This window comes from Dendroctonus ponderosae, unplaced genomic scaffold (assembly GCF_020466585.1).
Source record: "Dendroctonus ponderosae isolate FM_Combo_2020 unplaced genomic scaffold, Dpon_F_20191213v2 Dpon_F_20191213_1, whole genome shotgun sequence".
NCBI lineage: Eukaryota > Metazoa > Arthropoda > Insecta > Coleoptera > Curculionidae > Dendroctonus > Dendroctonus ponderosae.
In genome coordinates, this window is record NW_026017110.1 from 24,226,709 (window position 1) to 24,277,367 (window position 50,659).

General features: G+C 35.3%; 3 protein-coding genes across 13 annotated transcripts; all 3 read left to right on the forward strand.

Moving 5' to 3' along the window:
• Nucleotides 1-1,115: 1,115 nt before the first annotated feature.
• Nucleotides 1,116-26,039, forward strand: LOC109543294 (transcriptional regulator ovo). 8 transcript variants are annotated; one of them, XM_048661391.1, is made up of 16 exons: nt 1,117-1,619; nt 14,353-14,555; nt 15,186-15,312; nt 15,378-15,587; nt 16,040-16,246; nt 16,708-16,835; nt 18,542-18,730; nt 18,804-18,998; nt 19,176-19,383; nt 19,449-19,648; nt 20,138-20,317; nt 20,592-20,736; nt 21,202-21,326; nt 21,450-21,608; nt 21,752-21,818; nt 21,909-26,039. In XM_048661391.1, the coding sequence occupies exons 1-15, from the start codon at nt 1,460-1,462 to the stop codon at nt 21,752-21,754; spliced, it is 2,439 nt and encodes an 812-aa protein (XP_048517348.1). In that variant the 5' UTR covers nt 1,117-1,459; the 3' UTR covers nt 21,755-21,818; nt 21,909-26,039. The 8 variants fall into 8 exon arrangements, with proteins under 8 accessions (XP_048517346.1, XP_048517349.1, XP_048517347.1 ...); XM_048661389.1 differs by having other exon boundaries at nt 1,116-1,619; nt 21,450-21,818; XM_048661392.1 differs by having other exon boundaries at nt 1,116-1,619; nt 20,138-20,302; nt 21,450-21,818.
• Nucleotides 26,040-27,561: 1,522 nt separating this feature from the next.
• LOC109534936 (cystathionine beta-synthase-like) lies at nt 27,562-32,463 on the forward strand. 2 transcript variants are annotated; one of them, XM_048661397.1, is made up of 12 exons: nt 27,562-27,659; nt 28,237-28,384; nt 28,455-28,567; nt 28,621-28,788; nt 28,842-29,023; nt 29,083-29,169; nt 29,229-29,388; nt 31,312-31,437; nt 31,493-31,670; nt 31,769-31,903; nt 32,001-32,188; nt 32,285-32,463. In XM_048661397.1, exons 2-12 carry the CDS (start codon nt 28,242-28,244, stop codon nt 32,368-32,370), a joined length of 1,566 nt encoding a protein of 521 aa, XP_048517354.1. In that variant the 5' UTR covers nt 27,562-27,659; nt 28,237-28,241; the 3' UTR covers nt 32,371-32,463. The 2 variants fall into 2 exon arrangements, with proteins under 2 accessions (XP_048517354.1, XP_048517355.1); XM_048661398.1 differs by having other exon boundaries at nt 27,571-27,659; nt 28,242-28,384.
• Nucleotides 32,464-35,002: 2,539 nt separating this feature from the next.
• On the forward strand, nt 35,003-48,280 carry LOC109534939 (protein mesh). Of its 3 annotated transcripts, XM_048661387.1 has the most exons (19): nt 35,003-35,041; nt 35,104-35,413; nt 36,431-36,604; nt 39,912-40,099; nt 40,154-40,349; nt 40,401-40,630; nt 40,692-40,845; nt 40,910-41,062; nt 41,140-41,400; nt 41,664-41,849; nt 41,911-42,124; nt 42,188-42,454; nt 42,534-43,058; nt 43,617-43,795; nt 44,862-45,071; nt 45,128-45,390; nt 45,887-46,070; nt 47,432-47,603; nt 47,673-48,280. In XM_048661387.1, exons 1-19 carry the CDS (start codon nt 35,018-35,020, stop codon nt 47,848-47,850), a joined length of 4,068 nt encoding a protein of 1,355 aa, XP_048517344.1. In that variant the 5' UTR covers nt 35,003-35,017; the 3' UTR covers nt 47,851-48,280. The 3 variants fall into 3 exon arrangements, with proteins under 3 accessions (XP_048517344.1, XP_048517342.1, XP_048517343.1); XM_048661385.1 differs by lacking the exons at nt 47,432-47,603; nt 47,673-48,280 and adding an exon at nt 46,128-47,013; XM_048661386.1 differs by lacking the exons at nt 36,431-36,604; nt 47,432-47,603; nt 47,673-48,280 and adding an exon at nt 46,128-47,013.
• Nucleotides 48,281-50,659: the final 2,379 nt, after the last annotated feature.

Below are 50,659 nucleotides of genomic sequence, written 5' to 3' on the forward strand. Positions count from 1 at the left end.
TTTATTTATGTTTTTCCATTTAGTTGAATTGTATATTTTATTTATCCTTTGCTTTATGATTGGTTCAAAAAATGACTTTGGATAGTTGTTTATTAGTAATATATTTTTTATTTTTTCAAGATTGTCCTGACTAATCACTTGTTCGGCCTAATTAATTTTAGAATGTTTTAAAGTGTTGCAATTGTGATGTATTTTAATGTGTGATATGATGAGGCTGTTGACGAACTGTGATTGTTTTTTAAATTAATGATTTTTTTTTAACTATGTTATTTTAGAAAAACTGATGATGGTGGAAAAATACACCGAAACGTATTTTAATTGATAAATAAAGACAATAAATGACTGAAACCCAGGAATTAATTTTGATTTGGAATTATGAATGAATACGTACGAAAAAATATTCCACTTCAACCAATAGATCGAATCATTCTTAACGATTAACTTAACATTAACTTTGACTGAAAACCGTATCTGTTGTGTCTTATGTATTCCTGATCCTTATTTATTTGCAGAAATTGTTTTGCGTGAAATCTACGTCTTCATTTTATGTGACCATATAATTTATATGAGAAACTGTAAGAACAAAACAATGTAACAGGATGAGTCGGCTTATATTTGGAGGAGGTCAACAATCGATGATTGGCCTAAGTTTAAATGTGAAGCTAGATTTGTCGAGGCTTTGTTATTTTAGGTAAATCTCGACGAATTTTTCCAATTTTCTTTACGTAACAGAATTTTCCCTCCCTCGGTGATGTGAGTTTTGTTTGAAGTTGCCACAGATGGGAAAACAAACATGATGTTCTCGCAGTTATCAGAATTAAACCTGAATCATCCTGTAGAACCTGTCCTTAGTTGATGCTTCCCTTTGCGGTCCGAGGCTCGTAACCAAAAGTACAATGCTGACCTATTTTGTCTTGAAATCTGTCTTGGCGCAAATGAAGAAACTGCAATGGAAATTCCGAAGATGTACCGCAACAGGTAGAGAGAGATATTCTTCCGAAAACATACGACAAACATCGGAATGAACGGCAGGTAGATTATTAGAGGTAAGCCTCCCCACCACTTCGAAATGCTGAACGATGAACAATGACGTTACAGAGAATTTCGCCTCCAAGGGTACCTCCCGACGGGAAGGGAGGCGACGCAACGGTTCCAGCAAGGTACCGGTCAACAACTTAGAGTCAGTTTCTGTAAGGTATCGACGGAAATCAGACGTGCCGGTTAAAAAAACCGGTGTATAAATTTCACTGTTATCCTGTTAAAGGACAATTCGTATAGTCAAGGTTCTTCAGTGAACGGTACCAAAGCCGCGCGCCGCACCAAACATTTTCCGCAGGATTAACGAGTGTATTTACAGTGTCTTTTGCTGTTGAGAAATGATACTGCGGTGATCAATCAGTGCAACCAAGAGGATTTAACTAGCATACATTTTATCACTAAGTGAACTGTTGTTACAAATATGCCGAAAATCTTCTTGATCAAGAATCGACTGCTGGAGCAGCAGTTGAAGTTACAAGAATCGCAGAAATTAGGCGGTAGTGAATCGGACAACCCTCTAGAACCCGATAGTGATTTTCCTTCATTGGCACCGCTCTCCATCTCTGGCCATAATCTTGATGGTAAGCATGATCCTGACGCTTTCTATTGGCGGTAGCTAATGGAAATAAAGTTCAGATTTCCCAAAAAGGCTGGCAAATTTGCGATTATTCAATTAACAGTTTTCCGGTAAAAATGCAAGCTTGACCTTCGCAAAATATAACTGAAACCGCAAAGGTTGCTCGATTAATTGTGTGTCGGTATCTCCAAGGAAGCGGTTTTTTCACAATTTTTGTTACTGTGATTCGTCGTTTTTAACATTGACTTTTTGATTGCGAATGCGTTTCGCTTGGTTTCATTTAATCAGCCCGCTCGATTTCTTAATTCCATCTTCAAGGGTATAATTATCCTTTTTAGCTTAACGGGAACGACGTTCATAAATTATTTGATCATCGAACCAATTGGGCTTAATAAATGGGTTCATGGGCTGACAGTTAACAAAAGCTATTAAGTTACTTGAAAACGTTAAAAAATTGAACAGATTATGAACATTTCAATATCTACCTAAAGAAAATTCATGCTTGAACCAATGCCGAGAGTGTGAGTTTGGTGCTTAAAGATTAAGTTCAAAAATTAGCGGAGAAGAGCAAAAGTTCTGGACGGTTCCAAACATTATAAACAGGTTGCATGTGCAAAACAAGTTTTTCAAACAGTTAACGCTACTGGTTCACTTACATGGTATCGTTTAAAAATTATGAAATATAAAATTGTTTTCGTTTTAACCAGTACCGAAACTGAGTTTGCATCGGGCCTCAAAAAAAGCTGAAAGTTAAAACATGATCATCATCCGTATCAAGGGTGTGTTAAGTTTAATGCTTGAAATTCAATAAGAGACGTTGCATAGAACGTTAAGGAGGAAACGCAGAAACACTTGCCTGCAAGCGATAAGGGAATCCTTTGCATTTCTAATACTGTATGGTATTTTATTTTTCAGTTTTGTTTTACTTTTTTCATTTATTTATTAATTGCAAACGTATTATGCATGTTATCTATCAAAAACTAGTAAAAATAATGCCTAATTGAACATTCCAGAAAGCTAAAGGAAAACAAGAATCGAAAAGCAAAAGATCACGTTTATTTTAATTTTTTAAATAATTTACGTAAATCTTAAGATACTGTTATAAAATTCCATATTCTAGGACTTATACATATATAACACCACAATCATGTCCAAGTTTCCGCCAAATTTTCAAAGGACGCCACGTGGCACTAATATTAAATTTTTGAATAATACTAACTTTTTGTGCCTACTTGTATCTTCCTGATTTTAAGGTAAAATCATTAATCAAAAAGTTTTCGAGATTTTTTCAAAAAAAAGTAACAAACTTAAATTAAACAATTTTATAATTCCAAAGTCAATTTTCAATGGGTGCTTATGATATTGCGGTAAGTCCCAGAATATAGAATTTTATTACTCATTTATATTTAAATTTAAGTAAATTATTTAAAAAAAGTCAAGTGTTAACACCCAGTTGACACTTATTTACACCAGTTGGCAGACCGAAATTCAGTTGTCGAAACTGATTGTGAGAAGTATCATTGTGTGTATGGTTCCACAAAGCTCTAGTTGAACGAGTATCCGACGCAGTAGTTGCTTGTGGAAAAGGCTCATAGAGTCTGGACGGCCATAAATCACCTAATTGGCCTAAATTGTCACCTCTTCAATTCATTTCTCACCTCAAACTTATTGAATTGGCATGGAATTTTGTTTATTATTGTTTCCTTCTGTTTAGATATTTGGTAGAGTCAAGGGTAGTCAGTCAAGGTCAGTAGGAAAAACTGAGAAATGGTCTTTTCAGCAAAATGAATACTCAGTATCTCATAAATAAAAGCGTTTGACCGTCACATGGGTTTCCACAAAAGTACTATTAGCATGAGACTTTTGAATGTGAAGCTGTGGAACTTTTATTGTACATAGTTGTATATTTCTGTAAATTTCCGCGAAACTGATATGGTTCTTATAAAAATGTAGACGTTTCATCTATTCTTAAATTTCACTCGTTGTCGATGTTTCAGTCCAATTAAGTTTAAAACCAAAATTTAATCAGGTGGTTTTACGTGAAACGCTCGACCTTTCCAGTCGACTGTTGTATGTGTAGTTTTCAACCGAACCATCGCTGAGGATTCAAGCCAAGTGGTTGCAAAACGTCAGCAAGATATTCTTTTGTATGACCGCTGAAACACCCTCAATCTCAAAGCTCACTGCAACATATTTGAATCGAGCGTTTTTAGAGTAAACAAAAGTGCACTTGAAATTTTGTTATTAATTAATCAAAAACAGTTTGGAAACCAGTGTGCCAATCAAAAAACATCTTCGTTATAATGAGTTTGAAAATATTGCACATGTACATGACAATAAGAGGATTCGGGTGCATCCAAAATGAAACCACAATTTTTTCCTGTTCCATTCGCCTTGACGAAATCGGGACCTTCGAATCGGAGGTTGTGCACTTAATTTGTTCAATCTTTACGGTTTCGTTAAATAATCAGTGCGATTTCCTTCTTTTGCCAATTACTCTCCGAAATTAAGCTGAGCGAACCCGATTGTTTTTCAATTTGGCAAATTAAGAACAATTAGGATTACAATAGCGGTGTTTTAACACGACACATCTAAAATTTCATTGTTTACTATTCACTGGTAAATTATTCAGAAATTGGCATAATTTGTGCCTTAATGTAGGTCGATGTTAGAAGTGAAATACATGTGTTTTTTTTAATCTTCGAATGAAATATGATGCGGTCGGATTGTTAGTCGAATGCCAAATAACCAAGTAGGTAATTAATCACTTGGAACACATCATCATTACTAAAATAGTTAAACCTAGATGTAAATGGACGTTGAAGCAATTTAAACTGTAATACCATCGGCATTTCTGATCAACTTGTGTCGTTTTGAAACAAAGCAACGGCCAGTGGCCATTGAAATTCACGACAGGAAAAATGAGGAAAGAAATGCCGTATTTAAATGATTCCTCTCTACACGAAATTGGCGTTCCACGGTCGACATGTAGGTTTAATGGGTTTTACATCCATTCAACTCTGACACAATATTAACAATTTCAGGTGGTACTTTGACAAAGAACTGTTCGACTCGTCAGCACTTTAATGCGACGACATATGAGAAGCCGGAATGGAATTATCGAGGGACCAAAATATCGCGTCAAATGCTAGTAGTAATTGATAAATACTTCCAGAATTTCAAATTAGTGATGTTGCCCCAAACGCGAACTGGTAGAACAATAGAATAGAACAGTCTATCAGAAATAAAAAAAAAAAAAGCAGTCAGAAATTTTCTTTCGGTTCGACTAGATTTTGTATTTCTTTTCGTTTCATTAAGAAAAATGTATTTGTTCGGGCCCAACGATTCTGTTAGGCGGGAATATAAAAGTTCAATATCTTATTAGAAAATTGCCATCAAATCTCAAATAGCAACCGGATTGAAAAAAATTATTGAGCAAAAAATTGTAAAAAGCTTTTAAAATCTGGGATCCCTAAAGTTCGACTTCATTTTTCTATAATAGAATCAATATGAATCGTTACAGTGAACTATTAATTAAGCCTTGAATACGCGCTTTTCATGAAAGCATTTGACGCATTATATGCGCCATTTAAATAAAAAGTTGAACTAGATTAGAAGTTGATATAGGCTGGCTTTATAATTATTGTAGCTAACACTATTATTGTAGCTAATAACACATGAATTAGTGATATTTTAATAATTGAAACTTTGAGCAATAGACATAATATACGGGATCCAAAATGAGATTTAATGCTTCCCATGTAGTTGGGTTTTGAAAATTTTCGTTGGAACCAAGTGAAGTTTCTGATTTTTTTCAACCATTCGAATTTTTCCTTCATTTACAGATTTCAATAGCATTTGATCTCAAAAGCTCGCATAAGGAAGCCCGTCGTACTAGCGTAACGTTCGAAAAAAATAAATTATTTTCAACCATCGGCTAAAAGCTCTAAAAAATCGCCTGTTTGAAACAAGAACCGAGAAGCCAAATTTTTTTGATAATAAAGTTTGTAAAATGATTATGTGGAATCGACCCTCGGAAATTTCTTCTTGTGATCAAAGAAAAAATCACAAAGAAGAATATTTTACAGCAAAATATGTCTAGTTCGGTTATGACTAATGGGAGATTTCAATGCTTCCTTGCACCAATGCTTCGCCTTCCTCCGCTGCTTTATTTGGCTAGATGAAATTTTGTTGAAAAAAAGACATTTTGTCAGCAATAGAACGAACATATTTTCAAGTATTCTTGAACTCACCAGTTCCAAGCAATGGTCGTAAAAGCCAACTTTTGATTCATTATACTGATCTTATTTTTATATAATAAACTGCGAAAGAAAAAAGTTTATAGAAGCAGGTAAACACAAAATCCACAATAAAAATGTCCGAGAAAAGGAATTGTTCTTTAAAGATGAAGTTCTGACCAATGTTGATAAAATAGGGTAAACCAGTCCTAAACTTTTATTCACTGTACGAAAAAACATGAAAACAAGCGCCAATTTCGAACACAATAAGGCTTTGTTGTAGGTCGTCAATAAAATTCTTCCTATAACCGGTTTTACGGCAACTAACTGTCCTCGGTCAGGGTTTGGGTGAAAATATTTATATTTATACTGGTCAGTGGCTAGAGTCGAAAATCCGAAATACAAATATCCCAATTAACTAAAGTCCCTAGCGTCTACAAACTGATCCGGTTTGACTTGACACATTTGCATAAGAACATAAATAGAACTCGAATAGTTTTTTTTAATAAAGCTAAATTTTGCAAAAAAAAACGTTTAGTGTGTCCATGTAGTATTCCGATTTGTCTTACGTTTCAAGGTGTTACCAATTTTTAATTAAATCCTCTAATTTGGGTTTGTTGCTTCTCCCAGCCACAGTTGTTAACATACAAAAAATGGCTTCGATAGTAAATTACTGGTTTATAAATTTGAATGACCACATTTTCATTACCTGATTTAAATGGTCTAAAAAGCAAATGATAAAACAACTCAATTATGATTTCCAATTTATGCTACCTTGACATCAAATTGAATCTAGATTATTCAATGATCGAGTTAACTATTACATACTTAATTAGGTTTAGAGTCTGCCAAACGTTCAGTTAGGAGGAAATAGGAAATATCGTCATGTGTTTTGCCATTTTCAAGCTTGAATGCCCGCTTGCTTGCAAGTTTTTAAAATTTTTCATAAATATTGGCCGAGAAATGGCGAGTTATTATTGGTACCATTAACTAGTCCAGTTTATGATCGGAAACAATTTATACCAATATCTAGTTGATTTTCAACATGCGAGAAATATTAACAGTTAATTCGCTTCAAACTTGGAATAAATATTTTAATGCCAATCTGTTTCGTAACGTGCAAACTGTACCGTTACCAGATAGCAATTAGCATTGTGTGTCGCCAGTTTAACTCAAATACCAGCATTTATTAAACTGGAAGTGGTTTTCATGGTATTTTTGCGTCTGCAATTTTCCTCCATATGCATTATGCTATGGCAAATACTTCGCAGAAACAAATCAATTTCAATATGGGAATTATACATATTTACAAATAGGGGTAAACTTGCCTACTGCTTGCGCCAAACTATTCAACATATGAATGAATAGTTGAATATTTGATCAAGAACTTGATGACATTTTAGTTCATTATCACTCTAGAAAACTAAACACTAGTCCAATACTCTCACTTGATATTACAGCCGACTACTTATAATATGCCTAATCTGACCCACTTACATTTCAATAGTGAACATTTTTTAAACTTAAACAGAGGAAAATAGGTGAATATTGACAAATTCGAACAACCAGATTTTAATAAATTCAAATTAATACTATCATGTATTAATGTACGTATTGAGCGCAATCTTTGCTTCGGTTTCGCTTTTTTCACCTTATTTCGAATAGACTTGCGACTTACCAGACCATAAATTCGAAACAATCCCTTTTTCCAGTTAATGGCCTTTGACACCTTTTCTACTTGCTTTTGTTCTTGGCTTCCATTTTATAAGCTGGGTGAAGACATTAGTAAGCAAATATCACAAGTTTTACACAACAGCCCGGTATTTCTTATTTCATAAGGATCTTAGAACTTTTTGAATCCGTTGAGAAAATCACTGAAAAGATATATTAGATATTTTGCAAACGAAGAAATATCCTGAAACAGATAAAACTTGTATTGATGCAACAAAACGAATCAGGCAAAGATATAAAAAAATTGTTAATTCTCAATTGAAATGAAATTTGAAATCTTATATAGTATGACTTAAAAAACCAGAAAAATCAAGAAAACATTTTCACATGGCTTCACGCATTCGGAAAAGTGGAATAAGATGCAGGCACAAAAAGAACAAAAGTTATTCTTCTACTTGATTCTCGATATGGGTACCTAAAACCGGTTTCCTCTTATATTCCTTGATAATCCCCTGATGTAGAATGTGTAAAGGTAAAACCACAATAATGACTTAACGCCTAAATCCAGTTTCCAAGATGGGTAAAGATATCCCTTTCGTTTTCAATATTGACGGCAAATAGTATCTTTTAGCGGTTTGCCAAAGCCCATTGCGCTCGTTTCATCAAGTAAATTTTAAGCAGAGGAAGATTTCACAGTTCAGAGAATTCACCGAAAGATTGTTGCTCGGATAGGTAGTTGTTAAAACCCATAATCTCTCAACTTGTCTTGTTTATTTCTTGTTTGTTTAGTGCAGCGATAAGTACCCATTGTTCTGCTTTTTGGGGCCGGGATTCTTTGAATTTTCAAGCGTAAACCGTACAGAAGAATACCACGTTTTATATATTATACCTGCAGACTTTTCGCGTCCATCATATTCATGACCAAATTTTTTTAATCTTTTCAAGCAAATATTTAAAAGTTATAAGAGATAAGATATAAGATAGTTGAAATTAGTCAAACTAAACCCACTTTGGGGCTTCCTGATAGTTGACCACCTACCAAACATGATTTAACACCTTGCTAACTTCTGCAAAATGAACAATAACTGTGACGGGTCTCTTTGAAACCCACTATTTACCTCCATCCATTCTCTGGCAGTGATTTAAAGCTTTACCATTTTTGCAGGGTTTTGACCATTGGCCTTTTGGAGGGCTTTTGGAGTTGTCCTCTAGTCCATTAAACTTGTTTTATAACTCAACCTAATTCAGGCAACTATTTGATTTTCCGAAATTTGAATGAAAATTATCAAAAGCGCCAACAATCAGCGATTCCATGAACCAGAAGAGAACGGCAATTGAAGGTGAAGTTCAAGGCTTCTAATCCGCATCTAACATTGTGTCGGCAGGAAAAATTACTAAACGTAACTGAAGAAATTTCGTAACCGAACAATTGATGCAATCGTTAAAAAACTTTCTCCTGCAATGATATAATGAAACTTATCTCATATGGTTTCTGGGTCATTATCAGTAGATCGACTACGTCAAGCTTTCTCTTTGGAACTAGCTTTATGTGAGACGAAACTCATTTTATGGTTCATGCTGGTTATTAGTTATTTAATTTTCGCGTGCTCTGGTTACAACAGTCTTATCTAACACCTATGAAGGGTAGTTGAATTGCATTTGATTGGTGCCAATGATATCGAAAGATCACAATTGAGAAGCGTTCTGCCGAAAACAAAATGAACAACTGAACGTAGTACAACGAACAAAGATGTAAGAAGTAGTTGAGATTCATCAGGTTAGCTTAAAAATGCTTCAGTCACATAGAAAAAAAAAATAAAGACGATATTCAACTTGAACAACAGAATGTGTCTTCTACAAGTGAAAAATCAGATTTTTTAAAAATTAAAGCAAAATCAGAATTAGTAAAAATCGATTCATATTGTCCAAAAGTTAAAAAAAATGTTTTTTTCTCACATTTAGGAATGTTTTCCGGGCATTGTTTTTTTTTATAACATTTGCTCTCTGGCACGTGCCAGTCTAGAACCATTCATTCAGAACCATTTGACAAAACAGCTGGGTGCACATTTATAAAACGGTCTTCACCCGCAAACACATCCTTCACACATTAGTTACTACGATATTCATAATTGGAAAATATTGCACTAGACATCTATATTTAACGTCTCAAGGGAAGCTTTATCTGAAACCAAACCGTTTGTTTAGAGGTACATTTGTATACCTGTGTAGAACCGTACAGGTATTGGAATTCACAGTTAGTTCATATCATGTTGACGTGAAAGTCTTGACCAGAGCATCGGTCCGAAGAGCCATGTGATCTTCCTAGAATAACTGGCATCCCGCAGATACGGTCAAGGACATACATTTGCCTTCGTAATTCCCAAAATCGAAAAGAAAAGTTTGCTTCCGGGTTTGTAAGGGTAGCATGTGTATTGCACTGGTGTGTGGTGTGATGTGATGCCTAGATTGCCTAGGTAGAAATCGATCCACAGAACGACGAAAATCTAAGCTGGGGTTTATCTCTAAGGATAATCGGGCTTCACGCCGCAATAAAATAGCGCAAACCACCTGTTCCAGTACGAAATTATCTACAAAAACCAGCTATCTAACGATGGTCTTGAGGAAAATGTTGTGTAACAAAAGGAAAAAATCTCGAAACACAATAATGATGTGCTTAATGTTCGTTTAACATTGGGAACGACCTCAGGTAACGTGGTTAATGTCGAAATAACGTTTATCATCCGAATATCAAATGCAGCATCGTTTGAAACAGATATGCAAGTATTTGTCAAGTCGAAAAGGCAATTCCGCCATAACATCAGGAACATTTTGTTGGAATTGTCTTCCATAACAAGACAAACTTCCATAGCAGTTTTACAGTTAAGAAAAGAAGAAGCAATATAAAGCAAAGACAAAATATTTTTCCTTTCTTCAAAACGGCCATTTCATATGCAGCAGTGCTAATCTCTTTGAGAAAGGTGTTAGAAACAAGCCACTCTTCTTTACCGTCCTGGGTTTAGTACAATCTTTCCTATCTTCAGCTTCATTCACTTCAGAAAAATTCGAGAGCACGAAAATTTCAAGCATTCTTCTAATGACTTAACTTTAATGGTTTAGTAGGAGTATTTAGTCCAGCGATTCAGCAAGAAGGCAATAAGTTGACTTTGAGAGAAAAATTAGCAAGTGCACAGTTCTACTAAGCATATGAAAGTTACATATTTTTTTTAGCGATGATTTAATATCCCAGCAACAATTTGCTCTCAAAATAATGTTTTTCTCAAAAACCAACAAAACCGTGGGGCTTTGATCCTCCTACTCGTAAAAACCTCAACCCATAAAATCAAAAGTTTTATGCCTCAATAACTAACGCCTTGCTGAATGCGGTGATGGTCCGGTCGCTCGGTTGCCTTTAAAAAAATGCATAAAACCTAAAATATTCTCAGTCCCACATGGGTACCGTTTTTGTATGGAACCAAATCAAATTAATTCAGTTTGGTTCGGTTGAATTTTTTTTATTGTAACAGACCCAATCTCTGACGTAATCCAACCGTAAAAAACAGGCAGTTTGTATGCCCACAGAATATTATACATTCACAGCAGCAGGGCATTGAACATAACGTTCCTGCGTAGTTTTGTCCAAGGTTACCTGAAGAAGAGTGTTCAGGGGCTGACTTCCTACCATGTTGTCAAGTAAACGGGCCAAAGAACCAATTGATGCAGAAATCGTTACGAAATTAATTTCTAGTTGAACCAAAAGTAACAAAAGTTCTTCTTGAGAAAATGAGTCAAAATTGATATCAGCTGCTGAAGCTGGATCTCGCTGGTTGAACTTGCTGATGAAAATCCGACTTTTAGCTTTTGTGATTGTTTTTTCAATTAAGCAGCAGGAAAAACTGCGGAAATTTACAATTTTTAAGTGACATCGGGAAAACTCGTCTTCCTATATGTGAAGACATGGCAGCATCGGAACACCTGAGCACAAACCGGTACCCTTGCGTTTTTTATCGACGAGTCCGAAAAGGCTTGGCTACTTGCGAAGGAATGGGGACCTTTTAGAAGCTATTGATCATATCACGTTTATAAAGGTGGCAAAGAAATGGAAATACGGATTATATTTGGAATACATTAATTAGCAACTTGGGCCATCAGGCCTTCTGAACAAAACCCCAATGGAGCTATTCGTCTTTTGTTGAAGTTATTATTGTTTGCGATCGCACAAGTAGAGAGGACTCTAAAGTCTTTAAACAGAAGTAGACTAGTTTTTGAAATAATGGCAAAGAGAAACACGTTTTTTGGTCCAGACAAATTCAAGTTCACGCTCGACATAATCAAGCTCGATATTTCTGCTAATTTGAAAGGTTCTACTGGTTTACATGGTTGCGAGTGTTTGAAAAATGCATAAACGTTAACGTAAGGAGTTTTCACAAAGTAAAAGTCGGGCGAAAATGGCAATCACTTCTTTAAAACCATTGGGAAAAACCCTACCGGTTTTTTAATTTCCAGAAAATATTTGTATTATTCATATGTTCCAAATTTACTAGTAGAAAATACATCACTTGATCTTGCACTTGATCAAGCATAAATCATCGAAGCTCAAAATATGTTTAACTTCTGCAGAAATTCAGAAATACTTTTTATGGACAAAGTCCGGATAGCTGCATGCTGAAGTAAAATTGAATACTGATATACTCGTTGCTCGAAAAAAGCAGTAGATTAATCAAATAAATGTTATACCAATTATATAAAAAAAGCACAAGACAATTTATACCCGTTTCCTGATTCGAATAGTTTCCATTAAATTTATAGATCAACCAGTTTATAAAATAAAAATGATTTTTAAATTATATTATTCTGTCTCTTCAGTTGCCAAATCCACTTCTTTTACGTCTCCAGCATGAAACTCTGTGCGTTTATAGTTACTTCTTCACTTTTACGTTGAGATTTGCCATTTCCTGTCGATCTTTTTTAATTTCCTTCCTCTTAGTTTTATCACCAACAATTTACTACTGTTTTTTTATTTCCGCAGATAGTGCATTATGTATGCGATAAAAACCAGCAATTAGCATAATGGTTTATAAATATTTAATTTAATCTTAGTAAATGTCGTTCTTCATTTACCTAATTATAAATTTACATCAACGCCGATTAGTAAGCATTGTTTTTCATTATTTCTCAATTTTGCAAAATAGCGTTGCAAGAAAATTGACAATTTCAAGCAAACTAAGAAAAACTTTGCAAATATCATTTAAAACTGTAAACTGGTTGGAAATGGCTATTTCAACTTCTTTTTCATAAAAAGAACGCTCTGGAAAATAAAATATTTTTATTACCGGAATCGTTTTCATTCACTCTTGTGGGTTACTTGCTTCATTCACTCTTGTGGGCTCTTTGCAAAATCTTGCAATTTTTTTCCATGAAATCATTCAGAATTGAACCGTAAAGATTTTTCAAAAGATGGCTTTACCAGACAAGGTGCTACTAACTAATGTTTAATTTTAGAACTATGCTAGTTGGTACCTTGTACTGGCTTAGAATGTAAAATTTGATATCCTGTCAGATATATCCAAAACATTGATCTGGCTTTTTAACTATTCAATCCATACAAACCGCGACCGGAACTCTCCATCACGTCCGTCGCTGCCAATGATCAAATCAACATTCAACCGACCAATAAAAATTAAATATCGTATTCTAACGGCTTTTCGTTCCATAATGATTTTTTAATTTAGAACTAGGCAGTAGTTGGCCATCCATTCAAAACTGTTTTCGCAGTCAAGGTCTCCTATCCGTTCGAATTAAACCAGTATTTTTTTCCCATCCTGGGTCAATAGCCAATGTGAAGGATTTGCGCCATGCTTTTGTTAATTTTTTATGGTAAACATCTGTACTTACATTATCTAACGCTGTTGCCTTACCTACCAAACGAATTACCAAACCAATTTTTTTATCACGTTGAAACTCTCAATTTCCTCTTTACTATAAAGCAATTAAGGATTTGAGGAAAATGAAGACAGTTTCTTTTAAGAACCATTAGGAAGAATGGAAGAGGAAGTGAAAACAGGATAATTAAGGAATGAGACACATCTACTAATCATTACACGTCATCAATTTTGAAGATGCAGAATAAATCTATAAAAAAAGATAATAGAAGTGGAATATACAGAGCGATTTGAATTGATTGAATAAAATTCCGGTCAATCAGCAAATCGTGGCAAAAAGACCTAAATTCATATTTTTTCAGCTACAATTCACAAGACAAAAGAGCTCCAATGAAAAATTACCCTTAACACTTTCGCATTTTCAATCGCGTTCAGTTGCTTTTATATTCGAAAACAAAAAAGCAAAATTAACTTTAAATATCTGCAAGAAACTACAATTTGATACAAAAAATAAATAATGAATGTTTGCATCTGCGTCGGATTGAAACGCAATTGATTTCGCGGAAATTTTCGTTTAAAATTCAAGGATGGTTAGTGAACCAAAAAGCCACATAACATGTTTGTTTTGGTATCTTTGTGGAGTTCCCTGAATACTTGGTGCCAATTTGACTTTCAAAGCTGTAATCGGCACAATGAACCGATTTTGTTTAAATATATTTCCAAAATATCTGAATCAATGTCCCCAAAAGGTTTCATTTCGTACGAGCAAATTTGAAACAAAATTTTGTAGAAATTTTAAAAGCGCACAAAAAATAATTTTTAGTAAAAATTGGGGTTGATACTTTGGCCAACTTCTGACTATACTATGCTTGAGTGCTAGAGCCTCTAGAGAAAGCTAAAAAAATCCATATCGCAAATTATATGCGCTAATTGAGTGATTTTTTTGCAGGACAAAGTGATTTACTCAAGCCGGTTACTGTTGAAAAGAAGCCTGGAAAAACTCCGGAAAAACCAGCCACCTCACCCACCGGAACAAAACCTCCAAGACGATTTGTCTCTTCGTTTAAAGGATTTGATTTCAGTGGCAGAAATCCGAAAAAAGATGAGCCTGTTGATGAGAAGGCCGAAAACCCCATCCCTACACCCGAAAAGGCATATAGCTAAATTAATTTAATAATAAAACTGGTGAATTTTGGGGCATTTTAGAGCTTTTTAGGCTTACGAAACGACAAGAATTTTTGTTTCTGCGAAGGGCTTAAGAGCTCTTTTACACGAGGATACAGTTGCCCGCTGATTCTTCGCAGACCGAAATCTCCGATGCCATTTACATTGCGGGATACTCATCGCAGACTTGTAGCAAAACAGCAAAGTAGTAGCCGGGTTCTCATAATAAACGAACAGGCCAATAAAGGCCCATAGAAAATATAATAAAAAATAATAAAAATAGGCCCGGAAGTCGTAAAATTGCCAGAGCGACTGGAACTCACGGCTGATCGAAATTCAGTTGCCGAAACTGATTGTGAAAAGTATCCCTGTGTGTATGGTTCCATAAGGCTGTATGTTAAACCAGTATCCGAAACAATAGTTGCCGGGTAAAAGTATCGTGGTGTAAAATGGCCCTTAGAGCTCAAAAAGCCCAAAGCTCAAAAATCTCCAGTTTTACGCAATGGGCGCAAAAGAGACTGTCAACATGAAGAACTGATGTTTTGCAATAGAAAACAAAAAAATTGAAATTTACCAAAAAGTAGCAATTCACAAAGTTAACAAATTATTTCTCTAAAGGTGGTTTTACCAGTTTACTCAAAGCCCAAAGACAATGTCGTGCGAGCTCCAGAGCTTGTACCATATGTCTCTGTCATCAAGAGAGCACCTAATGCGGCTAGTAAAACGAACGACCGAATAGATCCTTGTAAGTAGTAAATCAAAGCTGTTGAACTGGAAGCAGTATTTAAACTTGTAATTTGTTCTTTTTAGCTCTGATGCCAGATCGGATTGTGCACCAAGAGCCGGAACAAGAGGAGCCTATAGACTATCATATACCAAAAAGGGAAGAAGGCCAAACCGAAGAAAGCGATGGAAGGAACCTGAGAAGACCTGGAGCAGTGAAAATTTTCCCAACTCTTGGTACTTACAAGTACACGAAAATGAGCAAATACGCTCACACCGTAGCTGCAGCAGGACACAGTACGTAAAACTCATGATCCTCTCTTCAGATGTAGCAAAGTACTTTTTTTAATTTTTTTGTTGTACAACATTATCCAAACAATTCTTTGTTTCCACGAATTTTTAAGTAATCTTACAACAATTTAGAAAAAACTTTTCATTTGTTTGGAAGCAGTGTTTCATCCGGCATTGCAAATTTTCAGCTGCTCAATTGTGATTTCCCAAAGAAGCATTGATGCATTTTTGCCTCAAAAACATGTTCTCATGTTTTGAAAGACTAATGCAACACTAAATGACGATTGACGAAAAATCTCTATATTTGTAGATTTCCCGCCATTCCTCATTCAGTTGCAGTGTCTCCTACATAGCCGCAAAATCGATTAGTAATCAAAGTTAAAGATTTATTTAAAAAATTGCTTTGGTCTTTTCTGGTTAGTTTCCTCAAATTCTGAACATTGAATGAATTATTCCAGGTCGAAGCAATAACCCTCCTAATACTAGCGCAAGCTCAAATGGAAGTACTGGAGGTTCTGGGGGCGGTGGCTCCATTAGTTTTAGTGGTGGAGGCGGAGGAGGCTGCAGTGGCGGCAGCATGGGGGGCGCCACTGGGGGTGGAGGTGGCGGAATGAATCCTGGGAGAGATGGCCGTCAAAATTATGGTCCTAATAGTCCTCCCACAGGTGAGAATGACGCTGGATGGTCATTTGATTCTACCGAGGCAACGGGCAAACGATTTGCGCAAAGCGTGAATAAAAAAGCTCACAAAACACAACCATATTGCGTCTATAAGACGTTTAAACGACGTGAGTTTATCTTGTTCATCTTACGTGTTTTTGATATTATTTCGTTTGCCTCAATTCACGTAAATTAGTCGGCTCCATGTCAAATTAAGATCAAAATACCACATGTGTTCAATGTCTAGTCATATTTGTGGTTGCTTGAGTACTAACTGCAACAGCAATATTTTCTGCGAAGAACTTTATGTTCAATTTTTTTAATTTGGCATTTGAATTGAAAATTTCGTGAACGAAGCTATTCTAGATAATCAATTCAAATTTCACATTTCGACTGCGATCTGCAGAATGGGTGCTTTATGCAATGTCTTCATATGTAATCAAAATTAATAAATAATAATCTACAGGTTCATTGCCGCCTTTTTATGAGTCGCTGAAAGGGGGCAACAATAACAATGGATTCAATCCCAACAGTCCTTTTTCCTCTTCGTACATGCACTCAGGCCAACAAAATATGGATTGCGAAATAGGACAGGTAAATATTCCAGATGCAAATTGAATATCTTGATATATCAAGAAATTACATATCATTAAGAGATGTGTTTCCTTCGTGGGGATTCGGTCTGGGCAGTGGTGAAAAAGAAAAAAAAACTACCAGCTACCAAGCTTTCGGCGATTTATTTTTTCCGCCTTCTTTAGGACTAGAAGAGTCCTGTAATAGATTACAAAATGAGGACATATACTATAATGGATTTTAACGGGGTTAAAGTGGTGAATGTTGAATCAGGCTATTACACAAGAATATTTCTTCAAATGATAGAAATATCCATAGAAGCAATGGATCCATTTATGCCAATCTAATAAACATAGGAACCATACACGAGAATAGTCTACTTAGTTAATTTCTCCACTACAAAATTTATTTAGAAAAATCACAACTTTTTATTATTTACAACCAGTATATGCACTAGTGAAAAATAGTTTTTTCTAGCTTGTAGATCGTAGAATGCAGACTACATACAATAATACATTAATTTTCCATTTAAATTCAAGACGTAACTAATAATGCATTATTATCTATCAAACCGTTCATAGCATCTACAGAATTTAAGAAAACCTAAGTCATATAAATGACAAATGCAACTTGCTAACACTAATAATTGGAGGAAAAAAGTCATATGAAAACAACATAAGAAAAGATGAATTTTGGAAGCATTTTGAACTTATAGCGTTGGTGATGGACATTGGAAATATTTTAAGCAGATTATTTCGATGTACGTAACCTTCAGCTGGTCAATAAATATGCTGTTCTCATTTTGTTTCCCTTTGTCTCTCTACAAACTGTAATATGTGAATTTTTCATATGTGACTACCATAGATTAACTAAGTACCATTGGACCCAACAATGTGACTCCAGGAAATGGCAGTGACCATCCGTTAAATAATGTTGTGCTTCGTTTTATTCGCGATTTATTGTTCGATTGCTTTTTGGAAAGACTCTTCTCAGCTGAAAAATGTTTTTTTTTAATTTTCGCCACTGCAACTATGTTTGAATCGTTAATTATGCCCGATACAAAGCTTAATTAACGATCTATCTTCAATCAAAATTCAGGGTGTCCCGTAAGCACATGACCAAAAGGATACTCCGTCCAAATATTATTTGGACCAAAGATGATCTGATTTAACTTTTACTAAGAAAACATTTCTGCTCCTCTGCCATTGATGGTCAAAGATGAATTATGTATGGGTTCTTCAAAATAAAATTCTTAAAATGTCTTTAAAAAAATTATATTTTTTGAAATATCTGAAGAATGGTACGATGGATTTTAATGAAACTCGTTGCGAATATTTTGATGAATCAACCGAGTTCATCCGCGCTGGGCAAAGAAGAAATTATTGAGTGTCTGGGTTCAAAAACTACCAGAAGTTTTTATTTGGTAGATGGAATCAACTGATTTTTTGAGTTGATGCATTAATCTTTTGACATTTTTGTCCAAGTTGTTCGTGAGTTATTTGAAAAAGACCATTTGAAAAAAAATAACTTTGACCCTCTGTGTTTCTGTACCGTTGATTTTTTCCTGAGATAACTTGAGCGAAATCGTATTCTTTCCATCAAAGTAATCCCCCATTCATTTTTTTACCTATACTTATGGGTCACTCTGTATATCAGGATGTTGAATTTGTTTCAAGTCAACATCAGCTTAAAGAACACATTGCTAAAAATGCGTTTTTCATATTCAGGATCAAATGGCTAACATGACGAACGGTCAATCCTCACCTAAACAATACTCGACCCTCCAAAATGCTGCTTATGGGATCATGATGAAGGACGAAGCTGACATGGATTTGTACGAAAACAACCATTTGATGCCAACTCCGTTCAGTGGATACGATGAAGGCATGATGGTCGATATGGTAACCGGAGCAGTAGTAAGTTCATGTTCAAATTTTGAGCGCGCTTGAATAAATTTGAACTTGCGCTACTAAAATTATTTGCTTTCAGGTTGATCCACTTCAATTCTCGGGAGCTCTGAACTTTCCATCTGCTGCCGAACACGCGCTACTAGAAAGTCTTTCCGATGAGACTGACTTATCTTCATTTCTACAAAGACTACCGAATGAAGACCAATCGGAAAATGATGACATTGCTACCAGTAATGTGCAAAACAGCGGAAGTTCTCAATCTACTCAACTGCAGGTAAATAATATTTCAAACACATTGAAATTGAAAATTTTAAAACAGTTGATGCACTCTTTGTGTGTGAAAATTTACGCTCAACTGTTTTGTTCGATTTGAAATCGTTGACGTGAAAAAGTTGTTATCTAGTGGCATCTTTGAGTGAGTACCCAACTCAGACATGTTTTATCATATTAGGTTGATCAAAACATGGAAAATTTCAATGATCAGCTGCTAGCAAGGAGTCATTACGAGCCAAGCCGACCCAGCTATAATAGCTCTCAGTTCTCCAAAATCTACCAGGACTCTTTACCTCCTTACTCTTCCTCGTTAAGCTCGCAATCTGACAATTTGCAACAACAATTGCAACAGCAGCAAATCCTCTCGCCGTCTCTAAGTTTCAATGGTACGTACATTTAACGAAAAAAATTGCGAAACGAAGAGTTTTCCAACTTTTACTGTCGCTTCCAGGCAGTGGACTGGACTTGGACTCAACCTCAGGAATGTCTTTGCCTAGTCCAGGCGCAGCATCCTGCTCTTTAGATGGTGATGGTACAATGAGTCCATCAGCTGGAAGTGTGAGTTCGGGAAGGAGGGAAAATACATCTCCGGGCGAAGTGGCGAATAGCGCCCCGTCCCTGCAGGGCAGGGTAAATTTTTTGCGCCAGAGGGTAAGCAAGTTGATGAAGGCAAAAGCTCGATGTAATGCGGATTTAAAAACACACTACGATCCATTTTCGTTATTTTTCTAGTGCAAACTTGGGGTTTGTAGAAAAAAGCGTTGCCCAAATCAAACTGTTGCTTATTTTCTCATACACATTTTTGCATTTACTTAAATACACTCCAACAATTACTCCATTATAGAGTGCCTACTAGAGGTCTTCATAACATAAACATTTGATCATTTAGAGAAACTTTTTCCTTCCATCTCATCTCATTCGCGTTTATTGCTATATAAAATCGACCCTTGATGCAGTTGACTTAACTTGAAAATCACCGAACTTGTGAAATAGAATATTTAGGGCATCTTCCAATATCGATCCATCAAATCCTGAGATCAGACTTTTTTTTCATATAGATAGTACCTTTATTTCGTGACTGTTGTTCCATGCAAGCGACATGAAATAACCGCATGTTACTAATTGCGGTGTCTCTTACAGCTGGGTCTTCCCAATGATTTGCACATTGAATTTGTCAATGGAGGTCATGGCATCAAAAACCCATTGGCTACACAGGAATTATCACGACAAGGTCCAAGGAGTGAGGATAAAGCCAAAGTCGCCTCAGTTACGACTCCAGATGGTCAAACAAATTTTTGTTGTAAGGTACGCACTTGCAAAGTAAGAAAATTTCTGATGCTATTTTCATACTTTATGTTCTCGAAATAAAATACTCCTGCCTGTGATTTTACATAGAATTTAATATTTTATTTAAATGCTGGAAAAGTCCAGTTTAAGTAGGCACAAATGAAAAGAATCAAATCAATATTAAATGAAAATGACAAAAAAAGAAATAAAAACAGCTGCTAATAACGGACAAACAAAATGATCAAAAAATATCTGTTTATATATTTGCTACGTGAATCAATTTTGAGACGCTTTTTGCTGTTTTCAGATCTGCAATAAGACGTTCGCCCTTCAGCGACTCCTCAATAGACACATGAAATGCCACTCGGATGTTAAACGGTATCTCTGCTCATTTTGTGGCAAAGGATTCAACGACACGTTCGATCTCAAAAGGCACACTAGAACACATACAGGTACAGTAAAAGGGAACTATAATTTTAAAACCGTCTAAGCAAGTTCAGATATCGAATGAAGCCAATGTTAGTTTAATTGTCTTTTTGTTGAAACATTGATGATTCCAACAATCTAAGCAATATAGCAAACCATCTTTGGGTATATTCACGAGGCTCAAACGTTCTGTTGATGGTTTTATTAAATCAAGACACTAATAATAATTTATCAACATTCAGGTGCTTCTTAAAATAGGACAAAATTGTTTCGAATTTTTTCTTCTCTCTATTTTTATCGAAGTGTTTTCAGATGGACAATCCATGGCTCACGATGAAACAAACTAAAAGAACTTTACAAGTATTTTCTCATTTATCAGTAAAATACGCCTATTTTTGTGGGCTTTTTGGTCAATAGATGGTGGCAAAAATAAAACACTATTTTTTAATCACGGTCACTAACCACAACATTCTCATTTACCTCAATTTTAGGAGTCCGCCCATACAAATGCGCTCTATGTGAAAAGTCGTTTACACAGAGATGCTCATTGGAATCACACTGTTTAAAAGTCCATGGAGTTCAGCATGCGTATGCTTATAAAGAGCGTCGAACAAAGGTATGTTGAACAAAGTCGTTGACAAATTTAAGTATAAATAATCAACAAATTTTTACGAGTAGAAAAAAAAGCAGACACCAAATAAAATTAAAATGTTACTATATAAATGCGATTTTATTTCAGATGTACGTTTGTGAAGAATGTGGTCACACAACTTCCGAACCAGAAGTTCATTATGTGCATCTAAAAGATCAGCATCCCTATAGTCCAGCTCTGCTCAAATTCTACGATAAAAGGCATTTTAAATTTACAAATTCCAATTTTGCTAACATGCTACTCCAGGTTCGAACATAACATTTTAATTAGTTGTTAGCTAGTTTTCCTAACACTAGACAGTGAGTCAGTACCTATATATAGGTATATACATATATATACAGTAGAGTAATATTTGTATCTAATTATTATAAAATTTCCTAATATTTTAGTGAAGTTGAAATATGTGTGTCAATGATGATGTGATAATGTCTGGTGACCATTTAAACACACTATGATGTAAGTTGTAGACTTGAACTAATTGTTGGGAGTGTAGTTAAGGGATTAATGTTGGAGTGAATTTACACATCATTTTCATATTCCTTATAGCTAGAAAATGGGGCCCCAATTATGCCAGGACAATATCCAAGACCGTTCTTTCCAGACGGGCCTTTTGAACATTTTCCATGGGCATAGAAGAGTGCTAAAACCAATATCAACCTCATCCTGATTACATAAGTTAATTTAAATCAGGAAAACCTCAAATAATTTCATACTAATTTCCGCGTATTCAATACCGCAGTTTTATGACAACCACCAGATAAATTGTTGTCGCTTCCGTTACCACAAAAATTACAGGGTGACAAATACACACAATATTACAAAATTACATGAAGATTGCCGTTATTCCTCTTAAGGATTCTCTGGGGCATATTTGGGCAACAAAACATAAATGGCATAAATAGTTTTGCATTCGAGATTTGTTGTTTGCAAACATTTGGTTTAAGTCACTTTTTGTTTGTACTTCTCATATTGCCCCAATAGTCAAGACTCCCATAAAAAGCTTTAAAACTCCATCTAAGGACTATACTCACAATTGTTTGTTATGATTGATATAAGCAGAAATATTTATTTAATTCAGGAATTTAAGATTGAGAGAATTGTTTTCGGTCAATAGATGGATACTTGGTGCAATAATCAGTCAATTAACAGTATTTTTTGTCGATCTCTACATGTAATTTGCAAAATAACGCAATAACATTATTTATGTTATTTATGCACTACATTCACATTAATTTTCAGAAATATACATTTTTCAGAGCAACAATTTGTCTGGCTGCGGTAGGTCTAAACTGTAATATGCAAATTATTCAAAATCTTGCAACACATTTACACTTACGTTTACATACACAAAACATTCACACATTTACAGTGGAAATGAACTAGTACACATAGAAAAATGTATGACAGCATGTTTAATTATTTTATTCATACATATTTTCGAGTGTGTGATTAGTCTTCAAAACTAGTTGGAAACGTTTTTTTTTTCATGGGAAAACTAAATTATATGGTTGTGAAAATCTAGATCATCGTATATCCGTGAATATGGAAAAAAATCATTGTGTATATCATATCTTATGTACATTGACTGCTAATTGTTGCTCTTTTTTCACATACAACGACATTCCATATTATTTTTATAGTTTTTGCACACTAAGTTGCAAGCGACTGGCTAATTAATCTAATATTGTAGTCATTAATATCCGCCCAGTTGAAGAAAATATTTAAATATTTTTACAATTTTTACTTGTTTCTTCTAGTTGGAGGGTTAATTATCTAATTTAATTCTTCTGTGATAATTTAATTACTTTTAATTCCCTCGAGTAGTTTTTTTAGTAGTAGTTAGTTTTAAGAAATGGTGACCTAGAAAAGAAGAATTCCGCACCAGATTTTTACATTGCGATTGGTTGGCGGTAAGGGCCGCTTAGTTAAATATACCATTGCGAGACATTCTTTACGGTCACCAATTTATAGATAATTCATAAGTTAAGCAAACGAAACAGTGACAAGCAAAAACTATTTTTGATTTGACTACTTAATACCGAAATGCTTGAAATAGGTGAGCGTTAGCAAAACCGGAAAAATTGGTGGAATTTTTATGATTTATTCATGGGCAAATTCGATTTTCGGGAAATTAAGCAAAATTGAAGAAAGAACTATTGAGAAGACAAAATCAATTAATTTTTGCTTGTCTTTGAAAATATAATTAATATTTACATCATAATTGACTGGGAAAGCATAAAATGGATAAATGCTAGCTAAGTCAATAAATACATTCGGGTTATTTGTGCAATCATGGTGATCGGAACTAGGTAATAAACTTAGAAATAGTTTACTTAATACATAATTACCTAACGGTCCTGAATATCACACTTACTCATCATGGAACAAATTTCAAGCTATTTATTTTTCATACTTACCTTGAAGTGCGTTCAATATCTACTTCTTCTCTCTCTCCTCTTCGATCTAGTCAATAGATTGTTACGTTATGGGGTGTATTAAAGTTTTACGAAGCCCAGGACGCAATAATGTATTTTTTTTATTCGAGTTTGCGGGGTTCTGTCAATGTTGCGGCCCAGGGGTACAGCCCCTGCAAGCCCCTCTTTTAATCGCCCCTGTGTAGTCCAATGGTTCGCAATCAGATTCAATTGAGTTCTGCTACGCTGATAAATTTTTTATTTTATACTGAATTGTTTTTATTATATTATTTTCCTTCCTGTTTTGAAATAATATAATTTATAAAGCGTTAAAACATTCATTACTTCTTGAGGAGAAAAAGTTCTTTTTTTGGGAGAGCAAAACATTAGATCAAAGAATCTCTGTCTTGCTGTCTTGAAACCTCAAATTTGAGACCTTCGAATTATTGTCTAAACAAACAAAACAACTTTTTTCCTCAAGAACTAATGAATGTTTTAACGATTTATAAATTACACTTTTTGTACAACAGATTTTAATTGTAAATTGGTGTTTGTAGTTTGCATGAATTTTAAATCTGATGGCGCTGTGGTCTCGCCGAAACGTTATGAAATTAACGTTATAAAAAAAAATATTTCACACTTTGACTGAAACCCAGGAAGGAAAAGAATATAATAACAATTACACGCAGTCAGGAAAATAAATCGAAATGTTCTTATACATTGGAATACAAATAAAGTGTATGGAAACAAAGTGGAGCATCAAATGAAAAATTGAGCAGACATTTTTAAAGATCCAATATTTCAAAATCGATTTGACTTAAACCAAAGACACATGTTTTGCTGAGAAATGTTGGAGAACGAGTTATTGCAATCCAAAAGACGATATTTTAATGGCCAAAAAAGATTTAATGTTTTCAAAGGCTCTAGCTCTGGGAAATTTGAATTCCGCGATCTGAAACACTTTCAAGCACATTTTTTCCGTAATTGCAAAACTGGTTAAAAATATATTTAAAATGTTTTTCTTTACAATCTGACACCCTGTACCTCGCAAACTATTACCACCTATTACTGTTCGCATAAGAGAGATTTGCCTAAAACGCAATATTTTTGCCTAGACAATCTGGCGATGAACTTTGTCAAATTAGTTGGAGACCACCCTGCATAATCGAAACACGTTTTTCTATCAGATGCATCACAAACATAGTACATTGTCTTCATTTGCGTTTGCCTTTATCTAGGGAATGTCAACCAATTCTAAGGAACTGACTCTATTTTAAGACTCTATATTAAGTTGAGTCGTGTAAGAGTCGCGACTGAGCTGCTCTTTACCAAAAAACGTTACACGTTCGACCGCCGAAATTGCCTTATCCGTAAAGAAACAAAAGTAAGTGACGATTCAATTAATTTCGTTGCAGTTTATAATTTTTTTGGTTTAATTAAATTAATGGATCGTCGTTAGTGCGGCTTCCGTGCGACTTTTCCCCTAATCCACAGTTTTATCATTCAAATATATTATTCACGTCATTTACGGAAATAATGAAAATGTTTCTCAAATATTTACTCTGATTACTACTAGATTGAATGTTGAATTTCCTAATGCATAGGCAGTCAAATTACACATGCAAATAAATATTTGGTAATAATTCTATTTGCAGAATTTTCTGCTCGGTTACTGCACTGTTTTAACACTTCTCTTCTTCTCCGTCAAGTTTAATCAAGTTTGTTTTTTCATTTTCCAATTAGTCGATAGTTAGGTATGGTTTTTCAAAGTTATGTTGTAAATACGAACATTTTATGCGCGTGCACAAAGAAATGTGTGTTTTAAGGAATCTCATAGATTACCGATATTCCATTTTAATTTGTTTAAGTACATTTTCTACCTTAATTCATTGAATTGACATTATTAATTGCATTTTTATAAAACGCTAAACCAGTTATGTACCTACATGAGCTTATCGAGCGCGTTTGCTAGTGAGCCTGTGTGATGTTGACTATGTCCTAAATAAATTTAATCTGTTTGTTCAGTATTTTTAAGAATAAGAATAATTAGTTCTTAATTAATATTAGTGTTTTGGTTAAGAAGTAACCGGAATCATAATCAGATTTCTGGTGCTAGTTTTTTAACAGTAATGAAGTTGATATTTAAATTTATAAAGTCGGTATTTATATAACTGATATTAACGAATGTAAGTGTATTTAAGCATCAGACCAATATAGCTGTATGTTGCTTATGTTGTTATGCAAGAATATTTTATATAATTAAGAGTAGTTTTCTTTCATTCCACTTAACACTCACAATTTAACATATTCATACACACATGGTGTCCAGGAAAGATGTGCCAGCTTTGAAGCTGAAAGTTGGAGATTTTCGATTCCTTTTTTGGGAGATGAGATTGATGCATTTCATCAATTATTTGAGATGGCTACTCACTAGACTCTTTCTTGGCTTTCACTCATTTTTAGCTTTGGCGCCTGTTGGTTGCTTTTTGTTGTTTCTTAGATATTCTTTGTTGTTACACAATTTCAGGATTGAAATCGTTTAATCAAATTAAAAATAATCAAGTGTTCCTAATTATAATTAAAATTGAAGCAGAAGTTAGAATTTTTCGCGTATTATCCACCAACAAGTTTGAAAGCATAGAATTATGAACAGTTGCAAAACTGGAAGTTTGTGAATGTTGGTATCGAAATAATTCTTATAATTCAGATATTTTTGCCCAGTTTCTAAGTTAAACGCTTACGCTTTTACATTTTTATGGCTTTGCTTCTATCGCTTTAGGCATGAAGAATGAATGAAGAAGGAAACGTAAAAAGTGTAATACAGTTCTTAAAATGGGCTACCGAAAAACGAATTGGACATTTCGAACCGGTTTCCATATATGCATGTTTTTAACCTTTACCTGTTTCTATCGCTTTAGGGGGTAAGAATTTCTCATCAAACCGGATTAGTGAAAAACAGCCCTTGATAAAGATTCGTTGCGATTTCTTCCAGTTTTTGTAACAAAATAAAGTTTAATTTAATTTTTTTAGTTTTTCTTAACGGGTTCAATCTGAATCGAAATTATCTTTGCTCATGTTAGCTTGATTTGTTGGGAAATTGATGGAACGCCATTGAATGAATTTACTTAAAATCTTTAAAACTGTGCATAATTCAGGCTAGTAGTTAATTAAAAGCGCTCAGCGTCTAGCAACATCGACAAGCCATCCGGAACTCCATAGTGCTCTACACCATTAAAGTATTTTAGAATATTTGACTATAAACGCTTTTAAACTTCACCCGAAATTCACCATTACTTCAGAGTTTACTTGAATTCACAGCTCCGGGAGATTATTGATAAGTAACGCAAATTACATTGCCTATCTATCGAGTTTTTCTTTTAAATCGCAGTTATTTTGTGATTAACCTACATATCTAAAATAGTAGGGGACGCCAGACTATTTTGAACATTTTATAAATAAACAAGTTGAAAATTTTGTCCACCCGGTTTTTGAACTACATTGCATTCTCCTGTATTTTACTTTAAAGTATATTCAAGTTCCTCTAGATTTCCGAAGTAACTGTTTGTTAAAAACGCTTCTGTGCGGATTTCAAAAGGCAAAAGCTTAGTTAAGAACATTTCAACTGTTTTTGAACAAGCTTTGTTACACTGGCAGATAATTGAACGGAGTTCAATAAGAAATATTCTATAAACGAGCGAAAAGCTAATATCAAATCAAATAGAAGAATTGATGTCCACTGTAGGCGCACGTCCCCTATTTACTCGCTTTTCTGTACGCTATCTTACTGGTTCCAATTTAAGCGGGGTTCAGTGCGTTCATTGCGAAGAACACACTGAAGACAGTGTATCGATCGGTTCGAAACCAGGTGCATCGGGCAAATAAGGTAAGAAGTAAGAACGTTCTTGGTAATTCAACACTTTCAAAAAAAAGTTCAATCACGCAGAATGAAAAAATTATTCTTGAAAATAAAGGTTTTGCAAAAACGATTCAATTATCCAATGTTTTTTCAAATCCATTAGAGGCCGCATGGTTGGTTTACTCCAGAAATAATTCCATTTTGCTATCCACTGAGTTCCTATTTGTGTTCACTTTAAGAACCGAATTTAGTTCCACGGTATTTTTACGAACCAGCATTTAAATTAGCAGACTAACCGAAATGCGAATAAAATGTGAAACCGTAATAGAAATGTATGAGTAGAAAGAATTTTACTACCGTACACATTCCACCATTTGGTGGCAAATTTCCGGGTTTTTTTCAGTAAATGTAATTATTAAATAATATCTAGAGCGTCTAAAACAATAATAATGGCAGCATATGAGGATAAAAAATCAAAACCCCATTTAGCAAGTACTTAATGATTTGCTGATCGTTGAAGACTTTTTGAATTGTGTTTGTTGTCACAACGCATGTTGTGAATATTAAGATTTGTGGAAGTAGATTACTGTAAAATTACTCTTAGTGAAGATGTCATCAACGGAAGAAGTAGAAGAACTGGTTTGGGTATCTCCCCTAAACACGGAATTCGTTACGCCTGGAGTTGAGAAGAAATGCCCTTGGTCAAGATTGGGCGCATCTGACAGAAGCTCGCCCCATTCCAAGCAAGATTGGTAAGCTTGCTGTTATAAATTGAAAATCCATGTCTGGATAAAGAAAGGCAACTTATTTTCGTCTTGTTAGGAAGCCAAAGTATCCCAAAGGAGTTTATCCTGATGTGTTGAGCATGATAGGAAACACACCTATGGTTAAACTAAATAGGATCCCACAAAAAGAAGGACTCGAGTGCAACATTTGTAACCGCCTATTCAGAAATAGAAAGCTTACGCTAACATCGAAACATTTTTAGATGCGAAATGCGAATTTCTCAACCCTGGAGGATCAATCAAGGACCGAATGGTGAAACGAATGTTTGAAGATGCTGAGAGACAAGGTCTCCTTAAACCTGGAATGGTTATCATCGAACCATCCTCCGGAAACACTGGCATTGCGATTGCTACCGTTTCGGCTATTAAAGGTGAAATTAAAACGGATTTTAAAGTTTTTTATGGCTAGTTTCCTACTTCGTAGGCTACACATGCATCATTGTCATGGCCGAGAAAATCTCCAATGAAAAGGAAGCTGTTATTACTGCGCTCGGAGCTACAGTTTGTAGAGTGCCAGTATTCGAAGACTCGTTCAGCAGAAATGGACTTTTTGGAACAGTGAATCGATTACGCAAAGAAATTCCCAATTCTTTTGTTTTCGATCAGGTTAGAAACATTAGTAAATATTCAGACCCCTAAACTGAAACGCATTTTTTTTAATGTAGTTTAATAATCCTGGAAATCCCCTTACGCATTATGATACCACAGCGAATGAGATTTTACACCAGCTGGATCACAAAGTGGACATGGTTGTAAGTTATGTGCGTTCTAAATTAAACTTTTTATGAATTCTGATATCTATATTTTGCAGGTTTTTGGTGGCGGTACCGGAGGTACTATCACAGGTGTAGGCCGGAAGTTTCGAGAAGTTTCTCCAGAAACCGTACTTGTGGGATTTGATCCTGAAGGTTCCAAGTTTGCTTTTCCTGACAGTCTCAATTCGCATCGCAATACATTTTGGGAAATCGAAGGTATTCATATTTTAAAGATACATTCAATTATCAAAATTAGTGGCTTTTTCATTAATGTTAGTTATTTTTGTTAATCTAGGTATTTGGTCATATTTCAGCAATCTGAATATTGCCCCTGTTTAAAACATGTAAAACATTTAAATAATTGTTAACAAAATTAAATTGAATCAAATAATAATTTTCCTGACTTCAGTTAAAATGCGCCAGCTCATAAGTGCGAGTCCAAAATCAATTTTTTTCGCAGATAATTGACATAAACAAACAAAACTGTCAATGAAAGGCTCTGCAAATCAGCAGAGTCGCGATAAGCTTTTTGAAATAGGCAAGTGCAGATTTCGGAATGCGCCAACCTCAGGCACCCCCAGGACCGGTTTCGAGCCTATAACCTCTCATCAGCTGGGTTCAGCCTGAAATTAGCGATTCCGAAACCTGCACTTTATAATGCCAATGTATGCACATCGGTGCAGGTTTCGGAATAGTTAATTTCAAGCTGAACCCAGTTGATGAGAGCTAATGCGCTCGAAACCGGTCCTGGGGGTGCCTGAGGTTGGCGCATTTCGAAATCTGTACTTGCCTATTTCAAACAAAACTAAATTTGTGGTCAGACTTTCGCCTTCTCTACGTGCCATTTGGCTGATATTTTGCAGCGATAAACTACTAAGAATAGTGCTCAAATCGAAAGGTGACCTTAGCTCAACTTGGTTATCTTATGATGCCACATTGAGAGTTCATTAAAAATTAGACCGAGTTAATGGCTGCTTAAGATTAACGCAAATCAATATGAAAACAATAATAATGATGCAGATATTTTATGAATCTCGAAGCAAACAGGCCAATGCACTCGCTAAAAGAGTAAGGAAATGGAAAAATCCCAAAAATGTATTAATTAATTTTTGCGAACCTGTGAAAGATAGGAGCAAAAACCCGCAACCAATTTGCATTTTCCAGGACAAGTAGGGAGAACGAAGAAAAGTTGAGTCTCGTAGGAATTGTAGCAAATAAATTCAATTTTAAAGTTAAAATTACTGAAACATCGGAAACGGCTAAAACATAAAATTTTTGATATTTTAACAAAATTTTTATTGTTCAAAGTTCTGTAAAAGCTACTTAATGAGATGAATTCGTAAGACTGGACATTTTATGAGAACCTAGTTGGCTGGTAGAGTCTTTCAAAAAAAAACCTTCTCAAAATATTAATTCTTTAACATGGGGAATGTTTTTTTTCGTTTTGTCTCCTCATAGTTTGAATATGATTTCATATTTTTCCAGTTTGGTGAGATGTTTCAACTTCAACCACAAAATATGTTTTGGTCCAGAAGGACGGATTCAAATAAGCTCAGATCAGACTTGGTATTTTGTAAAAAAATATTTTGCTTCTAACAGTATCTTCTGGCTAGGTTAAGATACTAGAGCTTCATAGTTTACTTTAATATTTGAAGCTTAAAATTATTAGTTGATATAGTTTCTCATCTGCCGCGCTAACATCCATTAAATCGGAAGCCTTGCAACTTCCATATCCCCATGTTACATTCTGATCCGCTCTTTTCTATTTACACTGTATGCTTTATTCTGATGAAAACAGAATCTTATTGGTAGCGAAAGGCTGCTCTGTTACTCTTGGTCTCGAAGTCTTTCGATAGAGTTTCAACTTAATATTTATATAGATTTTCTGCTAGAGATATAGTAAGTGTTATCCTTAGGCTGTCCTAAGCTGCTCTTTAAATTGTTTTGATATCCTCTGATATTTTATCTTTCTATCTTTTTTCTGGACATCTAGTACTACCCCCTTGCATCCGTTCGTCTTTCATCGACTAATTCGGAGTGGATTCTTTGCGGAATTATCTTTAAGTTCTTCGGATTAAAATTGTTACATATTCTGCATCATTATAATAATTTTTTTCACCAGCATTTGTTATTTTTCAGGAATTGGATACGAATTCGTGCCTGGGGCTCTGGATCAATTGGTGTGCGATTACTGGATTAAAATTAACGATAAAGAATCGCTTCAAATGGCGAGAAGGTTGATACAAGAAGAAGGATTGCTAATTGGTATAAAAATTAATATGCGTTAAATTTCCGTAGTTATAATTGGAAATTTATGTAGGTATGAGTTCAGGGGCTGCGGTGGCCGCGGCCGTCAAAGCAGCAAAACATTTGAAGAAAGGAGACAACGTTGTAGTTTTCATGGCAGATAGTATTAGAAATTACATGACTAAATTTGTCTCCAATACCTGGATGCAGGCCAAAGGGTTCCAGCCATGCTTAAATCCCCACAACTTTTGGTGAGTTCTCCACAAAATATCCGATCATTCGGCTGAAATCACCACATGGATTTAATAAATGAACATCTGTTAAGTTATTGCGTCTGCTTCATATTTAGGTGGTGGGATTTGCCGGTTTCCAGTGTAAAATGTTCAGAGCTACTGGTGCTGAATGCATCAGTTAGTTTACAGTATGCTTTGGGACTGATGCAAGTAAAAAGAAAGGAGGTAGCTGTAGTTACTTCACCTGACGGGTGAGAAAAATTTATCGAGATACAATATTATATTGTTTATCGGGTTATATTCTAACCAATTCTCGATAAATTGCTAACTTTAAACTCGATAATTTAGATTTGCTGTGGGTCTAATTACGGCTGATGGTATGAGAAATAAAATCATCAGATACAATATGCCCCAAACAACGCCGGTAGAGAATTGCATGATTGGAATAGTGCCATTTTTAGAGAATAGCTCAACTTTAGGCCGTGCCTACAGAATCATTGAAAAAGATAGATATGCATTGGTCGTAAGTGCGATAGGTAGGTGAATAGTAAGATATATTATTCTACTTCATAATAATTGTACTGTAGTTTGAAAATTTAATTCCTCAATTAATCGAATTCACTAATTTGCAGATGAAGAATACAAATCCATTGGGGTCCCGTTAAAACTGATTACCGGTGAAGATTTGTTTGCTTTCATTTCAAAGAGGCCTTTGTAAGTAAGATATATATGTAATCTTATTTGCTTATATGTTATTATTAGAAAAAATTAATATTCAAATAGCAGCAGATAATAAAAATTCACTTCACAAAAATTGGTGTCTTATTTATCTCGTCATACCTGAACTTTTCCTTAATTAATTCTCATTCTAGGGCGATTGTCAAATTTGAAATTTTACTTAAATATGATATTTTTTATTTCGTAATTATTTTAAGTAAAGTATTATTTACTCTTTAAAAATACCGTTGCTCGTCCAAAGAAATATTAGCAATAATAAGTGTTGTCCACATATTTATTGCGTACTATTAAAAAATCTAATCATGTCGTGGGAATTCGCTCAATGGAATTTTAACTTTGCTATAATGATCCGTAGATAATAGCGTTGAATCAAATTTATACTTGGTTGGTCTGAAAGGCCAAAGCATAATGAAGAATAATTTTAATTTTTGAACGTGAAATTTACAATTGCTTAAAACCAGCTAAGGAACCGACTTATTCTGAAGGAAGAATCTATCCAGTAAACTACATTTAGTCCAGACGTTTTAATTAAGAAGATATTCTATTGAAGCAATATAATTTATCAGCTATTTACAAGGAGCGACCATTTTAATAATTAATCATTCCTCGAACTGAATATTAGTAACATGATTTCATCACAATAAAGTTGTTATCTATGATCGTATATTTACTTTAAAAAATGTTTATTATCAGCCTCACTATTGCGAGTCGGTATCTAATTTGTTTTAGTTCATGCCGCATCACCAAGTGCTTTGCTTTGTATTCGTATGTGAAATGAAATTTATATTTGAACAAATGCGATTATTCGGTCTATATTTAATAAAAGAGAACCTTTCAATGCATACATACCTGATCACATTCATTCTTAAGTATATTTGGCCACAAAAATCAAATATATTTAGTACAAATTATTTAGATTTTATATTGCGATTTAGGCGATGCTTTAAAAAGGTCTAAAATTTTCGGTAGTAAATTTATTTCATATCGCTTTATTTGTGCCGACAAATAGATAAACATTGCTACAAACATATTACATGTACAAAACTATACAAAAGCGTATTGGCATGAGGTTGTCGTTACAAAGTTGTTACTTTAAATTGATGATCTTAAAAAATTACTTGAAGAACTTTGCATTAATTATTGCCAATAATTTCAGGTAGAAAAATAAGTATTAGTGAATTATTCTCAAACCAGTTAATTTGAATTTATATTGAAACAAAATTCGATGTAACTGATCTATTAAAGGAATTTTCAATATGGATTTCAGCTAAAGTAGTAGGAACAGAGAAGAAAATATAATTTTGAACACTATAAATTATACAGAGTGAATCAATGTTCACCTTATTGAAAAACAATTTAGATCCCTTCTGAACCGAAATAATTCCACTTTTGACCGATTTTGACCAATTTTGTGTTTTTTTAAGGTGATTTTTGGTTGAAAAATGGAAAGGTACAACCTGCAACCCCTTTAGATGTTTTTTTTTTGATATACTGAATTAGCTCAAAATTCTTCAAATTTTAGACGACTTTCATACAGCGAGTTCAGAAATAGGCACCCAAAATCATTTTGCAGGTGCAGAAAATATTTCTTTGGATTTTACTTTTGGCAGTGGTCGTAGTTCAAAAAACCATTAAAATATGTTGAAGGTATCCTTTAGATTAATATTATGGCATCTAATGCTACATGAGAGTAATAGTAGGTACGAAATATCAAATTATTTTATAATTTTTTGACTTCTCAAGGATCCACGTTTTACCAGGCAAAGAATTGTCGAACACTTATGGGACACCATGTATATGCATATTTCGATGCAAGTTTCTTAGCTCGAAACTTATCTATTAATATCAAAAGATGCACTAGTAAAAATTCGATTTTTGATCTAAAATATCAGAAGGTTAACAACATTTAAATTTCTCAAAAATATTTGCAAGCAAATGGTCAGTGCTGCTGAATTATTCCTGAATAGTAAAAGAAGGCAAAAAATATTACCTTGTACGTTTTCTGGTCGTTTACATTATGCGGAAATGTGTGGATCCTTATAGGTAATTTGTGGTAAAACTTGAAATCAATAATCGAAAAACCAATAGGAGCTGTGTGGAAAAGCCGGACAAAAATTCTAAATGTTTACATCCAACTAAGTCGCTTTATTACATGCTAAAGTCTTGCTAGTATTAACTGACTCACCTTGTATACTTAGATAGAATGTTAAAATAAAATAAAAAACAATGTGATAATTAAAGGAAAAAACCGTTAGCAAAGAATAATCAACAACAACACATTCAAAAACGACAATTTCAATAATGGGAAATAAAAATAGAACTGTAAAATTAATAATCTGAAAAACAATATCTAAATGTTCTACAGTAGTGCTGTTCTCTATCATTGCTCACACTTCGTTGAACAAATTTCCCGCTTAGTCAGACGAGTTTCTACTATTATTAAGCCGAACAATCGCTAACAGCAATATATCCAGAATGGTGGTTTGAAGACTAAATTTTTGTTCCATCTTCATACTTGATTTTTTGCAACTTTATACAAGTCTGTAATTTCCCAAATCAAAAACAAAATCCAGGTATCCTTAATAAAGTGAAATTGAATGCCACCTGAAATGAAACAATTCCGAAAAATGTGTGTCACAAGTAAAATACATGTAAGCCATCCCAGATAACATAATTAACCTTATCTAGCTGATAAGTAATTATCGACTTACAGATCAGGTCGAGCTATCTGAACAAACAGGTTGAATTTGTGATACCTTATGGTGGCAGTGTTTCAGTAATTTGTCGCTTCAGTTCCACCATGGAACTCAGATTTTTGTTAGGGGTAGTTCTTTTAGTGTTGTGCGCTAGTACATTGGGACAAGAAGATAATGCAGAAAACACAAATTCGGACAGTGATGTAGAAGCGGTGCCTGGTGTGCTTGCAGACGCAGGTGATTCTGATGGTCAGCCTGTACCTGCGGAAGGTGATCCTGGAACTGGAGGTGACCAAGGAACAGATACAAATGTCGATCCCAACTATGGTAGGTCTGCATTTTAATTAAATTGTTACTGTGAAACTGATAGATTATTTTGGAAAATGGGTGTGGCCCGGGGTGTGTTTTTGTATTACAGTAAAATGGGGAAACTTGATTATTTGTATATTTGTAAAGTGGGTACCAAGGCGCTTTCAGTGTTAAAAAACTGACTTCGTGAAGTTGAAGTTAGTCATAATTGCGTTCTTTGTTTCGCAGCTAAGCCCCTTATCGGATATAGTTGCTTGCTGGTGAATCACTTTTTTATCTCCTTACACCTCTAGGTACTGATCGATATTATATCTCCAAGCTTAGGGTTTCGCCACTACGATTTACGCTGGTGAGAAAAAATGCCTTGATAATTTAAAACGAAAAAATGCATGCGAAAACTGAGCAGTTTCCTGGTTTTGTTGGCTTCAACTGATTACTTCCTTTCCATTGACAGATTCTTTTTCTTACGTTTTATTGCCGAATGCTTTGGGTGCTTGGCCACATACAAGCCACATTCCTACGGAAACATCAATTAAAGTTGTTTCAGTAATTGATCTAATCCTAATCACTGTTAGCAAGTTTTCAGACTTGAAGATACATTTTACCTATTCTGTTTCATGCTAAATAAAACTGCATTGAGTCTTATTGTGAAACTATATGAAACACTCCTTGATTGCATCCAAATCAATTGGCTCGAGATAAAGCTTTCATAGGAATGACGTTGGCAAACTCAATATTGCAAAATGTACTAATCACTGTTTAATGATAGCAAGAATCAATGTTTCCTACTTTAGAATAATAGAGTAATTGTCCTTCTTCTCCAAACTTTCAACCACTTTTGAGCAGTCCTTGTAACTAACCATCTTCATCTAATTCTCAAAGCATAATCTATCAGTATTCCATATTTTCATTTCAGGTATTTTGTCGGCAGCCATAACACATAACTAATACTATTATTAAGTTCCGATATTAATTGCCTCATTTGCGACTACTAACAATGTTACACTGTACATAACGCGCTTGTGTTTGTTGTAGATGAATCTGTAGATCCTCCCGTTCCTATTCCTGAAAATAGCGAGTCTAACGATTCAGAGAATGCGGCAGAAGTAGGCGAAGGCGAGGCCGCTCCTGTAGACGACTCTTCATTACACACGGGGCAAAAAGTTCTTCGTATGGGCCAATATGTCATTTATTATGACCCTGATTACGGTCAGTACTTTGTAATTTGTGTTCGGTTGCCTTAAATATGGCTTTTTGTCTGTTTGATGATGCATGTTGGAAAATTTAGAGAGTTTTCAGGGAAATTTAGGTTCAATTTTCGGATTCTAATTGTCCCTTGAAGTGTTGCCTCATGTTCCAAAGAACTACTGTTACTCAATAGATTTTCTATTTATTTGTACTTTCTTAAAAAGCTCGTTAATTCTTTGAGGGAATGCACAATTTTTAAGCTTATCTTCACTTTCGCTTGCGCCACTTTATTTTACCAAGTTTCCAACAGTACATAGTTTGTTCAATCAAGGTGCTCCAACTGCGGTTTAAATACATTGCCAAACCAGCTTGGTTTTGTTAGTTTTGTGGTAGAGATAACAGGTGTAATTTACTACCTGCGCTATCTACATATTTAGGAAACAAAATGAGTCACGTACCTATGCGGATTAGTGAAACTTGCACAATGACTCATGATGACAAACTCTTAAAAAAATGTAATTGACCATTAGTGAAGAACTTGATCGGAACCTTTTCGCGTTTGATGTCATAAGAATTGATCAATCTTTTTTTTGATTAATTAACAATTATTCTAATTTTCCAATGCATTTTTGGTATGGTATGCAATTGCTTCAATGTGCAGTTGAATTTATCTAAAGAAATTCAAATTTTGCTCCGGCTTTAATTGTTCAAAATGAAGCAATTTGAGAAATGGATGATGCAGATTAACTTTGTAAGCAAATGTGTGATAATACTTACTCTGAGAAGAGGGGACATAAAGTCAATGAAACATCTAATAAATTAAAGTAAAATATACAAATTATTTTTTTTTATTACTATTTCATTATCATACAATTAGCGTATTTTACTGATTATTCTCCAAACCGATTGTTGTTGCAGCTGATTAATTAAAACGAAAAGAGTAATTGAAATTAATGGGAATACACAGCAAGAAAGAAATACAATTTAATCCCCTTCCCTATTTTTATGGGTTTACTAAATAAAAAGAGGAAGTAAGAAAATGTTTCAATTTAACACAAATGTTAAATAAAAAACAATAAACTAGGAACAATAAACAACTTACATTACAACTAAATGTAATTTGACCGGCCGTGAAAGCCTTCATAGTCTGAGAATAAACAACTTGGAAAGAAGCAACTGAAAATCAGGCGGAAAATATGTGTTTATCTTTGAATAAGGAAAATTGTACATTTTTCATTCAGTCATTAAGACATTAAAAAAATCAGTTAAAAAAATGTGGTGGTTTTTCTTTCGTTTGGGGTTGAAATTCCACCCCCGGGCCTCGTAAAGGTTTAATTTTCAAAAATGAATTTCTCAGAAACAAAAAATATTCTACGAGTTCAGAGTTGTGCGTTCAGTAACGAAGAGCTCTAAATGTCGTCAAAATTCCTTCAAATCTTCAAAAGTTCATTCAAATGGCATGAAAGCCTGAATTTTGCGCGCTTAGTAAATGTTGATGAGAGGGAAATTTAAAGAATCCATAAAACTTCAGTTGCTTATCGATAAACTAAACTCAGTTGAAGCGAAAAGATTTATAGATTAGAGATCATCCTTACCAGCTTTTTGCAACTGACGCCCTATCCTCCATTTTCTATCCAGTAAGCCCGTGTCCCATGCATCCGTTTGTACGATGATACGATGATACGAAAGTGTTTCTATTGGTTCTTGTTGGAGATCTGTCAGTTCGTACAACGACGGACGAATTGACAGATCTCCAACCAATAGAAACACTTTCGTATCATCGTATCATCGTACAAACGGATGCATGGGATATTTCCCATCTAAGAATGCGATTTTATTCGCCGATTTCGTCCACTGTCGGTAGCAAACTGAACATTCATACCCTTTTTTGGGAAAAAAAGACACCGAACTACAGAATAAACACGATTATTTAATAATTTAATAGTTCGCCCTTCCGACGATTCATCATTTACTTGGTAGTTCGAGTTCAGCTTGTTTATTCTGGCCATTTTTGTAGAAAGTGCCTGTTCGCATCGCAGTAGTTCCAAAGACAAATTTCACGTTCCAACTTAACGAAAGTCAACAACAACTAAACGAAAAACTCTCCAAATGCCGATCTTACACTTATTTAGTTTTGAACTTCGAGCCATTTATGATATGAATTTATGGTATGAATTTCACTCAGCTGCAGTGATTAATGCACAACGCCAAAACTTAATACCTGAATTAATTTCGTTTTTGTAAAAATATTGACTAACCAAAAAACCGCGAAGAAATCACTTAAAAATGTAACTGTTGCTGAATGTCCGATTTTTTGAACTAATAAAAAATGTCCTTTAAAAGTTCTGATCTGAAGAATTATCCCGCCACAAGATCATTTAGAGGTGCGATGAGTTGTAACTCATAAAAGCACAGAGCGGCACCAACTCAAAGGCGCAAGTCAACACAGTGTTACCCAGAACTTGACTTGGATTGAGCAAGTTGGTTTAATAAATGAAGAGAAGAGTAGGCTTACGTCGATGCTCATATATTCTAATGTTCGTGATCAAATTATGCCAAAAAACAGCAATTCCTGGGAAAAAACTTGCAACAGAACATTTTCAGGTCGCGCATTTGTGATGCGCGACCTGGAAGACCTTCTTTTTGTTCATTGGGCATTTAAAATACCACTTAATGCCATTTTTACTTGTTAATTTACCTTGTCCACGTCGCTTCATGCTCATATGAAGTTTTCTGTTTACTTTTCAAATAGTTTCCGTTGCTTAAATCCATTGATATCACGCTTACTATCTTATTTGCTCTTGCACGTTCAATGTGGAGCAGATAACGTATATGTTATTAAGCCTATACCGAAATATATACGCATAATATGAGAAATACGCTACCAAGCTTTGAAGAATGAGTTTTTAGATGTACTGTAGACTAAAAATGAACGTTGTTTTTTTTGGTTTAAACGTTGTAAAACGCAAGATAATAAATAAATCAGTCATATGCATGTTTTCTTGCCTTTTTCACGACTGGAATATAAATCAAACAGTCGCTAATTCCATTTTCCCAGATAACTCAAGATAATGGCAATTTACCTTGTAATTATGGTACTTATAATTTATTTTTAGATGTGATAGCTACACATATCGTTTTATGTGGATAGCATTACGTTTATGAACACCACGAAAATTATGTTTACTGGGAAAATTGGCATGGCTATTTAAAAAAAATACTAATTTCCACAAGCTAGGAATGAAAGGACACTTTTTTCCAAGAGAAAAATTAGCATGAAGTTAAAATCTGCAGGAATATATTTTCAATGCGTTTATGCTCATTTCAGATCCAATGACCTCACATGTTGCCCCACAAGATACTGACCAAAGAGGAGGATCCGGTACTCCATACACCCTAACGGAAAGTCGTTTGGCTACCATCAGAAACCTCTTTATGTATCCTTTCTACAACCAAGGGGGAAACGTTGATAATGAGGGAGATTACCAAAAGGAGATTCAAGCCTCTTCACCTCAGGTATTTGAACTTATGGGAATAAAGTTCATTGGCTGATCAGCATCTGGTTTCTAGGTACACAAGAATTTGAACTTCCAACTGCCATTCTTCGGCTTCAGATTCAACTACACCAGAGTATCGCTAAATGGTTATTTGGAGTTCAGCGATCCGCCACCAAACTACGAATATCCTTTGGTATTTCCCGTCAGGGATTGGCCGAAGAGAAACGATCCGTCTTTCATTGGAATCTTCTTCAGCAAATGCAGGATCGGTAGGAGTTGAACTGTGGTTAAATTTCTCATTTTATTAACAAGTGTTTCAGGAAACCTTAGGGACGACGATCAAGATCAACGCAACCCAGGAGTGTATTTCCGCATGGAAAGGGACTTGCTGACCAGAACTGACCAGATGGGAGTCGAAATACGCGAGAGACTCAAGTGGGATATTCGCGAAGGAGTAATTGGTGCTGAGGCGTTTGAACCCAAACATGCCATTATTGTGACCTGGAAGAACATTTCGTTCAATGGCGGCTTTGCCAATGCATTGTTCCAGGTAATTTTTCTCTTTTTAATGTAAATCCACATATGAAACAATACTGTCATTTTGCACTAAGACCAACACATTCCAAATGGTTCTGGCCACTGATGAAGTTTACACCTATGCAATGTTCAACTATCTGGATATTTCCTGGACGAGTCACACTGAAGCTGGAGGAGACACGCGAAAAGGAGAAGGAGGAGTTCCAGCTTATGTGGGATTCAATGCCGGTAAGTTATAATTTATTGTTTGCCGAAGATCTTGAAGTTTTCACAAGCAAGTTTTTTCATGTAGGTAACGGCACAAGAAGTTGGGAGTACAGCCCATACAGTCAGGCCTCTGTAATTCGGGATTTATCTGGACGAGGTTACGCGAACGGGTTCCCTGGAAGGCATTTGTTCAGGATCGATGAAAATATTCTAGTAGGAACATGCAATAAAGACATAGGTACGAAATAATACTTAGTGAAGCACTCATTAAATTTTTCCTGTAAGGTACCAATTAACAGCGGTAATTTTTAACAGATGGTGCAAATTTGCCGCTAATGTTCGCTCCTGAATCGGGCAACATGTTGGGAGGTACAGTGGTGAACATTACTGGGCCATGTTTCAACCCTACCGATCAGGTGATTTGCAAATTCGATGTAGCTGACGTGGTTTATGGTACTGTGGTGAGCAGGAACAGGGCCATTTGCATCCAGCCTCCTCTTATGGTCGAGGGTTATGTGAGGTTTGAAATTGCAATTGGACCAGGAGTTTACAAGTGGAAAGGCCAGTACTATGTGGGTAAGTTTGATGCAAAGTGTGGGTCTTTTGAAGATGGTTCCTTGATTAAGGTAGAAAATTCGTACTTTTTAAACGGAATTTGAGTCACAAAATAGTTCAAAATATATCAAGTGCTTCCTAGATTATTGTTCAACGGCAAAAAATTGGGCTTCTTCTTGAATGAGTCACAGCTTCACTGAAAGTTTCATTTTTCAATAGATTTTGATTTTGAAACATTTATGTCCATAATGGCTCTTTCAGTAACTCACTGCTGCTCTTTCCAGAAACACCAGCTAGTGCTGCACAGAAAATCTACTTCAAAGACATGAAAGTGCACGATAAAGCTCCTAGTGAGATCAAGATTACCTGGGAGAAGTACAATTTGACTGCAAATGATGCCGCCAACATCAGGATTTCTTTATGGGGTTATCGGGAGACCACAATACGTCCAACTCTTCTGTATATCACAGGTGAGTTGTCTAGAATCACTTGAAAAATGCAGCAAAATTAAAACAATTTTTTTGAATTTAGATATCGCAGAAAACGTGCAGAATACTGGAGAGTACACCATCACACCTTCGCAATATAGGAACAGGGAAAACACCTTTTTAACCGATTTACAGTTTGGCTTCCTCCAAATCAATCTAACTGAATCGATTCCTGTTCAAGCTGATTACAGTGGCACCGGTTCTTCTTCTACCACCACTAATACAGCGGTTACCATCACTCCGGTAGTCTGGAGCAGGTATGCGCTGAGCAGTTTATCCATTTGAATGGCGAAATACATTTTTATGCTGATTTTTCTTAGACCAATTCCTCTTGGATGGTATTTCAACTGGCAGTGGGAGCGAATGTACGGGACAAACTGGCCTCGAATTCTGTGTGATGATTGGCTGAGAACCGACAGATATCTGAAGAATTTCGCTCACGAACTACCTCAATGTCCGTGCACTTTAGAACAGGCCTTGATTGATAAAGGGAAATATATGCCCGATTTCGATTGCGATAAGGATTCCAATCCGACTTGCTACTACAACAATCAGGCCGTTCATTGTGTAAGAACCGGATCACCCACGTAAGTAAATTAGTTGTTAAAGTCTCTATTTTAGATGAAGAGTTAGAGGAGAAAAATATTAAATATGCACGACTTTCAGACTGGAAGGATCAGAGCAACAATGCTGCTACGACAAAAACCACTACCTGATGTTGTCCTACGATCAGCAATGGGGTTCCAGCCCCAAACGATGCCACAATCTCGGCCTGATGCCCTACCAGGAAGCCACCAAAGTGCCCACCTTATCCCAATGGTTCAACGATATGGTACCCAAATATCTGTGCTGTTTATGGCAAGAAGAGCAAGCGGTTGGGTGCGAAACGGTTCGATTCGAGCGAAGACCCAGCCAGGATTGTGTGGCCTACCAAGCTCCAGGTATTGCTGGAATTTACGGCGATCCTCACATTGTCACCTTCGACGATCTGGATTATACGTTCAATGGAAAAGGGGAGTTCGTACTGGTCAAATCCAAAACGAAATTGAACAACATTGAGGTGCAAGGGCGCTTTGAGCAAATGGATCCCAATCTCTACGGAGAGGTGCGGGCGACTCAACTGACATCGGTGGTTGCAAGGGGTAATACTTCCACAGTGGTGGAGGTGAGAAGAAGACCGGAATATGCCAGGTGAATACGAAAATGTGCTTTATATTGCGGTTTTTTGCGTCTAGTTTAAAACAATATTTTAAGCACTTCAAAGCTATATTTTTTAGTTTACCTCTTGGTTTCTTTGTACGTGTCACTAGTTCAAATCCTCAATGGGTTCAAAATCTACGTATTGACAAATAACAAGTTGTGAATGAAGGAACAGATTTTCGATGAAAGTTTGACGCAACAAGTGCACCGAGTTTCATGGGAAATATGTTGAATATTTAGAAGTATTTTCGCATCACTTAAAAAGTTTTTTAGTTCGTCTGTAGGTCTTATTCGTATTTGACCTTTAATCACGCTTGGTAATTTGAAGGCGTTTCCAATATTGATTCAATTTCCAACTGGAAATCTTCGATAATTGTTCAAAAATTACTAGTGCCCTTTTTTAAAACCTGGCATCGAAAAACAAGCAGGTTTAAGTGCGAAAAGCTAAAAACCCGCTATTAGAAACTACTTGCTAAAGTTTCGATAATGAACTTTTTTAATCAGCTTCTTATAAATTCGTTATCAGACTTTAGCAACATTTTTTTACAGATGGAGATATAGACTGGACGTGATTGCAGACGGCAAAAGAGTATATTTCGATAGACCTTCTTTGAAGTTCCAACATTTCCCAGGCGTTACTGTTTACACTCCTACATATATTTTGAACCAATCTGAAGTTATCATGATGTTCGACAATGGTGTCGGTGTGGAGGTACTTGACAATAATGGTAAGTTACGATGGTAAGCATGCAAAAGCTACCAATTCTTCTCTGGCTAAAGAACTGTGAAAATGATAGAAATCAATACAGATCATGTATGGTTCAAACCAAAAAATTATAGTCTAGTTTATTTATAGTATAGTATATAGTTTTATAGTATACTAGCTAACCCGGCAAACGTTGTATTGCCATATAAATTATTCCTAGGGTTTTTTTCATCTCGAGTGGGCGGTTTGCCCACTTGAGATTTTTTTTATTTTATTTTAAATTTATTGAATTACTAATATAGCTATTAAAAGATAGGGGTTCATGGCAGCACCCATATCACTTAGGGGTATAAAAAATACATAGCAACCTATTCTCAGACCTACTGAATATACATACAAAATTTCATCAAAATTGGTCAAGCCGTTTCGGAGGAGTATGGTAACTAAAACTGTGACACGAGAATTTTATATATATAGATAAAAAAGTATACAGTTTCAATTAACGAGATAGATAGATAGAAGGAAAGTTCTGTGTGGTTAAGGCGGGTTCAAGTTTTCAAAACATTTTTCATGGATATTTGACCTCAAAATGTTTGTCTTTTAAAAGACAGAATTTACTTTCCACACAAGAAACTTTTTCCATTTTTGTAACGCAAAAATGTTGAGGCAAAATACCCAAAAAATTGGTTTGAAGAAAGTTAGATAGAAAAAGTTCTATTGTTGGGAGGGTCATTCACTTCATAACCGAAAAAGTTTTAAACTACTTTATTGCAAAAAATTGGCGAAAAATTAAAGTAAACATTTATTAGAAGAAATGGGAATCATAATGAAAGAGTAACGTTGTTAACCATTTATTTTCTGCAATTTCCAATTTCTGTCTGAAGATCGTTTACAGTAACACTCACAAACAATTGATAGGACTAATTTTGAATTAATCTCGAAAATAGCCAGCTTTATTTGGGTTTTCCGATTGGTTGGATTGGAACTTGATGATAATATTCTAACTAATCCAAGTGTTGAGATTGTTATAAATTATTCCGTACGTTGATGAGAAAAATTTCACATAATAAAATTTAAAAAACTTAAAGGTTACATGACAGCCAGAGTATTTCTACCATGGTCCTTCATCAACAAGACGGCCGGATTGTTGGGCAATTGGAGTTTCAACAAGGAAGATGACTTTACTCTCCCCGATGGACAAAGAGTCAGTGTTGTTACCAATGTAAATGACATGGAACGAGTTTACACCCAATTCGGATTGCTATGGATGGTGAATGATGTCCTGGACGCTGATAGAGGTACTGACGAAACTTCAAATAGTTTGTGCAATCAAACAACTGTGAACATTTAACAGGTAGATCACTGTTCCTGCGAGAAAACGGCCAGACTTCCTCCAACTATAATAACCGCTCTTTCGTGCCAATATTCCCGATGACTCCGGAAGAAATCATTCCGGCAAACCGGTCCAATCTGATCCAAAGAACTCACGAAATCTGCAATACCCAGATGTACGAGTGCTACTACGATTATGCGATGACTTTGAACAGAGACTTGGCTCATTACACGCAAAACTACAAAACCACGATATATAAATACAAGGGAATTTCTCGAACAAAGGCAAGTACATATATTAAGTATACCGCATTCCAATAAAAGACCCTCCAGCGAAAATCAAAAGTAAGGAACAATTAAAGAAGAAAACAAGAACTTAATTTCCTCGACTAGCATTAGACAAGTTTATATTTTGTCGAATTGGACAAGTTGCCTCATGTATGGAAACTGACCAAGTCTTCTCTTGTGTAAGCATCCTTGAGTGCCATACGTTGCAAGCAAATGAAGGCAGTGTTGTTGGCTCTGAACCGATTTAATAGATAAAACAACTTAAAAATATAAAAATTAAATAATTTTTATTAATTTGGTATATTTTTATTCTATACCCGAAAACTTTCAGTATCAATTTTAGGAAAGTAAGAGGTTTTTCTGACGCAAGAACTATCAAACTAATTTTCAAATAACTTTCAAAGGTCACATTTTAGAACTTTTGTCGGTTCCATCTGTAAACTATCCGCAGATATACAAACTCATTTTTTCTCTCACGAATGTGTTTTTGCAGGTCGTTTCTTGTGGTATTATGCCAACGCCCCGATTTGGCCGAAAAAGTACATTTTTGTTCATACCCGGTACCAGAGTAACATTTGAATGCGAGCAGAACTTTGTGCTGATTGGAGACAATCGAAGAACTTGCGGAAGTGATGGACAGTGGGACATTCCCGAATATGGCTACACCCACTGCTTGCGTAAGTCCCTTTACTGAGGCTAATTTTTCAAAGATAATTTAATGTTATTGCATCCAGGTCAACAAGAATACTCGCAACGTCAACTAGCGGTCGCTTCTGGAATAGTTTTCCTAGTACTCATACCGTTACTGATACTAATCGCCTACATAGCGTATAGAGTGTATTTAAAATATGTTGATAGCGAGGAAAGTTCTTGGCAATACCAAAAGCCTGTCATGTTAGCTCGTAGCTTTAGCCCGACTTCTGATGCGTTCAGCAACCCGTCCAGCGACAGATCGAGCACTGATAGCATGTTTAAGAGGAAGCGTAGCTACGATAAGACTTATCGCACTCATGAGCCGTTAACCGGTTTGCCCGAAACCGATTTCGAGCAGAAAGAACTCGACCCGAATGAGCCAGAATTTGAGCCAAAGTCGCCCACTAGTCCTACTCCTAGTTCAGTTGTTTACAGTCAACCATTCCAAAGCCAGCCCGATTTGGTTAATCCTGCTGGAAAAGAAAGGCTCACTTATGGCTCGGATGACTACGCTATTCCAGTTAAAAAAAATAACGTTTCTCCTACTGCAAAGTTTTTCCCTAGTTCGCAATTGTCTCCAACAGACAAAACAAGAATGAGCAGTCAGAGCAACATTGTGACTGCGGTGTAGCTGAATGTCTGAAAGGAGATATCAAGTTGCTTTACTTTTTAACATAAATATGCCCTTTGGCTAGATTTCTGGCATGTGGAATAGTGAGTTTTCTTTAGCTAAGACGTACAAATGAAAACAAGCTTTTAATATTCTGGGCATACTCCGGCGGAAATTTTACCTGTTGTGATAAAGGATGACAGTTTAGCTATATTTGTACCCACAAAACCAGAACGTTGCCATTCAAATTATATTTTTTACTGGCTAACTAAGGATATTTTGTAAGCAGAGTTATTTAATACATGTTTTGGATTATATGAATATGGGAAAAATTCCACATGCTAGGAATATAGTTTAATTTAGTTCATCAGCAATGGTATGAGTACTGCAAGGTATATTCCTAGTTTGCGGAATAGTACCAATTGTGTCTTATTTCATTTATACCTTTTTAATTTAGGAAATGGTTTTCCGCAAGTATCTTGTTAGATTCACTAATTCTCATCTAAATATGTTAATTTTTTATCTCTAATTTCTTTGGTTTCGCGGGTTTCTACTGAAATTGAATATAACTTAATAGACGTTTTCTCCGAAAAGTTTTAATGAGTTAACATTTACAAATTTTAAATGAACAGTTATGACAATTGCTCTTCAATTGAAGGTAAGCCCAAACTAATAATCCCGCCAAGAACTTTTGCAACTTCTTTACTTAAATAATTAACAAAATTGATATTTTAGGACAACAGGAATATTCACAAAGGCAGCTCGCAGTTGCTTCCGGAATCATTTTCGTGGTCATGATTCCATTGATCCTGCTATTCCTTTACCTGGCTTACATGATGCTTAAGAAGAGACAAAAAGAGCAAGAAGAGGAGCAAATGCTTAACAGCAGTTACGAAGAACAGAAAAGGTAAATTCAGTAGTTTGATGATAGGCGTAAAGTAAACTTTTTGACTTGTAATGATTTACATTTACATAGGAAAGCGCAAGAGGCTGCAGCTAAAAAGCTAACAGAATCTAATGACTACGATGATGAAGATGAAGTGACTAGCAACGTGACGAGTACTGCGTCTCCTTCCTCTCCGGTTCCCCAAATACAAAATAATAACACCACAGCTCCTTCGTCACCATCAAAGAAAGAATCGGATATATTTTAATGGTTGCTTCTAATTTTATTGTAGATGTAAGTTTGAACGGTTTAAGCAAAGTGCACTTTACAAACGGGTGTGAACCCAAAGAAAATTGATTACTTGTTGAGTTGTTTAGAATTGACACAATAAAGCTTTACTGGAAATTTTTGGTAGGTCTGAGTTTAACAAATAGAAATTCCAACATCGCTTGGTTCAGGTGAACCGGAAATCATTAGATTTTGTTCTAGTTCAATAATTTAGATATTGTTTTGTAAGCGTTTTCGTATGTTTAGTTAGTGTTTTTAGGATATTTATTAATTTTAGTTAATCACTTATTACTTTCGTCCGAGGAGGGAAGGGACACGAACAAAGTACAATTACTATTTTATAATGAGTCTAGTGTAGTTATTGCTGTAGAAAATTCAATAAATAATCAGAAATATAGTATTCCATTAAAGTGGCAGTTTATATTATTATGATGGTTAAAGATTGAGTTATTTGAAAATTGTTATCTATAAATCGCAAAGTGTTTTAATTGCATTTTGGAATGGGCAGATTTAGATCATCAGTACGATAAAAATGGGATTTTCTTTTGTTAAGCTTCCAAAAGTCTCGGGTTTCTTGTTTCAAATCTTGGTTCTGATTAACCCTTTAAAGGACGTGAAAATCATCAGTGTGATAAACATAATTTTTTTTCTGTACATTTATTGATTTTATCAGACAAGCTTTTTGTGGCACGCCAGTTTTCACAGAGATTTCGCTGATGAAACTGCGGAAAGTTAGATGAAGATAAAAAGAAACAGAGACAGAAACAGTACCTGCAAGTTAAAAGAGGATATAATGAAACATTGTGTGGAATATTGCTGAAAAGGCTTGTAGGAATTTCCGAGTAAATCTGGGAATAGTTTTGTTGGTATGTTTTATCTGTTATTAGTGTAGTTTCATCATCTTATTATTCTTATTTTAAGACAATGTCTTTTTTTTTTATCAAAGTTGTAGCCTAAGGTGTGACGCCGATGTGCAGCTTATTGCAGATCGCTAATATACATCATCTCAGTTCCCGTGATATTGTCAGAGATTTCGTTTTCTAGGCAGAGATCACCATGCTTAATTCCTTTGAAGCTCTTTCGAATCTATAAAGTAGTTTCGGCAGATTGTCCTCATTTTCCGATATTATCACCGCGTCGTCAGCGTAGCAAATTATTTTGAATTATTTTCTTGCCCAGTTTATATCCTTTTTCAGCGAATTTTACTTCCATGATGATCTTAAGATCTCTGATCCATTAAGACGTCAGAGAGTATTGGGCTGAGACTATCCTCTTGCCTGATTCCTGTTGAGACTAGGATCTGAGCGGAAAAGCCTATTGTTTGCATGTAAAGGGTGTTCCAATAAGAACAACGGATTTAAATGTTAAATAAAACATATATGTTTGTGGCATAAGTTTGAAACATTTATTGAAAAGTGGTGTACGCATCATGAGGTTATGAATGGAATAAGACATCGGATAAATGACCGCCTCGGCTTTGCTGGCACAGACGTGCTCTTTTTATGAAATTTTCAAGGACTGCTGCGCATAAATTTAGCGCTATTTCAGAGATACAGCGTTGAAATTAATCTTTTAAGGCTTCAATGGTTGTTGGTTTGTTCACATAAACTTGCGACTTTAATAAACCCCAACGAAAAAAGTCGAAAGGCGTTGAATCGCATGATCTGGGCGGCCAATGCCGGTCTCCAAAACGAGAAATAATTCGACCAGGAAATGACTCGTGCAGTAATTCAACACATTCTCTGGCTGTGTGGCATGTTGCACGGTCCTGTTGAAACCACATGCTGTTGAGATCCATATTTTGCAATTTTGGTACAAAAAAGTTAGTTAACATTTCACGATAACGAACACCATTCACGTTTAATGCTTGACCAACTGCATTTACGAAGAAAAATGGTCCGATAATGCCTCCAGCAACAATTCACACCAAACAGTGACTCTTTTTGTATGCATCCAAGCGCATAAAGCGTGCATTTTCGGAACCCGAAATGCGACAATTTTGTCAATTAACGAAGCCATCAAGATGAAAATTGACCTCGTCAGTAAAGATGATTTTCGTTGAGAAATCTCCGTCCAATTGTGGTTGTTCCAAAATCCATTCAACAAAAGCCCTTCGTTGTCCATGATCTTCCGGCTTTAGCTCTTGAGCCAATTCAACTTTGTACGCATAAAGCTTCAAATCTTTTGTTAAAGTTCGATGCAGAGTGGTTGTAAAAACACCAATTTCTAGAGCTCTATGCCCAATTCATGTGGTTGGGCTTTCCTCAACATTTGCACGTACTGCTGCGATATTTTCAGTTGAGCGAACAGGACGGACGCGTGTTTATGTTTTCAAACAAAAACTGTTTCTGTGTTTAAATTTCCTCCTTTAATAGTTTCAGGACATCGCACTCTAACCCTATCAAAGGCTTGTGTTAAAAAAATGAGAGTCCGTACTTCTGGGTGGCCAAGGAATAACGCACTCAAAGTAGGCACGCACAGCCGGAAGGCGCTCCATATTGCATAAACCGCAAGTTTCTTCTTAAATCAAATGGTGAAAAAGATATTCAATATTCAAGTAACTCGACCAAATTTTGTTGCATAATTTGGCAGAAAGCTCAAATGTCCCAACAAAGAATTGCCAAAGTTGTAGATAAGTTCTATATTTTTTACAAACTTCTTTTTGGGTATTTCGCCTCAAAAATTGTTGTCTTTAAAAAAGACAGAATTTCCTCAAGTCTTTTATTACAGATTGATAAATAGTGCTCCTATTTCGCAATAAGAACGAATTATTTATCAAAAAGTAATCA

Excerpts from the sequence above, each read along its gene's own strand:
- LOC109543294 (XM_048661390.1), top strand. The coding sequence starts at position 1,460 with ATGCCGAAAATCTTCTTGATCAAGAATCGACTGCTGGAGCAGCAGTTG. Across the intron at positions 15,313-15,377 it reads GAACGACCGAATAGATCCTT|CTCTGATGCCAGATCGGATT; the intron begins GTAAGTAGTAAA and ends TGTTCTTTTTAG. Across the intron at positions 15,588-16,039 it reads CGTAGCTGCAGCAGGACACA|GTCGAAGCAATAACCCTCCT; the intron begins GTACGTAAAACT and ends GAATTATTCCAG.
- LOC109534936 (XM_048661397.1), top strand. The coding sequence starts at position 28,242 with ATGTCATCAACGGAAGAAGTAGAAGAACTGGTTTGGGTATCTCCCCTA. Across the intron at positions 29,389-31,311 it reads TACATTTTGGGAAATCGAAG|GAATTGGATACGAATTCGTG; the intron begins GTATTCATATTT and ends GTTATTTTTCAG. Across the intron at positions 31,438-31,492 it reads AGAAGAAGGATTGCTAATTG|GTATGAGTTCAGGGGCTGCG; the intron begins GTATAAAAATTA and ends AAATTTATGTAG.
- LOC109534939 (XM_048661385.1), top strand. The coding sequence starts at position 35,018 with ATGTGTGTCACAAGTAAAATACAT. Across the intron at positions 40,100-40,153 it reads TTCAAGCCTCTTCACCTCAG|GTACACAAGAATTTGAACTT; the intron begins GTATTTGAACTT and ends TCTGGTTTCTAG. Across the intron at positions 41,850-41,910 it reads AACTCTTCTGTATATCACAG|ATATCGCAGAAAACGTGCAG; the intron begins GTGAGTTGTCTA and ends TTTTGAATTTAG.